The sequence below is a fragment of the Hordeum vulgare genome, chromosome 5H (genome assembly GCF_904849725.1).
Source record: "Hordeum vulgare subsp. vulgare chromosome 5H, MorexV3_pseudomolecules_assembly, whole genome shotgun sequence".
NCBI lineage: Eukaryota > Viridiplantae > Streptophyta > Magnoliopsida > Poales > Poaceae > Hordeum > Hordeum vulgare.
Window position 1 is genome coordinate 453268309 of NC_058522.1, and position 72089 is coordinate 453340397.

Here is a 72089-nt window from a genome sequence, read left to right on the forward strand (position 1 = left end):
ATCGTTTTATGTGACTAAGTATCTAGGAGAAATAAGAAACTTGGACTACGGAGTTTTTCATGAGAAGGCCTTCACAAACTTGGCTATCATGAACGAGGGTGTAGGGTTTTGAGAGGTTTCCAACGGTTAGGGTTGAGCATAACTAATTCAAAAAAATCAAAAAATCAAAAACTTGTGCTAATCATCATTCTATGTGACTAACTCGATAGGAAAAATAAGAAACCTCGACTATGGAGTTTTTCATGAAAAAACCTTCACAAAGGTGGCTATCAAGAACGAGATTGTAGGGTTTTCAAGAGAAGTGAGGTAGGGTTTAGTGTTACGTATGTCATATTTTATCGAAACGCTCCCATATTAGGATGGACTCCTGTATACACACATTAGATGTCAAGTTTCCTTTTGACTAATTTTTGGATTTTTTTTGAATTTTTTATGTTCATTTCAAAATTGGTCAAACCTAAGTTTGACCAATGTTTAAGAAAGTTTCAAATATGAAAATGAAAAACCAAGCCTGGATACTTGTTAGTCACTCCAAATTGAATCTTTTGTGAGGTTTTTAAAATTTTCAAGTTCAACACCCAAAACCACTTGTCTTCACACATGAGTTTCAAATTAGCTCCAAAGGTAAGGTAAACAACCCATTTCTAAGCAAGTTTTTTTGTCCACCATGTCTAAAAGAGCCAAAATAATTGGAGTTGTTAGTATATGAAAAAGTAAGAACATGTGCACGTTTTTCCATTTTTTTATATTTTTTTGAATATTTTTATGCTCATTTCAAACTTGGTCAAACCTAAGTTTGACCAAAATTTAAACAAGTTTCAAACTTGAATAGTATTACACAAATCCTTGAATCCTTGAATTTATTAAGAATCCTTGAATAGTATTACACAAATACATATCATATCAAAGTAATACACAAGTTTTAACAAATTTCAACACCATAGTAGCAATACACAAGTTTGAACAAATTTTCACTTCTCCTTCCTCCTACCACTCAATTTCTTCTTCTTTTAGCAATGCTTGTTTTTTATTGTACAACACCCAGTTCACTCAAGCTCTTGATTTTCTTCACTGGACTGCCTGGAACAACAGCTTTATTTCGCACCACAACAGTTGCAGTATCATCGGACCCAATATCATCACGGGTTGGCAACACAACTTCCAATATAGGCTTAGTTGGCACCACATTAGATGGAATATCTTCAGTTGGCAACTCAACTTCCAACATAGGCTCAGCTTGCACAACATCAGCTGGAATATCTTCACGGGTACCCATATCTTTAGTTGGCACCAGAACATCAAAATCTTGCTCATCTTGTAGTAGCGCATCCAAGTCTTGCTCATTTTGCACCACACCATCCAATTCTTGCTCATTTTGCACCACACATTCCAAGTCTGGTTGAATGTGTATTGTTTGAGAAGAACTTCTCTTTTTTCTAGAACCATTGCCTCTTGTCTTTATCTTTGGCCAGCAATGTTCAACAACAAGGGGCTCACGTGGACGTTCCTCCTAAAAAGATAAAGCATGTCAACTAGTTAGTAATTGAAAAAATGCAACAAAATATTAAACATGGCAAACATATGCCCACATACTTGGGCCTTTCAGGAGTGTAACAACATTTTGGAGATCCTTTTCGGTGCCCAAGTTCCTGGCACAACATGCATCTATTTTTGTTACCTTTTTGGGGCCTTTTTGGCTTTCCATCCTTCTTTCCCTTGCCCTTTTTACTACTCCCACCTTTCTCAAACCATGCCTTGAATCTACTCTCTTTAGGCCTGCTAGCCTTTCTTTTTGTTAGGGGAGGACACATGGAAAGTTCAATTTCCACTTCAGGCCACTGAAACTGATCTGTAAATGCTGGAATTGGAGTTGCATATGCAGCCTTGAATCTTGCTACCGAGTAATATTCGTGCAAATATGGGTGCATGTTTATCTTCGGTCGGGAGGCCAAGAAAAGTATGACTTGATCACATGGTTTCCCAGTGTGTTGCCACTCCAAACAAGTGCAATCATGCATTTCAGTGTTAACAACACGCTTTCTACCAGTTTTGGTATCTCTAACTTCAGCACCCGAAATAGATGATTTTTCAACAGATAAATGGGTAAGATTTCTACTCTTGTTGTACCACCGCAGGAAGCTTATCCCCTTATAGAAAATCCCCAATCCTTCTTCTCAATTCCCACAAGCGCATGATCATGATCCTGATTTGGTCAACCATGTCATGCACACGCAAATTTTTTAACTGCTTCACCTTGTTGTTAAAACTTTCTGCCAAGTTGTTGTTGATATGATCTCACTTGATGGCAGTGTTAAATCCTGACCTATACCATAATAGAGAATGGTAGGTGTTCACCCATTGACCAAACTCAGGTCATGCTATCATTATCTTACCAAGATGATATGAATGTGTCTGTTTAGTGTAAGATCTTGCTGCTGGCCACAATCGACCAAATTCTTCACCTCTGAAATTTTTGATCAAATTCATCCACATATGGCCGAAGCACTCCCTCTGCTCTCAATGGGGAAAAACATTCTTCACTGCGTTTCCTAGCCCTTTGCATGCATTTGTGTGGACTGCCAAAGGTGACACTGGCCCTATGCATCTTTTCAACTGCATCATGAACCATGTCCACGAGACCTCTGTCTCTGACTGAAACAAGCCAATAGCAAGAGGGAACATCCACTTGTGTCCATCCAAAGCATTGCAAGCTGCCAATTTATCATTCCACTTGCGAGTCAAAAATGATGAGTCTATGCTCAAATATGGACGACACCCTACCTTGAAACCATCAATGCAAGGCTTTAAAGCCATAAAAACTTAGAGAAAAGGACTCTTCCATCCTATGTTACCTCGGTATGTATCTCCACAACACTGCCAGGTGACCTCTTATCCACCTCTGCTTTGAAATTATAAAGCATCCTAAAAGTATTTGCCCAGTCACCATATAATTGTTTCATTGCCCTTTGTTTTTCCTTCCACACGGTGTTATACTTCACCTTGATGGGGTATTTATTTTCCAAGTCTACTTTAAGTTTCTTTGCAGTAGTGTTTGGTTTCTTGGTTAAAATAGGAGTGATCTTTTCTGCAATCCAAAGTTGTGATGTCATGGTTGATACGCTCTGTGAACTTCTAATACAAGTATGTTGGTGTGGGATTTGATTCACCCTAATAGTGCTTCCATCAGGTTGGCGTCTAGCAGATATGTACCACTTGCAAGGCTTGACAGTTCCATCAAAACCTCTACATCTTGCATAAAACTTCTTTCTATCAGTCCACTTAGTCTTGGCTCAAACTCATGTTTGACTGCATAAGTCTTGAAACACATCCTAAACTCATCCATATTTGGGAACAACTTTCCCACTGCAATAACAGGCTTTTCCTTAGCATACACATTTACCAACTCATCATCATGTGCATCATCTACATCATCTGCAGCATCTTCCATCAGCTGTCCATCCACATCTTCAGTTCTATCTCTGGTAGCATCAGTATCAGTAGGCATACTAGATTCACCATCCTTCTCCTCCTTATCTTCATCAGCTACTGGAATGCCAAAAAATTTGGCCATCTCAGTGTCATCCATTGGTGCAATGACTAAATCAGTTGGGTCATTTAATTCTACTGAATTCCAATCAACAGAAACAACCCTTGGAACACCATCAGAGCCCTCTTCTGCATCAACCTCCTCGGGTAATACTGTCATTTCACCTGTACACATGGGCATTATCCGCCTCTCTGAAGCCCAATCATCATCTACCATCTGGGAAGCTAACTTTGAGGGCACATATCCAACCTTAGAATCTGATTTTAGATCAACAAGCTTTGCATTAAACATAGTCTGTTTGGTTGTCCAACCATGTTGTCGATCGATTTCATCAACCATCTCTTCACCATCCTCAATTCTCACATACTCTCCTTTCCAATTATCAAACCGTAACAATGCTACCTCTTGCTGTGGACCCCAAAAAATGCTCTCCTCAATTTTTTCCACCATATTCTTCACGGCCTTCTGTTCCATGATGTGTAGGTCTTGTGGATCAATCTGTGCAATATCAATCTCCCACTTCACAATTGTATGTCTCTCTATGTCCCTCATGCTACCATCACCTAGCTTTGCCTTAGAAGGAAGAAATCCACAGTGAATTCGAACTTCCGAGCACCACCAACCTTGTTTGTCAATGGCGGGGCAGTGTGAGGTGAGCTAGCGGAAGCAGACGAAGCACAAATCGCATAGGTTGGAAAGGATGTTGTTGTCCCTAGCGGCTCCATCGCAGTTAGCACCCCCTCCTCCCCACCCAAATCTGGATCAAATCGACCAAAAACAGAGGGAAACAGAGGTGATGCGTTGCGATCTAACTCGACACAGAGGCAAACAAGACAGGGTTCCAGATTCACTCACCACAGCCATTGCCTAGAACGAAAGCTTCGTCACTGCTGTCAGCCAGAACAAAAGCTCCGCCCCGCCGCCGGCTCACCGCCGGGAATGAAGAGGAGGGAGCAACACAGGTTCAGACAGGGATACCCATTTGTACACGCACGGGGACACGTCTCACCTGATGCACTGACAAGTGGGGCCCGTAACTAGATGCACTTCAAGTAGGGCCCACGCTTACATGGATAAGTTGTGGGTCCAGCCCCTAAGACATGTTTCACCTCATGCACTAATAAGTGGGGCCCGTAACTAGATACACTGCCAAGTAGGGCCCGTGCTTATGTGGATAAGTTGTGGGTCCAGCACCTAACAGCTAATGAGGGCATCAGTTCAGATTAAGGGCCATCTCGTGTCTGGGCTATTTCCTCGCTCAAAAGTGTCGCACCAAGGCAATTCGTATGAAAGACGTCCCACTCATTCCAATTCACCTCAAAGATGTCACATAGGAGTTATTGACACCTTCTTCAACACCCGGTGCTCCCCATGCACCAGATACTTGTACCCCTTCATATCTGCTACCCGCAGATCAACACCAACAGATAGATCATCCTCATAGCTCATGTAGTCGCTCACCACCCTCATGCTCTATTGGTTGTTAGTCTCCCCTTTGCCGGTGGTGAGGAAGAGCACAATGATGTGAACCGCATTCGGGGACCATATCAGCCAAAGGGGGAACCGGAGGAGGTTGTGCTGGAATTTTATCTATTTTGGGCCTACTCAATAATAATTTTAGAAATTCATAATAAATCCTAGAGGCCCATGCAGCCCATTCGTGCAAGGCAATAGGCGGAAAAGTTTAGTCTCACATTGCTAGTTTAGTGGAAGTTGGACCTCCTTATAAGGGAGGATGTTTTCGGGACCTCCTATGTGACGCTCGCTGCGTCCAACAGCAGCGAGCCACACAGGGGCGAACGAACCCGGGTTGGACCATTAAGTTGTATCTTGTAGCCGCGTCCAAGGGTGACCTAGCCGGCCCGTTAACATGTTCCAGCATTTGCGGTTTTGGAAACTTTCTAGACTTTCCTATTTGGTTTTTTCAGGTTTTGGGGATGTTCTAAAAGGTTCCTCGAACCGATTTTTCTATTTATTTTTGGTTTTTGGATTTTATTTTATTTGTTTTAAATTTTGGAACATTTTTCTAAAATTCTCAAACATTTTTCAGAATTCCGAAAAAAATTCCAAATTTTGGAACATTTTTTCAAATTCTGAAACAGCGTTTGAAAACCCAAAACATTTTTTAAAATGTTGCGAAACATTTTTTCGAATTTCAGAACATTGTTTCAAATTCCAGAACATTTTTTTAAATTTTGGAATGTTTTTCAAATTCCGAAACATTTTTTAGAATTTCCAAAGATTTTTTCAAATTCCAGAACATTTTTTCGAATTCCGGAACATTTTTTCAAATTCTGAAACATTTTTTAAAATTCCGGAACATTTTTTGAAAACCGAGAACATTTTTGAAACAAAAAGAGAAAAAAAGGAAACAAAAAAAATAAAACAAAAAAAATGGTTTTGGGAACCTTCTAGAAGTTTCTGAAAACCGGGAAAACCTGTTGCAATCTCTAGAAGTTTTCCAAAACCAGGATCAGTGAAAGCGTTAACGGGCTGGCTGAAACCCCATCGTTCACTACCAGCTCCTATGCGAAGCATTGACAATCGGCCACAAAAAGGGGTACATAGGATTTTCCGATGTTTCCACACATGTATGAGCTTGAGAACAAGAAAGCCATACACGGGGGCTCCTCCTCCTCCGCCGCCCGCCTCGTCACGACACGGGAATGAGCAGAGCTTAACCAAATTTTTGCCGATGATCATCTACGAGAGGGGAGATCAGATCCACATACCCTTGTAGATCGCTAAGAGGGAAGTGTTAAGAAACGCGGCGAACGGACAACACCTCCACGTACAGCTCGACGATGATCTCCGCCTTCTTGATCCAACAAGAGTGGGCGGAGAGGTAGATGAGTTCTCCGGTAGCGTCACAGCGTGATGACGATGGTGGTGGAGCTATTCTAGCAGGGCTTCACCCAAGCACCGCTGAAACTAGACTAGAGGAGAAAACGATCTAGAGAGAGGGCAGCACGTGGCTGATTGTTATGTGTCAAAACCCTTAAAAACCTCTAGTATATATAGGAGGAGAGAGGAGGCAGCCTTGGCCCCTTCTCCAAGGAGAAGGGGTCGGCCTAACCCTAAGGAAGAGTCCACCTCCTCACAAGGGAGGTGGACTATTTTGGGAGGACTCCTCCTTCCTTTCCTTTTAAAGGGTTTTCGCATTTTATCTCCACTGCTAGCTGCATGGTCCTTTGAGAGAGGCTTCGGCCAGCCCACCAGGGGCTGGTCCACCTCCTCTCACAGCCCATAAGGCTCTTGGGTCGTCACACCCCTCCCGGTGGTCCCCGGCACCCTCCCGGCACTTGCGGTACACTACCGATGAGCCCCAAACTTTTCCGGTGACCAAAATAGCACTTCCTATATGTCCAACTTTACCTCCGGACCATTCCATAGCTTCTCGTGACGTCCAGGATCTCATCCGGGACTCTGAACAACCTTTTTTCACCAACACCTATAACTCAATTATACCGAAACGTCAACGAATCTTAAGTGTGCACACCCTACGGGTTCGAGAACAATGTAGACATGACAGAGACACTCTCCGGTCAATATCCAATAGCGGCACCTGGACGCCCATATTGGATCCTACATATTCTATGAAGATCTTATTGGTTGAATGTCTATGTCAAGGATTGACACAATCCCGTATATCATTCCCTTTGTCATTCGGTAAGTTACTTGCCTGATATTCGATCGTCGGTATCGCCACACCTATTTTAATATCGTTACCGGCAAGTCTCTTTACTCGTTCCGTAATACAAGATCTCGTGGCTAACTCTTTAGTCACATTGCTTGCAAGCCTTTTTTGTGATGTTTTATTGCCGAGTGGGCCCCGAGATACCTCTCCGTCACACGGAGTGACAAATCCCATTCCTTATCCATGCTAACTCAACAAACACCTTCGAAGGTACCTGTAGAGCACCTTTATAGTCAACCAATAATGTTGCGACGTTTGCTACACACAAGGCATGCCTCCGGTGTCAGTGAGTTATATGATCTCATGGTCATAGGAATGTATACCCTACATGCAAAAAAATAGCAACAAAATAACACGATCACATGCTACGTTTATAGTTTGGGTCTTGTACATCACATCATTCTCCTAATGATGTGATCCCATTATCAAGTGACAACACTTGTCTATTGCTAGGAAACCTTAACCATCTTTGATAAACGAGACAGTCAACTAGAGGCTTACTAGGGACAATATTTTGGCTATGTATCCACACATGTATTTATGTTTCCATTCAATACAATTATAGCATGGATAATAAATTATTGTCTTGAAACAGGAAATATAATAATAACTATTTTATTATTGCCTCTAGGGCATATTTCCAACAATCTCCCACTTGCACTAGAGTCAATAATATAGTATCACATCTCTATGTGATTTACAATGTAACAAATTTAACACCCATACAGTTTTGGTGTTGGTCATGTTTAGCTTGTGGAAGAGGCTTAGTCAGCGGGTCTTCTACATTCAGTTCCGTGAACACTTTGCAAATATTTATGTCTTCCTCCTTGATATAATCGTGGACGGCATTGAAGCGTCGTTTTGTATGTCTGGTCCGCTTGTGAAACCATGGTTTCTTGGCTAGAGCAATGGCACCAGTATTGTCACAGAACAAATTTATTGGATCCAGTGCGCTCGGCACAACTACAAGATCTGTCATGAGCAGCTTCATCCAGGCACCCTCCTTAGCCGCCTCTGAGATAGCTATGTACTCCGTTTCGCATGTAGAATCATCTACGACGCTCTCCTTGGAACTGCACCAGCTTACGGCACCCCCATTAAGAATAAACACGTATCCGGCTTGTGACTTAGAGTCACCCGTATTAGTGTCAAAGCTTGCATCGACGTAACCCTTTACGACGAGCTCTTCGTCACCTCCATAAACGAGAAACTTTTCCTTAGTTCTTTCCGCGTACTTTAGAATATTATTGACCGCTGCCGAGTGCTCCACTCCTGGATCACTTTGAAACCTGCCTGCCATACTTATGGCAAGGTTGACATCCGGTCTTGTGCACATCATTGCATACATGATAGACCCTATGGCTGAAACATAGGGGACGACACTCATCTTTTCTCTATCTTCTGCAGTTGCTGAGCATTGAGTCTTACTCAACTTTATAACTTGTAACACAGGCAAGAACCCCTTCTTGGATTGTTCCATTTTGAACTTCTTTAAAACTTTGTCAAGGTATGTGATTTGTGAAAGTCCTATTAAGCGCCTTGATCTATCTCCATAGATCTTTATGCCTAATATGTAAGCAGCTTCACCCAGGTCCTTCATTTAAAAACTTTTATTCAAGTATTCTTCGTGCTCCCCAAAAATTCTATATTGGTTCCAATCAGCAATATGTCATCCACATATGATATTAGAAACATTATAGATCTCCCACTCACTTTATTGTAAATACAAGCTTCTCCAAAAACTTGTATAAACCCGGACGCTCTGATCACCTCATCAAAATGTTGATTCCAACTCCGAGATGCTTGCACCAGTCCATAAATGGATCGATGGAGCTTGCATACCTTGTTAGCATTCTCTGGATTGACAAAACCTTCGGGTTGCATCATATACAACTCTTCCTTAAGAAACCCGTTAAGGAACGCCGTTTTGACATCAATTTGCCAGATTTCATAATCGAAAAATGCAGCTATTGCTAAGATGATTCAGACGGACTTAAGCATCGGTACGGGTGAGAATGTCTCATCATAGTCAACTCCTTGAACTTGTGAAAAATCCTTTGCCACAAGTCAAGCTTTATAAATGGTCACATTTCCGTCCACGTCCGTCTTCTTCTTAAAGATCAATTTGTTCTGAATAGCGTTTCGGCCTTCAAGTAATACTTCCAAAGTCCATACTTTGTTTTCATACATAGACCCTATCTCGGATTTCATGGCATCTAACCATCTGTTGGAATCTGGGGCCACCACTGTTTCTCAATAATTCGCAGGTTCATTGTTGTCTAACAACATGATTGACAATACATGATTCCCATTCCACTGAGGAGCAGTACGTACCCTTGTCGACATGCGAGGTTTGATAGCAACTTGATCTGACATTTCACGATCACCATAATTAGCTTCCTCTTCAACTGGTGTTTCCTCAACAGAAATATCTTTTTGCCCTGCACCAGCATGTTGTTGAAGCTGAGGTTCTACAACCTCATCAAGTTCTATCCTCCTCCGACTCAATTCTTTCGAGAGAAACTCTTTCTCAAGCAAAGCTCCATTCTTAGCGACAAACACTTTGCCCTCGGATTTGATATAGAAGGTATACCCAACTGTCTCTTTTGGGTAACCTATGAAGATGCACTTCTTCGCTTTGGCTTCTAGCTTTTCGGGCTGAAGCTTTTTGACATAAGCATCACATCCCTAAACTTTAAGAAACGACAACTTTGGCTTCTTGTCATACCACAGCTCATATGGTGTCGTCTCAACGGATTTTGATGGTGCCCTATTTAAAGTGAATGCAAGTGTCTCCAATGCATAGCCCCAAAATGATAATGGCACATCATTAAGAGATATCATAGAATGCACCATATCTAATAAAGTATAGGCCTCTCACCTCCTTCTCTTGCGCCTATAAAAGGGAGGTCGCTCCTCTCCAAAGATACGCATCAGAAATTCCTCTCGCCATCGGTTCCGTTCTCTGTGTTGCTGCTACGTTCTTCCCTATCCCGGCTTGCGGCGTGCACCGTAGGTCGGGACAATAGGCCTCCGAAACTCCATATCTTCGAGTCATGTACGAGATAAGGGCGATAAGTTTTTTGGGGAGCGCTCAACGCGACTACTAGCTTTCATCACGGACATCGACGACCACTTCCCGGACGACGACTTCTTCACCGACGTCGACCACCTCTTCGGTAACATGGCCAATGACAACGCCAACACCAACCCTACTCCTGCTGCTGCAACTCAGTACGTGCTCCTGTTCCTTTCGTTTGAGTTCCTGCCGGAACTTCTTGCTCTAGTTTCTCTTCTAGATATGTTTTGTTTTTGCTCATCTTTTCAAATGCCTTCTTGTCTATATAGAACGACTCTATATATGTTCTCTTCTAGATCATACGTGCACATGTCTTTTTCTATCTCATCTTTATATTACATGCCTTGTTTCATATCTATTATGATAGTCATGTTTTATCTAGCTTTTCTGTTAATAAAATCCTATGGTAAATTGCTCATATTTCCAACAATCCAAAAACCTTATAATAGGCAATTTAGCTCGAGTGGTTTTGCTGCTTCCATGAGACCTCCTATGTTTGAGGGTATCCACTATAAGAGGTGATGCGTGAGATCCGTTCTATGGTTTCAAACCATGAGCTGCTATGACGCCACTCTTGGCAAACCTGAAGGAGATTATGATACTCAAGAGGAACAAGCCTTTTCAGAAAATGGATACCTTGTTTAAGGTTGCTCTCTTGAGTGTTCTTGTTGAGAACATAGTTGATGCTTATGCGTCAATTGATAATGGAAAAGATATGTGGGATGCACTCGAGGCCAAGTTCGGGGTCTCGGATGCTGGCACTGAGTTGTACATCATGGAACAATTCTACGACTACATGATGACTTAAGAGCGCTCCGTGGTTGAGCAAGCTCACGAGATACAGTCATTTGCTAGAGAACATGAGCACTTCAATTGTATGCTACTGGACAAGTTTGTTGCCAGAGGCATCATCACTAAGCTTCCTCCATCGTGGAGGAACTTTGCTACCTTACTGAAGCAGAAGAGGCAGGAGTTTTCCGTTCTAGATCTCATTGGTACTCTTGATGTGGAAGAAAAGGCGAGAGTAAAAGACACACGTGCTCAAGGTATTGAGGGAGGATCTAGTGCCAATCTGGTACAGATAAAAACTTTCAGCCCCACAATTTCAAGAACAAGGGAAAGTTTGATGGTAAGGGAAAGTTTGATGGGAAGAATAAGGCTTCGGAGCACACCAACTTCAAGAAGAAGACTGACAAGAAGAAAGGTGTTTGTCATGTCTGCGGAGATCCTGATCACTTCACACCCAACTGCCCTAACCCTTATGACAAGCGTCAACATGGGAAAGGCGGCAAGACCGCTAATGTTGTCATTAGTGACACCGATGTGAAGGATGTTGGGTATGGTATATTTCCCACTATTCTTTTAGTATGTCATTTCCCCGATTGGTTAATTGACACGGGTGCTAATGTGCATGTATGCGGTGATATTTCCATGTTTTCGTCTTATTAGACCGCAGGGACTTCCACCGTGTTGATGGGCAACATTTCAAGTGCTTTTGTTCATGGTGTTGGCACGGTCAATTTGAAGTTTACTTCACGGAAGATCGTGCGGCTGAAGAATGTGCATTATGTCCCCTCCATCAATAAAAATCTTGTTAGCGGATCTTTTCTGTGTAGAGATGGCTATAAGCTTGTCTTTGAGTCGAATAAATTTGTAATATCCAAGTAATGGCTATGAGTCAGGAGGCCTTTTCCGTTTATCCTTGGCATATGTTTGCAATAAAGTTGTCAATCATTTTTGCAACACTAGTGAATCAAATGTGTGGCATTCGCGTGTGTGTCATGTTAATTTTGGTTGCATGTCGCGACTAGCCAAATTGAACTTAATCCCTAGTTTCACCACTGTCAAGGGATCTAAGTGTCAAGTTTGTGTGCAAGCCAAGCAACCTCATAAGTCTCACACGATTGCCGAAACGAGAAACCTTGCACCACTAGAGCTCATACATTCAGATTTATGTGAAACGAATGGCATTTTGACAAAAGGTGGAAAGAAATATTTCATGACGTTAATTGATGACTCCACTAGATACTGCCAAATGTATCTTCTGAAATCTAAGGATGAGGCTTTGAACTATTTCAAGATCTATAAAGCTGAAGCAGAAAACCAACTTCATCGAAAGATCAAGAGGCTTAGGTCGGGATTCCTCTATGGAATTCCAAACATGCCATTGCTTTGCCTTTGCTCGTCCCTTTGATTCAATCCTTCTTCTCCTCGAAAGCTACAACTAGAAAATATATTCTTCTTTGCCGGTGCGAACCCTTCTTTTGAATAACAACCATTGGCAAGACCAGCGAAATCCGAATACTAATCCGAGGAAAGCCCAAAGCAATAAGCACTTAAATAATACAATTCGAGTGTACCAGATTCTTTATCATTTCGAGGAAAAGGTTCGATCATGGTGGAGAGTATTTCTCAAATGAATTTGATTCTTTCTGTACGGAACATGGTATAATCCATGAGAGGACGCCTCCCTATTCACCTCAGTCAAATTTGGTAGCCGAAAGAAAGAACCATGCTCTAACTTATTTGGTTAACGCCATGTTTGAAACATCGGATCTCTCCAAGGCATGGTGGGGGGAGGCGATCTTGACTGCATATCATGTCCTAAACCGAGTTACCCCAAAGAACAAAGAGACAACTCCATTCGAGGAATGGGAGAAGAAAAGGTTAAAACTCTCTTATCTATGAACCTGGGGTTGTTTGGCGAAAGTCAATGTGCCAATTCTGAAGAAGCGCAAGCTAGGACCAAAAATGTGGATTGTGTTTTCCTAGGATATGCTTTTCTTAGCATTGGATATAGATTCTTGGTTGTAAAAATCTGAGGTATCTGACATGCATGTCGGTACAATCATGGAGTCGAATGATGCGACTTTCTTCGATGATATCTTTCCCATGAAGGATATGGTTACCTCATATAATTAGGAGATGCCTAATTCATCGAATCATGAATTAGTTAAAATTATTGAACCTACCATTTCGACGGAACACTATGAAAATTCTGTGGAGGACAACAATGAAGTTCCTACCAGAAGCAAGAGGCAGAGGACTGCAAAGTCCTTTGGTGATGATTTTCTTGTGTATCTCATAGATGACACTCCCAGTTCTATTCCAGAGTCCTATGCATCTGAAGATGCTGACTACTAGAAGGAAGCGGTCCGTAGTGAGATGGATTCCATCTTGGCAAATAGAACTTGGGAGATCACTAATCGTCCTTATGGGTGCAAACCTATAGGATGAAAATGGGTACTCAAGAAGAAGCTTAGGCCTGATGGTACTATCGAGAAGTACAAGGCACAACTCGTGGCTAAGGGTTATACCCAAAAGGAAGGTGAAGACTTCTTTGATACTTACTCACTTGTGGCTCGACTGACCACTATTCGAGTACTACTTTCATTAGCCGCCTCACATGGTCTTCTCGTTCATCAAATGGATGTTAAGACTGCTTTCCTAAATAGAGAGTTGGATGAGGAAATTTACATGGAACAACCAGTTGGGTTTGTAGTAGATGGTAGGGAAGCAAAAGTGTGCAAGTTGCTGAAGTCTTTATATAGAGTTAAGCAAGCACCCAAGCAGTGGCATTAGAACTTTGAAAAACTTTAATAGCTGCAGGCTTTGTTGTAAACGAAGCTGATAAATGTGTGTACTATCGCCATGGTGGGGGCGAGGGAGTTAACCTTTGCTTGTATGTTAATGACATATTGATTTTCGGAACACATCTGAATGTTATTAAGGAGGTCAAGGATTTCCTATCTCACTGTTTTGAGATGAAGGATTTAGGAGTGGCTGATATCATTGTCAACATCAAGTTGTTGAAAGACGATGATGGTGGGATTACATTGCTTCAATCTCACTATGTGGAAAAGATCTTGAATCGCTTGGGATACAGTGATTGCAAGCCCTCTCCAGCTTCATATGATGCTAGCGTGCTGCTTCGAAAGAATCAAAGAATTGCTAGAGATCAATTGAAATACTCTCAGATTATTGGCTCGCTTATGTACTTAGCCAGTGCTACAAGACCTGACTTCTCTTTTGCTATTAGCAAACTAAGTCGGTTTGTCTCAAAACCAGGAGATGTGCATTGGAAAGCTCTAGAGAGAGTTTTGTTTTATTTGAAAGGCACTTCAAATTATGGAATTCACTATACTAGACACCCAAAGGTGCTTGAAGGGTATAGTGATTCAAACTCGATCTCTGATGCTGATGAGATAAAGGCCACGAGCGGATATGTATTCACTCATGGAGGTAGCGCTGTTTCTTGGAAGTCTTGCAAGCAAACGATCTTAACAACGTCAACAATAGACGCATAACTGGCAACACTAGATACATCTACGGTCGAAGCAGATTGGCTTCTCCAGCTCTTGAATGACTTGCCGGTTGTTGAGAAACATGTACTGGGTATCCTTATGAACTGCGAGAATCAAACTGTGATCATGAAAGTGAGCATCTCAAAGGATAACATGAAGTCATCAAGACACATCCAGAGAAGGTTAAAATCTGTTAGGAAAATGAGAAACACCGGAGTTATTGCATTGGAATATATCCAAACATCTAAAAATCTGGCACATCCTTTTACTAAGGGTCTATCACGTAATGTGATACATAATGCATCAAAGGTGATGGGTATGAGACCCACAATATGAGTTGTTCACAGTGGTAACTTATTCTTCGTGATCGCAGATCCCGTGAATTACATGTGGAAGACCATTCCATGAAGATGCAATACTTTCCTAAACTGCATGGCAGGTTGATATACATCTTAATATGTTCTAAGTGGCTTATTAAAGCAGAGATGTTGTCCTGCAGAACATCTTTTGAAGAACACACCTATATGAATCTGATTGTTAACGTCGCAATCTAGGAGAGTAGGGTGCTCTCTAGTAGACTCATGAAAGGTCTCGGAGTATGACTCACAAGCTCCACCCACGAGGAAGTACCACGGTATCCTAGTATCGGTCAAGGCTCTGTATGAAGCTAGATTCACATAAAACTTGCAGTTCAAGGCCTAGTACACTGTTTCAAGTTGCTTACTAGTGTAGCATAGCGTTCTAGGTGAAAGTTTAACTTAACACTCTCCACTACAGCAACGGTATATAAAACAGTGTTTTGGAACCAAAGGCAAATTCTGTGTGCCTCTGGGATCTGCTGGGGGATTGCTGGAATTTTATCTATTTTGGGCCAGCCCAATAATAATTTTAGAAATTCATAATGAATCCTAGAGGCCCACGCATCCCATTCATGCAACATGTGGAAAAGTTTAGTGCCACATTGCTAGTTTAGTGGGAGTTGCACCTCCTTATAAGGGAGGATGTTTCCACACATGTATGGGCTTGAGAACAAGACAGACATACACACGCGCTCCTCCTCCGCCGCCCGCCTCGCCTCGTCACGACACGCCGCGCCGCGCCACGGGTGGCGGGAATGAGACGAGTCGAACTAAATTTTTGCCGTGCACGACTGGTATACAAAAGATCACTCGAAAGCCGAACATTTTTGCTGTAGTGGAAATTGAACACAGACATTGCACCTTTCAGCTGTTGTCTGTACGTTTCATCTCCCCTTTGCGGGAGAAGGGAGATAAGGTTTTTGGGGAGCGCTCAGCGCGACTAATGGCTTTCATCACGGACATCAATGACCACTTCCCGGACGACGACTTCTTTCCCGATGCCGACCACCTCTTTGGTAGCATGGCCAATGACAACGCCAACACCAATCCTACTACTATTGCTGCAACTCAGTACGTGCTCCCGTTCCTTTCGTTTGAGTTCCTTCCGCAACTTCTTGCTCTAGTTTCTCTTTTAGATATGTTCCATTTCTGCTCATCTTTTCAGATGCCTTCCTGCATATATAGAACGGCTCTATATATGTTCTCTTCTAGATCATATGTGTACATGTCTTTTGCTGTCTCATCTTTATATTACATGCCTTGCTTCCACTCTATTATGATAATCATGTCTTATCCAGCTTTTCTGTTAATATATCCTATGATAAATTGCTCATATTTCCAACAGGTTGAAGGTCTGCACCCGGAGGAGATTGGCTGACCAGAAGGAGGACATCAAATCCAGCATTGGTACCTGCTTGGACCGGGTGTATCGCCGCCCGATCTTCATGTTGTACTGTAGGATGACCAGCAGAACCGCCCACATCTGGAAGTAGTCGTTCACCTTGGATCGAGTTTCAGTGACTTACTGCACCTTCCTTTGGTGTATGACAGGTGGGCCCAATAGGTGGTTGGCCCACATGTCATACACCCAAAGACAAGTGCAGTTACATCACTGATGTTGTTGCCGTTCACCTTGGCGCCCTATAGTTTGCATCAGCCCCATGGTGTAGATCACCAAGTTTTGTTTGAGTATCTTCAAGGTGACGACAACAACCATCCGGCTCGGCTTACCAAACCATGGCCCCGAGAAGTCGAGGACGAACCTCCACACCAGTAGCACCGTCGTCAACAACACCCATAGCTGCACACTGGCCACGCCAGTAACATTGTCTTGCTTAAAGAGGCTCTCCAAGGTGTGCAGGATTGCGTTGGCAACATTCGCCGCGGATCCTATCCTCTCCCTCCCTTTCTCTGAGCTCATCTCTCTGTATCTATATCTCTCTACCAGTGAACGCCCTTACTGCGACGAGTAGAGTTCAGTTGGTACCTGCTGGTATAAAAATGTTCAGGACCGGCTATTTAACTAACGGTGCAATAGTAAAGTACTGTAATAACTTAGGTACTACCTGATGCTACATGCCTTCATAGATCGACAACAAGATCTGTGGTTAATTATCGAGACCTTATATAGAAGACTGACCAAACGGAGGACTCTAAATTTTTATTTACTCTTGTATATTTTCTCTTAGGTGCCGTTGAATGGATCTGAGGAGCCGACTAGACAGGGTGAATAGGAGGCTTGCTGGAATTAATTAGGGCAGCCGACGATAGCCAAGATTAGTCCCATTCCCTACCGTCAGATACTCGACGCCCTCACCGTCCGATCCTTCACCTGGTGACCCCCTCTCCTTGCTTCCTACCATCTCGGTGCACTACGCTTAGTACCACCGGGTGCACACTACCAGAATTACCTACTATGCCGACGGTTAGAAACCGTCGGCATAGGCCCGAAAACCGTCGACGTAGGCCTATGTCGACGGTGGCCATCAACATAGCACCGTCGGTAACTCGTACGTCGGCATATCAGAGTACGACCATCGGCATAGATAAATCGTCGGTATAGGGGGTTAAGCCGACGGTGTTTATATCATCGTCGGCATACATACACCATCGGAAAAATTCTACACCTGACTGCCGTTGATGGTGCCTGGTCAAACCTGCGCCAGTCACATACAACCACGTGGCAACTGTTGGGCAACCCTGGCACCGGGATACGCCAACAGTTACACCGTCGGCATAGATACATGACAACGGTGTAACCGTTGGCGTATCCCGGTGGTAGGGTTGCCCACCTGCTATGTGCGCCTCTATGACAACGGTTAAACCAACGACAACAGTCCATATCTATGTCGACGGTGTAAGCTCCAGCTCTCATCACATGGTAGCTCACGATGGCAATGGCACGACACATCTATGCCGACGCTTAAACCGCCGGCATAGATCCATATTTTTTGCCTTGAATAACCAACACATATATATTATATGTATCAGCATCATCACAACATAATAGAGAAGATAATCAGCACATATTATATATATATATATCAACATCATCACAACATAAAAAATCATTTAATAGTTTCAAAATCTATGGAAGTATCAATTATCTATGATTTTTACTAAGTACAAGGACCTATGTGCAAATGTACTTGATGTTACATTTTAACATACTCAAAAGTAAAAACAAATTGGATATTCATAATCCATGAAAAATTCTGACCCAAATTCATATATAATATGTCCATGTTTAAATCATATAAGTATGATTTAAATTAATCAAATTTAAAGCTTTAAAATGTAAAAAAAATATGTATGTCGATGGGGGTCGTCGGCATAGATTTGCCACGTGAACTTTTGATGAATAAAAAAGGTAAAAGATATGCTAACGGCATAGTTTTAACAGCGTCAACCTGCCGTTCAACCTCGGGACCAGAAATGTGCTAACAGTTGTAGTACGCCAACGGCCCTCGTTGGCATAGACGGTGATACGCTAACGACCTATATATGCCGACGGCCCCCGTCGGCATAGATGGAAGTATGCCGACGGTCTTCACTTGGCCTTCGGCATACCTCCATATGTGTCGACGGGGGTCGTCGACATAGATAAAACCGTCGGCAGCTACAGTTATTCTGGTTGTGGCGCCACCTGCCTACTTGTCACCCACGACGCTCGTTTGAAGACGATAATGTTCACAACTTAGTCGCATCGCAACAATTTGTGGTTGGCAACTTAAAACGTCAATGGTTGCATCCATCATGTGCCACGATAGGCCGTTTCTAGCATCGTATCTCGTCGGCTACAGCACCACACCTCGCCGGTTTCCGTAGCATGGTTGTCGTTGTGCAACACCGTCGAAAACAATTACAATAGCCATGGCCACATCGCAACAACGTCGACAACGCATGCAGCTTCACTAACAAACAATTGTGGTATACCCCTGCTACATCGACTGGGAGGACCCACCCTCCCCTCCCAGACACACACACACAATTCAAAGCAACTATACATAATGAAACATACCCCTTGGACAAATGGGGCATGATGGTCTAATTTAAATATAATCAATTTATGTGAACAATGACCTCGTGAAACTTTTTTATTGCGTGAAGAACAAGAAGAAAGAGGTCACCATGTTAGTAAAAATGAAGACCCAAGAAGAAGACCTCGGAAAGGGAAATTTATTAGTAAACTCGAGATGGTTTAGCAGGATGTGTCAAAGTGGATTAGATCTCACCTTAGTTTTGAAAAGACCACGATGACGCCTAGAGGGGGGTGAATAGGCTATTTAAAAACTTCTTCAGATTTGGCTTAAACCTAATGCGGAAATAAACTAAGAGGATACTTTTCAAGCACAAATCCTAAATGCAATAGGCACCACAACATGCACCAACAACACGATATACCAAGATGGACACAACACGGTTACTAACAACCACAAGTAAGTTACACAAACTTACTTGAGCTATATCACACGACAAGTAGGTGAACGACACAAGATACTAGATCACACTATAGCACACGATATATCAAAAGCTACAAGTGTGAACGTGTGGATATAGAGGATGTGCTTGAACGATTAATCTTGTACAAAGAAATAGCCAACACAATATAATGAGCACAAACAATATGCAATGTACGTATGGTCAAGTAAAACAAGTAAACCACAACTAAGGAGTTAGGGTTAAGGATAACCAAGGTCACTGAGACAAAGATGTATCCCGATGTTCACTTCCTTGGAGGGAAGCTAGTCACCGTTAGAGAGGTGTATGTTACCACGAAGGCACACCAACGCCACGAAGGCTCACCCTATTCTCCCTTTGAGATAACACCACGAAGGCGTTTCTCAACCACTAGTGGTAAGCCTTTGAGGTGGCTTCCAAACCCTCACAAACTTTTCCGGGGGGTAATCACACGGATTGATTCCTCTCCGAAGAACTCCTACCGCCTAGGAGTCTCCAACCTCCAAGAGTAACAAGATCACGGGGAATGCTCAAAACTTGCTCAAATCTCAAATAGCTTGGGTTGAGAGAAGGAGAGGGAGACGATCTATCTTTTGATTGGAACAACTCTCAAAGGGGCTCACAACTGCTCTCGGGATCTAAGATTTGGTGTGAGAAAATGTGTGTGAGGTAGAAATGTGTTCTTATGAGGATATGGCTGTGTTGGGCACCCTCTCACGAAGTGGGAGGGGTATTTATAGTGGAGAAGGGAAAGTGACCGTTGGGGTCACTTAAGTCTGACAGTGGTCGGACGTCCGGCAGTTCTCGGATGTCCGGACGCCCACAAGGGGTCGGACGTGTGACAGGGGTCGGTCGTCCGAGGGATGTACATATATCAGGAACCACTGTGAAGTCGAACAGGGACCGGACGTCCGGAGGAAGCCGGATGTCCGAGACTTTGGCTCTGTTCAAGGGCACCGGATTTCCGAAGGAGGTCGGACGTCCGGCCCTCGGACGAGAGGAGGAGGCCGGAAGTCCGTGTTATTTGACTCAAATTTCTCTGGTGCAAGGTTCCGGTTTTCCGAAGTGGTCGGGCGTCCGGCCCTCGGACGTCCGGAGAGAGCCGGAAGTCCGAGTTATTTGACTCTAGATTTCTCTGGTATAAGGTTCCGGATTTCCGAAGTGGTTGGGCGTCCGGAGGAAGCCGGATGTCCGAGGCATTGGTTCTGTTTTCACATAACAGCAGAGCAGTGGAGATGTGGTATGAGCAGAAAAGTAGAGATGTAGTTTGAGCAAGTTCATCGCAAAACCTGTGATCCCCTCTTAATAGTGCGGGATCCCTAAAGACTGAAGAATCATAAAAGGGTACTGATGATCCATACTTGAGTGTATACTTTTATTCGCTGATCATCACTCCGCACCACTAACGTCAAAGGATTTGATACCTTTGAGTTAGCCCTTTCACTTGAGCTTTATGTTGTTGTTCCTTCTTGGCTCAAGTTGAAAGCAAGACATGATGAAGTCTTCAAGTAGCTCTCCCATACACAATGTGGAAAGCCTAGCTTATGTATTCATCTTCATTTGTCCACCATGTGAACATCCACAAGAATCAAGCATGTAGTGCTCAGGAATGCTTATCTTGATCTTGTCCTTGTTAGCACATGAGCTTGTCCTTATCAACACATGGTCATTAACAATAGCTTAATGGGGATTAGTGATTAGTTATCTATATGTGTGTTGTCAGCAACACCAAAACATGATTAAGGGCATTACTGCACTTTCAATCTCCCCCTTTTTGGTAGTTGATGACAACATACATATAGCTCTCAAAAATAGTAATAAACATGTCTGGCTTAGGAGAGATTTGTTACGATGCTTATGAAGCTCCCCCTGATTATATGCATAGTAAAATAGGTAAGTGCAGGAGCTCCCCCTTAATGCGTGCTTTGAAGATAATAGCACGATATAACATTTAACCATAATAGTTCAACAATACATAGCATATCGTATGAATCAATAATTCCTAGCATATCATATGAATCAAAGTATATCATATGAGTCAATAGGATAGCATAGAACTCATCATCATATGACACAACGATAATATCATGATATATCATCACCACATGATAGTTTAACAATACATCATCCATAAGTGATGGCATAGCACATCATCCATAAGTATCGTTACATGATGACATATCATTAAGTTCGACATACTACATCATACCATACATTATGAGAGGAACTAAAATCGAAACTAAGATAAGATAATGTCCTCCCCCTTTGGCATCAAGGACCAAAAAGGAAGGAACCCGGCAATGCTAGCACATACTCAAATATCACCCTCATCAACATCATCATCATCAGGCATCATCCTCATCATCCTCATCCTCGGGAAGACCACTGCCACCAGCCTCGTCAAGAAAATCAGCCCACTCAGGACCAGATGGGAAGCCAAAGTCAGAAGGAGGAGCAGCAGGAAGATCCTCATAGTCACTCACATCAAGAGCGCCCGAGTCTCTCAGACGAGCCTTGAGGGCATTCTTGGAGGAGACGAGACGAGAAACCACATCATGAGTTTGACCGCACTGGAAAGAGAAAGCCTTCATCATAGCAGAATGTGCCTTGCCAATGAATTTGGCAAAGCGACCGAGAGGAGCTGAGCTGGATGAAGGGGTTGCTGACCGGGCAGCAGTGCGGCGAGTGGAGGTGGATGAGGTTTTCTTAGGAGCATAGTCATCCGCCATGTGAGTGGGAATGACCCACTTATGATGCGTGTGAGTGGGAGCAACAGTGAATTCAGCAACATGGTGAATAAAAGCCTGGATGAAGGGGCATGAGGGAAGGCTCGCTTGTATTGAAGACTAGCGAGCCGAATCTCATGCCAGAGAAAGTGAGGCACATTAATCTTACGCTTGGGGGACTCGTGTAAATGTGACATGGTATCAATACAGTAGCCGCTACAGGATCCCTTATCACCCATCTTGGGATAGATGGTGCGGATAAGACACTGAAAATGATAAACAAGGGAGAGCGCCAGATGGATACTTGGTTAAGATCCTTCATCCGTTCGTCTGCATCAAGTTCACGAAGTGGTTTGAGGAGAAGCCCACACGCCTCAATGGGCTTATGTGCATGGTTAGGATCATTCTTTTGGATTTTGAAGCCGGAGTCGGGGAACCGAGTCCGGCAACAAACTCATCATAAGAGGTTGTGACTCAACATCAGAAGTCATCCAGCTAACAGTGTTGTTTGAGCCAAAGAAACACGTGGCATAAAATTGATGAATAGCGGCAGTGTTAAAATCGCACCGAAAAGCAAAGGGGGCAGCGAGCCCCGATGACTCAATGAGCTCAATGGCACCCGGGTATTTCGCCGGGTGAGTGCGAATATGCTCAAGATCAATATAATGATGGACTGAGAGACCCTTAGGAACGATGACAGTAGAAAAGATGTCCGCTTGGACGTGTGTGTGGAAACGTGAGTCCATAGAGTCACGTACAACAGAAAATTGGTTAACATCGCGGCGGAAAGTAAAGTAGGAAGACTTAGGAACCGTGGTGAAGTCCTTGACTTCACGACCTAAAGTAGGAGGAGGTTCAAGGGAGATGCGACGAGCTTCACCTTCGGGCTGTTCCGGAGGAGACGGTGGCATATATGAGGGCATGCAAGTCCCCGGCTTCGGCATAGTCTTCCGAACGGCAACGTGTTCAGCACGTTCCTCATCTGCAAGCTCATCCTCGAAGTCAGAGCCATCAGACGAGGAGCACGGATGTGGAGGAGGACGCCGGGCGAGCCGTTTGAAGGGACGGCGTGGTACATCGGAGTCATCCGACCCCGTGCCAGGAGGGGCACGAGCGGATGAGCCAGCAGAGTTCTTCCGGGCAGTGTGCTTAATCTTGGGCATGATGGAATAAGGCCTACACGATTGGAACCCCAATGGGGAACGGTCACGGTCAAAACACATGAACGAACACATGAACTAGTGAGAAAGGGGAACCAATCGCGAGAGAGACTGAGAGGATACCTGCAGATCGAGAGAGGAGAGGAATGGAAGATGGATCCCACGGAGGAGATCAGCCAGATCGCGGGGCAGGGCCCCTGTGGCGGCGGGCGCGGTCGAGCTCCTCAGGCAGCTGGCGGCGGCTGGGAGAAAGGGGGGCGTGTGGGGGCTAGGGCAAGGCCCAGCCTGCGCCCCTGTATTTATAGAGGCTCCCGATGTGTCGGACGTCCGACGGGCGTCGGACGTCCGGAGTGCATCAGCCGTCGGACGACCGACATGTGCCGGACATCCGGAGTGAGTTTAGCCATCGGACGTCCGAGACTCGTCGGACGACCGAGAGAGAAGTAGGCAGAGGCAATTTCTGGGATTTGGATGATGAGGTGATAAGGAGTATTCTCGCATGTGTAGCAACCAAAGGCCTCTCAACAAACATATTTTGGACATGGTATGATGTAAATCTTATAATTCAATTACTATGATAAGTGTGGGTCCAAAATATGGTCAAACGCATGAGTGCATAGAATCATGCACAAGTTTTCCTATTATAAGAGCAAGGCACATGACACAAGGGCCATGGCACAAATTTGTCTCATTCATATGACCATGAAGTGCTAAGAGAACACCAACACTAAGCATTTCATCAGTGTGATTCACAAGAACATGCTGGAAATTACAAAGTGGAAAAAGTATTATGTTCATGCAATGATGCAACCTACACAGGGTTGACTCTAATGTTATACATGCATGAAGTAAATACTTGTTACCGGAAAAGCATTGGTATGGCGTAGAAGTAGTCGAGTCCTGTCTTGACTCTAATTTCTTCGTGACCAGCACCATCTTCTTCTGAGAATAAGTCAAGATGGCAATGCTTCTCCAAAGTACCTAAACCACCAATTAAGCACAATATGGTCCCCAAACTTATTGGGTCCGAAGTAGTTAGTCCAACTACAATATATATAGGGTAAGATCACTCAATTATGTGCATATAGATATAAGTTTTACTTTCAAGCACACCTTCACCTTTTAATGGATACGTCTGATTTACCATATACATATATTGGATCAAAGATACGATAGACACGGCATGTGCATCTACACATAGTAGATATGCCTACACAAGCCTATCAAAATCCAAGGATATACAATTTGGAAAAATGAACACATAATTGTCAATTACAGAACATTCATGTCGTCCAAAATGGATCAGGGTGACAAATCAACATATGATCGCACCCCAAGTTCAACACATGAACCAGTCAAGGCATCAAACCATGTAAGGTATGCATTTTGCACAACCTTACATGCATGTCTCACCCCAGTAGATGTATAAGTGTAGGTAATATGATTATAACTCCCACAACATTATGAAATAAATAGTACGAGCTCAAAGACATGCATGGGAGATTACTGGGAGACACATGAATTTCTCGACAAGTTATGTAGGTCAAATGAAGACAAAGCCGAAATAAAATGACCATGAAAAACACTACCAAGCCAAAGATACCATGTGTGAGAGAACACAATGGTATTTAGAATTATCAGTGGTGGTAGATGCCAAACGAGCACAAAGATCATTTTATACTCACACAAGTGTGATATGGGAGTTCAACCGTAAGCATAATGTTTAGATGCCATACGTTAATATCCCAATTAGTTAGATCATAGTGTAGAGAAATAATTCGAAAGGCATGCATCAACTATGCCCTTCTTTTAGGTACGATCTAGCGGCTAAGCCATGAGTATTGGTGTAGTAGGACGTCATACTCACGCACATCTAAGGGATTTAGACACCAACATGGTTATTATGCGAGTTAAGACATGTGGAGCATGACACGCCACACAGTTATAGAATAACCCTATGTGGTAGATTCTGAGTGGCATACATCAGATGTTTTGTATTACCAGGGGATGTGACGTGCACAAAGCATATCACACGCCCTTAATGTGACAATCCATGTATTTATCATCCAAGGCAATCAATCATCCAACTAAGCTGATAAGTGGATGCCAATTTGAACTTCGGATGGCTTTGACATCAAACGAATTGATTGGATAATCTTGCACCGTGAATACTAGATGGAGTCCAATACATATATACACATTTTGGGTTAGTGATGTGCGTAGAGCAGAATACTCCCCCTTAATGTGATGAGCTATTAACGTCTCGAAAGACCCACACAACGGTGCAACTAGGATGCAAGTAATGATCAGGACTACACACAACTATATGACATACATAACGACCTACACATGATAGATAACACATAACAATCATACTAGTAGGTGCAACATGTCAAAGTACATGCTAGGTACCAAACCTATACATGAGAAGGAGTGGGGCAGGCAACTTTCAATGTAAACAATTTAAGTACAAGTTACCGCAAAGAGGCACATTGGATATTGGATATGGGCTCAATAATCCAAATGACTTGGCTTGAGATAATACGAATGATGAAGAGTCCTCAAATCTTCATTGTGTATCCAAGTCTCCAATGTCCTCCAAAGTCACCTATTGATCAAGTTTGAGCTTGTTGGTCCCCAACTACGTTGGGTCCTAAGAGGTTAGTCACAATAGGCTTGGCAACCCAAATGGTTCTTTTCTTGACACCATTTTGAGTACCAACAAACTTGGCAAACACATTGCCAACCTTATCCTTCCCAAGGGAATAGCTATCATCAATAGTGATTGGGTTGGATAAGTTACCTCTCATGCAAGACGAAGCGACGTGACCATTCTCACGACATAAGTAGCAACATCTACCCTTTGCTTTCTTCCCAGTTGATTTCTCACCTCGGGGAGTGTTGGCTTGGGTCTTATTGGGAAGAGGCCTTCCTTCAACTTGTAGCTGAGTATGTGATTGAGTTTGTGGCCGCTTCCCTTGTTGCTTGTGACTTTGAGACTTCGTCTTCAGAGGGCAAGATCTAACATGGTGCCCTTTAACTTTGCACTTGAAGAAAATGATTTTGGCTGAATTCTTAACTTGTTCTAGGCCACTCTTGTTCTTGTTTGAGTTTACTCCAACATCATTTTTGTCATTCGGAGATGTTTGCTCACACAGGACGTTGTTGGGTGTGGACATCCCTTCATGACACTGTTCCAAGTCTCTCTTCAAAGAAGTGACTTGGGCCTTGAGCTCTTCGATTTCCTCTGCATGGTTAGTATCAACGCAAGTACTAGAGGAAGTGTAAGCTTCAATGTTAGAGCAACAAGGCAAGGAAAGTAATTCATCACACGAGGTAGCAACATTATGAGTAGATGAATTACGAGGACTAGCACATGGAAATATAGTACTTTGACTGGAAGTAGTGCCATTGTCCACAAGAGGCTCACTTGATGTTACCTTGGTGATGATAGCCTCATGAGCTAACTTTTGCACATTATGGGATGTTAGAAGATTGGCATGAGAGCTTGTGAGCATTACATGGTTTTCTTCCAACTTCCCATAATTGCTAGTTAGTAAATCAAGTTGAGCACGTAGCTCAACATTCTCCTTCAATGTTGATACTTCAAATGAGATAGAGTTAGATGTACAAGTATCATCAACAATATGAGAGGAGTAAGTAGCAGTTAGAGACTTCTCATGAGTAGATTGAAGCTCCTCATAGATTTTAGAGGTTTTGATGAGCTCTCCCTTGACACTATTGCATTCAAGGAGAAGGACCTCAAAATCCTTTTTAAGTTTATCATGAGCAACTTCAATCTCTTCTTTTGAAGATCTTAAGTCTCTACATGCTTGATGACTCTTCTCAAGTTCATCTTCAAGTTGTTCACTTTTAGCTTGTTCATGATTAAGTGAATCATTACAATTTTCAAAGTAAGCAATAACATCTTGGAATCTTTGAAGAGCGTTATTTTTAGCTTTATGAAGAATTTTACTGATCACATAGATATTTTCAGTCAAGTCGTCATCATCATCCTTATCGCAAATATCATCGTTATTGCACACGGAAGATGATACCTCATTATTACCTCTAGCCATGAGGCACATGTGAACTGGAGGAGTTGATGATGATTCTTTTGGTGACTCAGATTCTTCATTAGTCAAAAATACTTCATATTTCTTGATTTCCCCTAAATGATTAGTCATAGAGCAACTAGGGAGAAACAAGATATTTTGATCAAGAGGACACGGGATAGCAGGCATATCACCACAGACATTTGTCGAGGGATCTTTAGGTGAAATGCATGACCTATCAGCACAATAATTTACACTATGTTTGGTGCTAGATATGCTCGTGTCCATAGAGGCTATGACATTTTCATCAACATATATTTCTTCACTCACCATGTCATTACCTTGTGAGATTGAAGATGATGAGGTGTGCAAGCAATCGGATGTGGAAGTAGTGGTGGACTCTTTATGATTGAAAAGAGTGAAGAGCTCATGCACCAACTCCTTCATCGTAATATCGTCTTCATCAAGATTGGACCCACCATATAAATCTTCAAGTATAGTCCAAACTTCATGAGCTGACTTGCAAGTTGAGATAGACTTAAACACCTCAGGACTTATGGTTCGATGAATGGCAAGAAAAGCCTCACAATCAAGATACATTTCATTAGTAGATGAAGATGCATCATCCTTTTTGTCGGCAATCCCTACAAGAACAATTCGTAAAGTATTTGGGCCCATGGTCCGAAAGTGATGAAGCATACGAATTCTCCATAGGGTATAATTTGTGCCATCAAAGTCAAAGGTATCATTGTGCACTTATACAATAGTCGACATCGATACTCTCTAGGTCGTGAAACCTAATTAAAGAGAGACCTTGCTCTGATACCAATTGAAAAGACCACGATGACGCCTAGAGGGGGGTGAATAGGCTATTTAAAAACTTCTTCGGATTTGGCTTAAACCTAATGCGGAAATAAACTAAGAGGATACTTTTCAAGCACAAATCCTAAATGCAATAGCCACCGCAACGTGCACCAACAACACGATATACCAAGATGGACACAACACGGTTACTAACAACCACAAGTAAGTTACACAAACTTACTTGAGCTATATCACACGACAAGTAGGTGAACGACACAAAATACTAGATCACACTATAGCACACGATATATCAAAAGCTACAAGTGTGAACGTGTGGATATAGAGGGTATGCTTGAACGATTAATCTTGTACAAAGAAATAGCCAACACAATATAATGAGCACAAACAATATGCAATGTACGTATGGTCAAGTAAAACAAGTAAACCACAACTAAGGAGTTAGGGTTAAGGATAACCAAGGTCACTGAGACAAAGATGTATCCCGATGTTCACTTCCTTGGAGGGAAGCTAGTCACCGTTAGAGAGGTGTATGTTACCACGAAGGCACACCAACGCCACGAAGGCTCACCCTATTCTCCCTTTGAGATAACACCACGAAGGCGTTTCTCAACCACTAGTGGTAAGCCTTTGAGGTGGCTTCCAAACCCTCACAAACTTTTCCGGGGGGTAATCACACGGATTGATTCCTCTCCGAAGAACTCCTACCGCCTAGGAGTCTCCAACCTCCAAGAGTAACAAGATCACGGGGAATGCTCAAAACTTGCTCAAATCTCAAATAGCTTGGGTTGAGAGAAGGAGAGGGAGACGATCTATCTTTTGATTGGAACAACTCTCAAAGGGGCTCACAAATGCTCTCGGGATCTAAGATTTGGTGTGAGAAAATGTGTGTGAGGTAGAAATGTGTTCTTATGAGGATATGGCTGTGTTGGGCACCCTCTCACGAAGTGGGAGGGGTATTTATAGTGGAGAAGGGAAAGTGACCGTTGGGGTCACTTAAGTCTGACAGTGGTCGGACGTCCGGCAGTTCTCGGATATCCGGACGCCCACAAGGGGTCGGACGTGTGACAGGGGTCGGTCGTCCGAGGGATGTACATATATCAGGAACCACTGTGAAGTCGAACAGGGACCGGACGTCCGGAGGAAGCCGGATGTCCGAGACTTTGGCTCTGTTCAAGGGCACCGGATTTCCGAAGGAGGTCGGCCATCCGGCCCTCGGACGACAGGAGGAGGCCGGAAGTCCGTGTTATTTGACTCAAATTTCTCTAGTTCAAGGTTCCGGTTTTCCGAAGTGGTCGGGCGTCCGGCCCTCGGACGTCCGGAGAGAGTCGGAAGTCCGAGTTATTTGACTCTGGATTTCTCTGGTATAAAGTTCCGGTTTTCCGAAGTGGTCGGGCGTCCGTCCCTCGGACGTCCGGAGGAAGCCGGATGTCCGAGGCATTGGTTCTGTTTTCACATAACAGCAGAGCGGTGGAGATGTGGTATGAGCAGAAAAGTAGAGATGTAGTTTGAGCAAGTTCATCGCAAAACATGTGATCCCCTCTTAATAGTGCGGGATCCCTAAAGACTCAAGAATCATAAAAGGGTACCGATGATCCATACTTGAGTGTATACTTTTATTCGCTGATCATCACTCCGCACCATTAACGTCAAAGGAACTGATACCTTTGAGTTAGCCCTTTCACTTGAGCTTGATGTTGTTGTTCCTTCTTGTCTCAAGTTGAAAGCAAGACATGATGAAGTATTCAAGTAGCTCTCCCATACACAATGTGGAAAGCCTAGCTTATGTATTCATCTTCATTTGTCCACCATGTGAACATCCACAAGAATCAAGCATGTAGTGCTCAGGAATGCTTATCTTGATCTTGTCCTTGTTAGCACATGAGCTTGTCCTTATCAACACATGATCATTAACAATCGCTTAATGGGGATTAGTGATTAGTTATCTATATGTGTGTTGTCAGCAACACCAAAACACGATTAAGGGCATGACTGCACTTTCAAGTTTATCACCACATGATCATACAGCTGACCTTTCGGGTGTTGTCTCCGCTTTAGAAGGAGGCTCATTTGGATCTGGCAAGAACCATCACAGATCATCGAGTACAGCTCCGTGGTTTCTGACATTGCCGTTGAAATTGCTTTAACTTCTCCGTTTTAATGAAAACTGCAACAACTGCTTTACTTTATCTTCTGTGCAGAGTATTAGGGCGCGTTTGGTTGTTTAGAGTGAATAGTACGTGCATTTCGTTCCCATCTTAAGCCAACTAGGTTGAGAAAAAACAAGCAACAAACCAACATTTGCATGTAGTTTGGTTGCATGCATTCCATCAAAGGTCACTTTCGGGTCGGTTGTTTGGTTGCTCACATTTGTGTTTAAGGGGTAAGCAAATGCAAACCATAGCTCTTTGGCTGCATACACATTTGTGTTTTGCTCACCCAATTTAAATGTGATGGCCTTACCATCATATTGTACACAACAATAAGCAACCCACCAACAAAAGCTATAAAAAACGGGTTAACAACAACAAAAGACACAGAAACAAGCAGGTAAACAACAGATAAACCATACTGCTAGCTAAGTCGCATCAATACTGCTAACAGAAGTAAGTTTTAAGACAACAGGGGCATCCCATGCCTCTACATAGGGTGCTGAACCCTGACAAAATATTAACATGTTCCCAACGATGTCTCACATCATCACCGCAAAACTAACTACAAGTTCATCATTATGATGTTTCTCTGTTTTACTTTATGTATATCATATGATAACTTGGTATATGATTAAGATGATGATGAGTTGTTTATATATATTGGCCCATATGGAACGGTTGCGGGACGGTCTTCTACCACAGGAACGTGTACGATCAATTCAAGAGGAAATTGCCGGATTCTTAGATGCAGAGGTCCTAGATGTCAAGAGAGAATACTATTACCATTCGACGGAAATGATATGAAATGATATAGTGTAAAAAGATGCATATATGTGCATGTAACTCGTGTCTACATTTTGTAAATATGTTCGACAAAGCACGACGGATGAGATGGTGTAATATCTTCGTGACGATGTGCAATATATATGTAATAAATAAATAGGAAAATAGGGAGCAGCAAAATAGCCCATCCAATTTACTGCAAAACCGTAAACCCAAAGATTGCTCCAAAAAACAGCGAACAAATATTCCCGGTTCGTAATACGAACCGGGACTAATACCCCCCCCCCCCTCCCAGCCCCGTCATGTGGAAGGCCATTAGCCCAGGTTGGGGCCGAACCGGGGCCAACATTAGTCCCGGTTCACGAACCGGGACTAATGACCCAACTGAATCGGGACTAAATGCCCTTTTTCCACTAGTGACAGTCACCTAACTCCAAAGGAAGTTGTCGGACTTGTTTCGAAGGTGAAATTTGATATGATATTCCCGCTTCGACATGGACAAAAGTTCCAAGTATGTAAAGTGGATGCCTAGCATGATTTCACATGAGCTCCCGGACAGGGGTAAGACGTGCCATTCATAATCGTAACCACATGAAAAATGATCAAGATCACGTATCAACAAGTCACGTTTGCGAGACTCAGTGATGGCTACAAAGTCCAATGCATGATCCTTTACACAATCCGTAATGTGTTTATATGTATTCAAGTACGAAGACCTCTGCTACTTCAAAATGTGCCTCTCATGATGAACCATTTTTTTTGTTTATAGACCTTTGCCCTCTTATGGGCGTCCTTTTTTCTTTGCTGAAGTAGAGATAGAGATATATCCAGAGATAAAGATAGTAGAGACGAAGGAAACATCAGAGCTGCCCCAAAAATATGTCGAATTGTCAACTTGCATGACAAATCATATTCAGCTAAAGTCGTCATAATTCGCTTGAAATAAAGGAAAGGAAAAGGTTGCACGAAAGAGGCAATTCAAAAGGGTCCCCGAGTAAAGAAGAAAGTCTGCACACTCAGGAAAGCAAGGTTTTTTCGGGACTCGAAATCTGACCCTCGGCATAGGTTTGTAGAGAATACTAGACGTACATGCCGAACGGAATGCACGCAGGAAAATTCCTTTCAAGTAAAGTACCATGTGTTTTCTGAAAGAAAGATGGCGCAAAAGTTAGAGACAAAACAAAGGTGTCCTACGCCTTGTATTCTAGCTACACGACTAGAGCCCTATCATTTGTAAACAAAACAGCCACGGTTGATCTGAAACATGAGTGAGTGGTAGTGTACATTTTTCCCACACTGGAGTAATTTGATAGTATACCTCTATAATCACATTTTTTTATTTCTTTTATTGTGACCGCGAGTAGTGTAAAATTACTGTATAGATGGACGTGTCATTACAAGATACGGGCCTTCTAAATACTCAGACCAGCTGGCCGTGTGAAAAGGAATCCAAAAAAAATGGAAAATACTCACAAGTAGTGAGAAATCCCTCGAACTGATGAAAAATTTCCCTACCCCTTATGACGCCAGCTCCAAGCAGAATATGTGCCTAACACATCGTTGACCGACTACATAAGAAATTAGACGGCCCTGCGTAAGATGACGAGGATTTATTGAGATCAATTGAACCAATAAGAACAACGCAAACCTAGTTTCCCTAGAACATTAGGGGCTTGTAGTGGGTTTTTTTTTGCGTAGAAGAATAATGGTTATTATCCTTAGTGAGACCTAAACCGAGATGATATGCTAAATTCGTGGTGGCTTAGCATTTGTTCTGGTGATTTCGAAGTATTCCACTTTTGGAGCAACTTGCTGGGGCAAGGGCAAGAACTCTGCCATTTCATGCACGAAGAAAAGAGTTGTTCGATTAATTTTGAAAAATCAAGTACAAACACAAAAGAGAAAACTAGACTAGGGGTTAATTAGGGTTGTCATCGATTCACAATTCATTGACTAGTAAGACATGTAATTCTTCTTAGAAATCCGTCGCAAAAAAATCATGTCCGAAACATAGTGGCTTCAACTAAAATAAACGCTTGGAACGAGCGGTTAGCTGTCTCAAAGACAATCAACGACTTACTACTGTCTCTAACAAAACTAAAAAGAAATACAGTAACTTGAAAATAAGATCACATAGACAAATGATCATGAGATAAGTATAATGTATCCGGAAAAAAAAATACTCCCTTGTAAACTAATATAAGAATGTTTAGATTATTTTTTTAATGATTTAAACTTTTTTATATTATAGTTTACGGAGGGAGTATAACGTAACTTTGTTTTTCAGCGTTGAGATAACATGGCTAAAGCTCATTTTACATGGACATGGCATGTCAAGCAAGCTCCGGCGAATTTCGGCCCATGTTGCGAAAGAGAGAAAAGGTAGGCCGCACGCACTTGCATGCGCGGGAAAGGCCCGCCCCGCAATGATGGGTTTTCGTTTTGGCATATATTCCCTCCCTCCCCCGACACACGAAAGGCGTCTGGCTCCGCCCGAACACTCCTTCCGTCACCTCACCTCAGCTACAAAATCAGCTGCAAAAGACAGTTAGGGCCTTTAATCCCAGCCTTTGGCTAGCCTAAACTAATCTGCCATGGCTGCTTTGGCCAAAGAGAGACCATGATGAGCGCCTAATAACAAACCTGGCCTTTTGTCTTTCGTTCCGACGGGAGAATCCAATGATGCTCCCTCCGTGTGAGATCACCGTTTTTTTCGAAACGGACGGACGCTTCGTGTAAGGTTGATTCCCATGTGACATCCACACGTACAAAGTGCGTTGCAGGAGCCAGGCATCTCCACAGCTCTACTACTCAAGTGCAGTGTAGTTCAGTGGGCTGTGGACATGGTGCCATCTAGTAGTTCGTTTATAGAGCACTTAAAGTTGGTACAAATCATAGTGAATCACATTAGCAAGTCAAGTAGCCTCGTCCTGTTTAGCTAGTCAGGCAGCAGATTAGCCAGTACCAGACTATCTATCTGTGGCATGCACTGGGTCACTGGCCGGGAGCAGGGAATGGTGCGGTGTCAGCGGGGGAAGAGAACGTTCTATGCGGTAGGAGATCGTCCCGGGCGGCCTGGGACTCCACCGTGCGCCCCACCTTTTTCTGAGCAGCACGGCTGGCTGGCTGGCTGGACCGGCCGGCAGGCGGCAGCGCCACCACGCCGTCCTTCCCGGTTTCCGAGACGCCCGCCACCACCCTTCTCCCTAAAGATGACAAAGGAGCAAAAGAACGTGTGGAAAAGAGGAACTGCACCTTACCCCGGCCTCTCTTCCCGACGCTTTCTAAAGCTCTTTTTTGCATGCTCCTTTCTCCTTCCGCCCTGCAGACGACCCACGGCCGAAATATTCTTCCATTCTTGTTTAACCAGAAGATGAGGATCGTCGCATGCACATTGTGCGAATCGAGCCTTCAAGCTACCATTTTGGGGTTTGGGCTGTGGAATTCGTGTCTGGCTAGTTTGGTGATTCTTCTTTTTTTTTTTTAAGGAAATAGTTTGGTGATTCTTCAAGCAACTTCCTATCAGCGGCCCTGACAGAAGAGACCCACGGGGCAGCGACACCCCGGCCACGCGCGCTACCCCACGGGCTAACCGGCCCAGGAAACCGAAGGCCAAGGTCTATGGGCCGGACTGGGTCTAGTAAAGACCCACGCGACGACTACTTCTAGCAGAGGGATCCACAGAGCGGCCATCCACAGAATGAGGCGGCTCGGCGGTACTGGCTTTCCCCTTTCCCCTCTCCCGCATGAACCCTAGTCCACATTGTTGGAATTATATGTCATGTAACTATATCCAAACATTGATAGGAATTATAAATATTCAGAATACCTCATTATAAAATTACACATGTATTTATGCATGAAATTGCTTTACAAGATTCTCATGGAATTATCATTTGTTGGAATCGTACTTAAGTTGTATGCTTAAGGAAGCTGGTCGATCATTAGTGGAATACAATATACTGTATTTTTATAGGCTTGGAATTAGTGTCAGCGAAGCCACGTGGGTCCCACAAGGCATCTGGGCCCACGAATTTATAGACTGTGTGTTCCGAGTGCTTCTCCCACGAATGAGATGTGGGTGAAGGGGTATATACAGGCAGCATCCAAAATTCAACCATTACACGCAAAAGTGCAAACTCGGTGACACCGAAGTGGACAACTCGGTGGTACCGATTAGCTCAAAGGTGTGAGCTTTTGAATCTCGGTGAGACCGATATATAAAACTCGGTGGCACAGAAAAGGTGACTAACGGTCAGATGAATAAACTCGGTGGCACCGATACTCAAACTCGGAAATTCTGATTTTGTGTATCTGAGCAACAGAATGTTGGTCACCCAAACTCGGTAGCACCGATGCAATTTCGGTTGCACCAATTTGGTGGGAATGGCTAGAGTTCTATCTTAGAATCAAACTCGGTGGGTCCGATGTGGCAATGTTGGTGACACTGAATTTGTGTATGTGGAACTTGACAGAGTGGATATGTGGGAAAAATTACTCAGTGTTTTGGTGGCTAACTTTGAGCATTTGAGCAATCAGTTCATTTTACTACCTCACCCCCTTTTAATAGTATTGGCTTTCCTATGTACTCAAAAATGATTTCTCACAAATATAAAATGAAGAGTCTTCCATCTTGAAGCTTGAGCCAATATTATTCCTTTCTTGCATTCAGGGGTGTCTCCACATAAACACTTTAGCCATAGCCCTTCATGGACTAAACCTGAAATATCTAGGTAAAAGTGTTAGTCCAAGAGGAAATGTATGTTGTCATGAATTATCAAAATCATTAAGGGAGTATATGTGCTTTCAAATACTCATATAATAGTGCAATTTTTGCATATATTTTATAATGTGTGTGTGTGTGCGTGTGCATGCTTGCGTGTGTGTGGGGGGGGGGGGGGTCGTGCGTGTGTGCGGTGGGCCCGGGGGTGTATGTGCGCGCGTATTTAGACTCATCCAACAGCCAAAATACGCACAAAGGAAAAGAAATCAACTTTGTAATATAAAAAAATGTAAACAAAGAAACAGAAAAGAACGGAAGGGAGAAGGGGACACTAGTAGAAAAGAGCCATTTCGTCCCACCTTGATTTACACATTAGTCTCGATTCCATTACGAATCGGGACTAATGTTAGCATTAGTCCCGGTTCGAGCGGCAAGGGCGCCGGTCGGGCATCAGTCCCGGTTCAAATGGAACCTTTAGTCCTGGTTGCAGACACCAACCGGGACTAAAGGTGTTGAAGGCTTTAGTCCATGTTGGTGTCTCCAACCGGGACTAAAGGGTAGATCTTTAGTCCTGGTTCGAGACACCAACCAGGACTAAAGGGGTTCTAAATTTTTGTTTTTTCTGTTTTTAAATTTGTTTTCTATTTGTAGTTTCCATTTTAAATTGCTTATATCTTTTAAGATATTTGATGTTTTTTAGTGATTCTTTTTGCATTAGATTCAAAAATTTGTCTAGTTTCTATTTGTGCCATTAGTTTTCAAATTTGAATGGTTTAAATTTGAATTTGTTCAAATTTGCTTCAAATCCAGTTTGTGAAAAACTTGAGTTTACAAATAGTTTTTAATTAAATTCTTTTTGCTTCTACTCATGTGTTAGATTGTTCTCACAGTAAGATTTTTATTTGATTATTTTTAGAATAATTTGAATTAGTATTTTAATTAAAACAATACTGTTTTGCTTATATAGTTGTTTTAGTCATTTAATTGTTGTTTATTATTATTTTTAGTTAGTTATTTCTGTAGATTTTGACATGTTGTAGTATGGTGCATATTGAATGCACAAAAAGTCTGGAGTTGAAATAATTTTAAAAAAAATGCATTTGTAACACACGAGTTTTCGTCCGAAACCTTGATACTTCGAAGGACATGGTCCAGTTTGTACACGAAGTGCATCCAGTTTTTGTCGTAACCCTCTCAACTTTGTAGCACATGCTATGTGGATGAAATGATGATACCGTGCCAAGTTTCAACTTTTTTAGAGTTCATTTGTCGGGCTTTTCAATTTCAGGGTCATTTAGCTTAAAAAATCATTAAATGCATGAAAAATAGGAAATGAAGTTAGAGAGGGTTAACTCTGGCTTGGTTAACCTTAGTTGTGACTGTGGCGGGGACGGTGCTAGCACATGTAGTCGACGGTATGATTGGACTTTTGGCTAAAGGGGGGTTTTGTTCTGAAATTTTCAAAAAATAAAATCCTTTGAGATGTAGTTAGGTTTTAGTGTGTAGTTGGTATAGAAATTTTGAGATATGAATTTTGATCGTTTTTGCAAAAAAGGAAAAAATGTAAAATGGCCATAACTTTTGCATACGACGTCAAAAAATAGTTTAATAAATAAAAAACTAGAGAAAAAATGCAAAAATAAAATAAAACCTTGGCAACATATCTAAGTTTGTGTAGGAGATTATGTATGCAAAATTGGAGGTGATTTAGAGGAGGTCATAGAAATTTGAATTTGAGAAATATGCTCCAACTCAGCTCCCACGCAGGGTAAACATCCCCATTTGTAATCAAGTTTTTTTGGACCTACTCTAATTGAGCCCCATGTTTTTTATTAACACATATTCAATCTATATAGTGTAGATCCAAAGTCTCACTATTTTTTGAATTAATCTTCATGTTTTTACATTTTCTTTGACAAAATATGCTTTAATATAAAAACTATTAAAAACACGTTTAAAATATGAAAATGCAAAAACTAAGTTCAGATCCTTCTTATTCGCTTTGAAATAAAGGTGAGATGATTTTGAGATATGAATTTTGACTGTTTTTGCAAAAAAAAGAAAAAAAATGTAAAACAGCCGTAACTTTTGCATACGACATCAAAAAAGTTTAATATATAAAAAAAACTGAAGAAAAATTGGGACTCGATTTCACCAAGGCTTGCCCGGTGAAGTTTTCTCAGATGCTCAAAATTCCAAATGTAAAAAATGTTATTTCAAAAATCAGTTTTTCTAGAAAAATTGGAAAAATATTTTTATTTAAAAATAAATAAATGATGTCATATTTGGATTCCTCACATTTTTGTGATAATAATGGATATATTATTTGTCAAATTTCGATTTACATATTTAAAGATATTAATTATGCCATATTAGATGAATAAATGGCAAAAAATGAATAAAATATTATTTTGTTTTCATTGAAATTCACTATTATTGTTACTTATTTTGTTTATTTTAATAATTGTTTAGAATTCAAAAAATTAAATCGTGTGACATGATATCAAGACCTAAGGTTGTTTAGGACTGATAGCTTACTATTGTGAGGAAACAACAACTGCAGACTTAGCAACTAGGGACAATAGAACTAGGATGTTAAGCTTGTTCGGGCTGAAATAGTGAGAGGATGGGTGACCGGTCAGGAAGTTGTAGTGAGGATGGATGATTAGAGATTAAATTGTCAAATAATTCAAGGATTTGAAAATTAGAATAAAACATAAAAACAAATCAAAAAATTCAAAAAAAAATCTACCTTTTCGGGTCAAACAAAAAAACAGGTATTGGTCCTCCCTCCACCCGTCCCAGATAGCGCCACGTGGAGCCCTTTTGGTCCCGATCCATAAGCCAACCGGGACTAAAGGTTTTGAGTCTTTAGTCCCGACTCTTTAGTTCCGGTTCCAGAACCGGGACTAATCGGCCTCTAAAACCGGGGCTAAAGGGTCATTTTTTACTAGTGGGAGGCTAGATCAGGTAATGGCTTCAACCCGTTAAGCAATTGATTGACCCAAATATGTGGCTAGTCAAGAAAAAAACCAGCCCAAAATAATCTGCACAACAAAGCAGAAAAAGGGGCACAAATCTTAAGCAAAAGTCAACGACCAAAAAAATAACCAACAAGAAATCAGTTTTTAGGCGATTTATAGGTAGCTAACATGATGCAAAAAATAGCCAAGTAAAAAATGGCTAAAATATATAAAAAAAGCAAAAGCAAAAACACATACAAACAAAGAAACATACCATGTGTAATAGGCTTCAAGCCCAATAGGAAAAATTGACTTACCCCAAATAAAGACAAGTAAAAAAAATCAGACTAAGAAGAAACTGAGACAAGTCAAAGAAACCAGCCTACGAAACAATTGACTTACCCCAGACGGGAGCAAGTCAAAAAATAGCCTAGCAATGAAACAACACAAGAAAAAAAAGAAACCAGCCTACAAAACAATTGACTTACCCCAGACGGGGGCAAGTCAAAAAATAGCCTAGCAATGAAACAACAGAAGAAAAAAAAACACAAATCTTTAAAAAAAATCAACGGTAAGAAAATTGACTTATCCAAATTTAAAATTTAGATGACTTACATCTTTACCTAATAATAAAGAGGCTATCGCTTTCGTCGGAAAACCCACCGAGGTGATTTTATAAAAAAGCCCTTACTGTTTATGTCATTAAACTCGTAGTATATATTAAATGTTTTTTAAAAAACTCATATCTTTTAAACCATAACTCCAAATTTAACATATTATATATGGAATTTGATTAGAAAAATATGTAGAATTTAAATATGATATTATTTTATCTGTTAAACGTTTAATAAAAATACTATCTACGGTGCAATCTTAATAAATAAGTCATTATTTGTCTTTCTTTCATACCGGTACTCATCCGGGTTGGGGATGAACACGTCAACAAAATCAGGATTAGAGATGAAACTGAAGGTCACTTGACTGATTCTTTGTACGTATTAAATCTACATGCAAGCCGTGTTAAAATAGAAGACCTCTGAAATTTTGAACTGCATTTTTGTAGGATAAGACAATCTTTATTTGTGTCGTAACTACAAATTCTCAGATTATAGACCATTTTTTATAAATTAAGAGCGTGTGGTATTTCTTTCTCCCGTTGCAATGCATGGGCCCTTTTGCTAGTATAGTTAAAGTGTAATTAGACTAGCTTAAAAAGACATTTATAAAGCACATTTCAACACAATTTTAGTGACAAGTTTTATGATTGGAGTGGGCACCATAGGTGGTTGTCAAATACTCCATCCGTCCCAAATTAAGTAATTATAAAATAACTCTACTTTATACTAAAGTTAGTATAAAACTGAGTCATTTTCGAGTCATTTATTTTGAGACGAAGGGATTAGTATTCTTACCTATCCTATCAACCTTTTGGTGCATGCATGCATACATGCTGTAATTCAGGCTAAAGAAAAAAACAGTTTTTGTAACAGTGCACACCTTATTTTCATCTTTTCCATCCTCCTCCTCCTCGGACCCTCTCCCGTCTCTTTATAACTGACGCTCCCTTCACCTGGCTTCATACAACTGCAAGATAATCCAAAACCCCAGTGACACTACGCTGTTATCCCAAAACCCAAGGTGGCAGCATCAAGCAACTGAGCAGAGCAGCAGCAAAGCTGAGCTTGAAAGCTCCATTCCCACAGTAATGGAGTTCTTGTCGCAGATGTGGTCGCTCCTGGGCCTTCTCACCATCCTGCAGAACGTCCTCCCCACGCAGCTCCTCTCCCTCCTCCACTCGCTCTGGCAGTCGCTCCAGGACTCGCTCACGCCCTACTCCTACTTCGACGTGCCGGAGTTCCTCGGCTCCGCCGCCGTCGAGCCCAACGCGCTCTACCGCCATGTCCAGCTCTACCTTCACCGCTCCCTGCTCCTCTCCTCCCCTTCCCCTCCCCGCCTCACGCTCTCGCTGCCGCGCTCCGTAGCTGGCAACGCCGGCGCAGCCGCCCCGCCGCCGTCCGTGTCGCTGTCCCCGAACCACTCGGTGCCCGACGCCTTCAACGGCCACCGCGCCGTGTGGACGCACCACGCCGACACGCTCCAGGACTCGCTCGAGGAGCGCCGGTCCTTCTCGCTGCGCCTCCCCAAGAGGCACGCCGCGGCGGTGCTCCCGGCTTACCTGGCGCACCTCGCGGCCGCGGCGGACAGCCTGGAGCGCTCGTCGCGGGCGAGGAGGCTGCACACGAACGCCGCGTCTCCGCGCGGCTCGGCGTCGTGGTCGTCGGTGCCGTTCTGCCACCCGTCCACGTTCGAGACGCTCGCGCTGGACCCGGAGCTCAAGGCGCGCCTCCTGGCTGACCTCACGGCGTTCGCCGACGGGAGGGAGTTCTACCGCCGGACTGGGAGGCCGTGGAAGCGTGGGTACCTCCTCCACGGCCCGCCCGGCTCGGGTAAGTCTTCGCTGATCGCCGCCATGGCAAACCACCTCCGGTACGACGTGTTCGACCTCGAGCTCACCCGCGTCACCACCAACGCCGACCTCCGCGCGCTCCTCATCCAGACGACCAACCGCTCGCTCATTGTCATCGAGGACATCGACTGCTCCCTCCACCTCACCGGCGACCGCGGCCTGGCCTCCATGAGGCGGCACAAGAGACGCCGCACGGCCGCCTCCGATGACTCGTCCGACTCGGACGACGACGTCATGGGCGCCGACAACCACCGGGGGAAGGTGACCCTCTCCGGGCTGCTCAACTTCACCGACGGCCTGTGGTCGTGCTGCGGCGAGGAGCGAATCATCGTGTTCACGACGAACCACGTGGACGGCATCGACCCGGCGCTGCTCCGGCCGGGGAGGATGGACGTGCACGTGCGCCTGGGCCCGTGCGGCGTGCACGCCATGCGCGAGCTGGTGGAACGGTACGTCGGCGTCAGCGTCGGCGACCAGGACATGCTCGACGCGGCGGAGGGCTGCATACGGGACGGCGCCGAGATGACGCCGGCCGAGGTGGGCGAGGTGCTGCTGAGGAACAGGGACGAGCCAGAGACGGCGGTGACAGAATTGGCAGCCGAGCTAAAGGCCAGGGTGAACGCGGCCGACGATCTCCAGTGGGAGGACTCGGCGGCGGAGCTCTCCGACGAGTCGCCGACGAAGAAAGGCAGGAAGGGGTTCGGCGGGTGGGAGGGCAAGGTCAGGATCTTGGGGAGGCTTCGGAGCCTCACCAAGTCGGACTCCGGCCGGAGAGGCGTGTAGCTTCGATCACGTCTGACTTCCATTTTAGGTTAGGCTCGATTACGTCTGGCTTGTGTTTTAGGTTAGGCAAAAAATCGGGCGCTTCTTTACAAGTTTAATGTATGGGTTTGATGGTTTCTTGTAAGCTATATTAGGTATTAACCATCATCGGGTTGCTGCCGCTGCTTGAGTGACGGCTTTCATGTCCGAGTAATATTCGAACCTCGCTCTGAGCGGCACGTTCGTCCGTACGGCACCGGACATGACGGCTTTTAAAATAAGAACTTGCTCCTCTCCCGTCCCACGTATACTTGAACCCCGCTCATACCTTCCTATTCCTTGTCACGTAGTCTCGTTTACGGGAGCTGGCGCTGGTTGCACCATGACCGGCGACGAGCGCGCCGGCAAGGCGTGTCCAGCCCGTGGGATTCGTTTCTTTCGGAACTGCAGAATTTTATGGATTTTCATCGAAATATCACTGGGAATACTGGTGATCTTCAAGAACCTGTGGATGGGGTTCCGGCTGGAAGAAGCACAGCTCACGCTGACGCCTCCCTCCGCCGGCGCCGCGGGCACCACGACCATGACGGCCGCGCGTATAGCCGACATATTCGCCATGACCGACGAGCACACCGCCGCGGGGACAATGAGCGGCAAGCAGGTCGAGGCAATATGCGCCATGATCAATGATGCCTGCCACGACGGCGCGAAGGACATACATCGCGAGAAGGGGAGAAGGCGGCGCGACGCCGGCATCGGCAGCACCCGCTGCTACAAGCAGATGCGCAGACTCGGCAAGGGCTCCTCCGGCCGCGTCGTCATGGCGCAGCACCGCGACACCGGCCAGATCGTCGCCCTCAAGACCATCCACGCGCGCGGCGGGGCGCGGCGCCCCAACGCCGGCGAGCTGCTCAAGGAGGCCTGCGTCCTGGCGGCGTGCCGCGGGCACCCCAACCTCGTCGGCCTCCATGCCATCATGCGCGACCCAGGCACCAAGCAGTACTGCCTCGTCATGGACTACGTCGGGCCCAACCTGCTCCACGCTCTGGACAGGCACGTGGAAGAGCACGGCCGCGCGTTCCCGGAGGCCGGTGTGCGCCGGGTCATGCGGCAGCTGCTCACGGGCGCCGCGGCGATGCACGAGCGCGGCATCATTCACAGGGACATGAAGACCACAAACATCCTCGTCGGAGAAGACGGAGGCACCGTGAAATTCTGCGACTACGGGCTGGCAATGCCCACGGCCAAGGCAGAGCCGCCTTACGGGCTGGCCGGGACGGTCCCGTACATGGCGCCTGAGATGCTGCTGGAGAAGCCGGAGTATGACGCGGCAGTCGACATGTGGTCGCTCGGGTGCGTCATGGCAGAGATGCTCTCCGGCGATGAGCTGTTCGCCGGGGAAAAGGCGACGGGCCAGGTCGGGAAGATACTCGATGTACTCGGCGCGCCGGGCAAGAAAACGCGGCAGCACTTCGAGTCCGCGCTCCGAGCTGACGAGGTGCAGCAATGGCGAGCACGGCAGCGAGAAGTGCGGCGCCACGACCGGTTGCGAGAGCTGTTCCCGGAGGAACTGCTGTCGTGGCACGGATTCCATGTCCTGAAGGGCCTCCTTACCTGCAACCCCAGCAAGAGGCTGACGGCTGACGCCGCGCTCCGGTGTCCCTGGTTCAAGGCCGACGATCGTGCTGGAACTGATGATGCTTCCGGTCACGGGATCGGCGGTACGGCATTGGCCAGGCACACTGCATGGAGAGGAGCAGCAACAGTTAGATGAATTCGCCACACCGGAAGAAACAACTAAACTGACGAAAAACGGCGAAGGAACGAATAAGAATGTATAGCTTGTTTATTACGATCAGAAATTTACAAATATCATAATTGTACTGGACTGGATTGTACTCCTACAATCTACTCCCTCCGTTCCAAAATATAAGACTTTTTAGAGATTTCACTAGGAGACTACATACGAAGCAAAATGAATGAATATATACTTTAAAATATGTCTATGTACATTCGTATGTAGTTCATAGTGCAATCTTTAAAAGGTCTTATGTTTAGGAACGGAGGGAGTAGGTGATTACTTACTTCAATTAAAGTGTCAAAACGAGTCACTTGCATGTGAAAAAACGCAAAAGTAGATAACGTAGTCACTTGCATATGAAAAACTTCGTTCAAAGAGATGATCTAATTCTTCTAACTTCGAATGAGTTGGCATAATGCAGGAAGAGTCAAATTTTCCTTGACAGTGCACAGGACAGAGGAAGTGCGCTGCAGAACAATTGCTTGCAGAACCAGGTGTAGTATTTCATCAGATAACAAGAGCAACACTGTCAGATATGGATTTGCTTACCATCGAGGGCAGTGGTGGCAGCATGGTCTGTTGTCTCCATCAGTTCTAATCCAGGCATCTGCAGCCTGAAATCACTAAGAAATAAATCTCAAAAAAGAACATCGAGAAACAGAAGCAAACCAAATCTGGCAAGCTGATGTTATACGCATTCTTAACCACATTTGAACTGAAATTAACTGGTCTGCACTTAAAAATTAATGAGAACACACCACAGCACAAACCAAAAACATTTATGCCTGATAATAAGCAACTAGGCAGAAAGCTAACATCATAGCTGGTGCAAAAAATAGCATAAGAACCACCGTTCAGTTGCCTGCCATGCTGTACAGAACATGATTAAGGTATCCTTCCATCCAAGGTTCCAATTATTTACCCTGCCAGCGTACATTCAAGTTTGGACAAAGATTGGTGGTCATAAGCACAGTGCACCAAAAGCACAATCAACGCTTCTTCGCTTCAGCAGATAGTGGGGACGACATCATCACCCTGTGCTTGTACATCTTCCACCAGTTCGCTGATGCCTCGTCGACAGTCCGGTAGGTCCAGAAGTGCGGCCTGGCCTTCTCCCGGGCCATGAGCATCTCCTCTACCTCCGCCCTCGACTTCGTCCTGAGCGTGAGACAGTCGACGAGATCGCGCAACTTGCTGGAGCAGTTGTCAAAAACCCCGTGGCGGTAATAGTTCTGCATCTGGTGGAATGGCGAGTAGCAGGACGATAGTGCTTTCAAGTACTTTATGCAGTCTAGCCGTGATGGCGGACGGTTGGGGTTCTCTTCGGGCTCCATGCTTCTAACTGCCAACCAAGAAATGGATTTACATGTGAGACATATTCGCATTCCTAGAACCACAAGAAAAAACAGAAAGACGGAAGGAATATTGATTGGAGATAACTCTTCTAACCTTCCTTGCTGCTGCTGCCACAGAGGCTTGGGGTAGAATATGACGAGCTACTGGACAAGCCCTATTTCGACAGAGATATCAGATTTAGAAGGAGGAGATGTGGCTAAGCACAAGTGAGCATACATACAAATAACATTACAAGCCATCCAAATATAGTGTTAAATTTTTTATTTCTGAATAAGTTTAAAATGATAAACTATAAAGTGCACATTCTTACAAGGTTCACTAATTAGTACTACCTCCGTCCCATAATATAAGAGCGTTTTTTAAACTACACCAGTGTCAAAAACATTCTTATATTATGGGACAGAGGGAGTAGGTAGGTATTTTATAAGGATCACTAACTAGCAAGCTTATCCAACAGCATAAAATAGGCGGTTAGATACAGCTTTCCCAGCAGTATGTATGTTAGTGTTGCATCAAAAGTTGCTGTCATTTAAATGTTTCGTGATCAAAACTATTGTTTAAATATTGTAGCCTGTTTGCGTCAAGGCTAGATAGGAGGAAGCTGCAGACTTTGCACTTCCATCCTGGCATGTATATGCTACAGCTGTTGTACAATTTTTCTGCAACTATTGACTTAAGCTCCAGTACAAGTTTATCCAGTAGATAGACTAAAGCTCTAGTACAAATTTGTGAAAATAACTGAAGAGGGAAAGCAAGCTTCATAGTTCAACAAAATCAACCTGGGAGTATAAGTAGAGCCACCATCAGTACAACTGAAGAGATTAAACAAGATCCAGAGTTCCGTATTTTCAAGTTTAGACTTTGTGATTCATGAGCTTTATACTTTGTACTTTGTTCAAATGATAAAAAATGTGGTCCGCGTTAGGCAAAACAAGAAACAGCATTCAAAGACTGTTTCTCTCTTCATATTTACTTTCCTTGTGATGTTCCGAAACTATACAGAATGGTAAACAAATAGAATCATGTCTGGGCATCCACGTGAAATAAATGGCCGCCTTACTTAATTAGACTTCTCAGTAACCCAGTAAAAAAGGATTGGGGGAAACCTAAATTAGAAGACTGCACACATCACACGGTGCAAAATTTTCAACAGTGCACAAAATTGGAACTAAAAAAAAGATTCATTGGAAAACTAAGAACAGATAATGATACATAGCACTGATACGTAATATAACAGAACCCATGGAGCTAACCATACAAAAATCAAGCACTCGATATGGCTGATTCTGAATAGAAGCTGCACTGATTTGGTCCTCCTTCCCACACCGCTGCCGAGGTACTCCGGGAATCTAGTAGCTACCTGGGGTGAGGGGTGTCGAGGAGAGGACGGCCACAGGAGTGCTGTAAGCGAGGAGGGGAGGTCACAGCGGCTGGAGTGTTGTGCGCGGTGAGGAGGGTGTGTGGCAGTCAGATCTGAGGGCGTGGATGGGCCGCATGGGGTCAGGAACTAAGGAAACTGATGACACCATGATACTGATTAGTAATTTGAATCTAACCACCTCTCCCCTCGACCACCGCACATAAATCACCATTCCCATCTGTACGGATCTGAAGGTCTGAACAAGATTACACCACACTTTTGCCTGCTAGTATGTTTACAGTCAGGAACAAACAGTAGGATCTATCAACTTAGCCTCGGATGCTGTACCTCGTGGAGAATGGCGTAGGTTGGCTTGTGGGGCTGTACTCGTCGGAGGAGAATGTGGTAAAGGGGCAACAGGAAGACGGGAGACTGGGTGACTGCTCCAACGAAGGACCCAACGGAGGCTGCCCGTGTTCCCTTGCAACCTTTAGGTCTCATTTGGCAAGAAGGGTCTTCAAGCCCCTAGGGGATTGGGGATTGGAAGGGATTTGGTGATCCCCTCCCTTCCACCCATCCCCTCAATTCCCCTCTCATCCCCAAACCCCTCACATCCTCAATCCCTATTCTACAAAAAGAACTTGTTTGGTAGGCAGGGTTTGTTATTCTGAGATAAGATGGTGCCAAATAGCAGTAGTAGAGTTAAAAATTCGATCTTTACAACTTAAATAGCTCTAGTGGTGAGTCTTTAGAAAAACTAGATATATCAAATAAGGCTACCGCACAGATACAAGGCAAACAAACACAATGGGCGCAGTTAGCAGTATGTTCGTAGTGTAAGTGTGTAACTCTGTCTCATCTCTCATGTATTTGCAGAAGCTATTATTTAGATCGTCTCCTGATAAGCAGCTTTCAATAACCATGGAAAACCCATCTCAAATGCTGAATAAACCATGGTCAACGAAGATGGCATTGTTATGTAATCCTCAAGCTAAATTAATCAAACTGAATAATTAGCAGAACTGAAGTCGAAGGGAAGCTAAGCTTATGTGATTGCACATCCACTTTTCAGTTCACAAATTAGCAGTGCGAAGCAATGTATAAATACGGACTCCATCAGTTGACAGAACAGAACTATTGTACTAGGCTAGAAAGCTCAAGTTTGGGGGAATTCTGACTGACAAGGATAAGATGCCATGTATGAGCTAACACTGTCCAAATACTTACTAGTCTCTGATTATCCAAGAACTAGGTTGAGTCAAGTACTACTAATAAAACTAATCTCTAGATAAGCAGATCATTCACAAAGAAAGAAAGAAAGAAAGAAAGAGGGGTGCAATGGTGGAACCAAATGGATCAGCAGATGCCAAGAACGCTACCACTACCGTGAGAAAGAAGAAGCTACCCGAGACATAGGAGGAGAAGCTATCGGAGGGCGGCAGAAGCAGAGCGGCCGCGCATCACCAGTTCACCACCAGCGCGCCGTCACGGCAAACAAATCAAGAAGGCGAGGACGGCGGCCGTGGCGGGGCTGACCGGTGGCGCTGCGTACTCTATCCTACTGAACGGGGTGGGGAGGGGAGGGGAGGGGGAGACTCGGAATTACCGGCTAGTTTGTCGGAGGAGGGACGCCGGCGTCGATGAGCCGGCGGCGGCGCGTATAGGAGGCTGCTGGAGTCTAGTTTTTTTTTTCCGTTCGTCTCGTCCCCTTTTCCTCTCGGATCGCGGGATCTGGGCCGTTGGGCCCTCTGGATAATCTTGATAGGCCGGCCCAGCAAGGACGCAGTGCAGAACGTTTTCTTTACCCAAATCTTGCAAAGGTCAATTCCACTTCCCCATTTCTGCGAGTCATTCAGTCATTTGACATAATCTTCATCTAAAAAAAATTCATTGGACATAATATTGACCCATTTTTATTGTTAGATTCCTAGCGTCGAGATCTTCAAATGGAGATCCCGTGTTGATAGGTTTCAATGAACTTTAAAAAAAACGGAAACATGTTTTTTATCTCGCAGAAGCAAATATGTGCATCCACGAGACATAAATCTGGAAAGGAAAAACACATTTCTTTTCTTTTCCGAAAGGCATAGTTAAGTAATTTGTGCATCTTGAGGAATCAAAAAACACATATTTTATTTTCTTTTCCGAGAGGCATAGTTAAGTAATCCGTGCATCTTGCGGAATGAAAAATCACGTATTTTAGACACAAACGTAATTCTAGTGAAAGAAAATGTGTGCATAGTCAAAAATTAAATATGTGCCTCTCGCGAAAAGAAACATCTATTTCTTTTTTCAAAAGGCACAATCATGGTTCTTGCGGAAGCAAATTCGTACCTCCACGAGAAGTAAATTTATGCCTCTCACATAAGGAAAAAAAGAAACACATGTTTTCTTTCCTTTGCAAGAGCTATGACCGTGTCTCTCGCTTAAACAAATATGTACCTTCACGAGAAGTAAATATGTATCTCTCGCTGGGAAAACAACACGTTTTTTCCTTTTTTGAGAGACATGATCATATCTCTCGCGGAAGCAAACTCGTGCCTCAACGACTAGAGGAAGAAAGAACAAACACGTTTTTTCCTTTTTTGAGAGACATGACCATATCTCTCGCGGAAGCAAACTCGTGCCTCAACGACTAGAGGAAGAAAGAACAAACACGTTTTTTTGTGAGAAAAAAACACTTTTTCGTTAAAAAATTGTCCAAATCCTAAGGAAAGAGGGGGGAACCGAGAAATGGAAAAAATCATCCAAAGGTCAAAAATGCTTAAAAATTAAAAAAAGGAAAGAATACCAAACGGTTGACCAATAGGCACACTCATAGGTCACGCCAGGTGACCCTTGCGAGGGCTCTCAAAGGAGTACCCTTTAAGTAGTTGCCTCTTTTCTTTGCGTATGTCCCTTCAATGTGCGGTTTACATCCGGTCTTTTCGTTTGTATTTTTTTTATGTTGACAAGAGAGCTGCCAAATTCATTGATTAGAAAGAGGTATTACAAAAACACCTCCAAGGAGGAATGCACCGCAAAAGGGCGAGTGCCAAGAAAAGAAGAAAGGAAAACTCGGTTTATTCAAGGAAAACTGGGCGAAAATCTAAGCAACGCCTAGCTACGCTAGGTCTAAAGCACCACAACACATACAAGACACCAGAAGGCCAACACCCCACAACACACACGGTCGGGCACTCGAGCGCTTTCGCCGCTACAAGAGTACACATCAAAAACCATCGTATTATCGAGACTGCCACGTGCATATTAGCAACTCTCAACAACACCGAAGAGGAACGATATGCCCGATAGAGCGAACTTATGCCGCTCCGATCCTTCGAGAATGGCTAACATAGCTTGCCTAGCGCTCCTTGCATGTGAGGGGTGCTCTTGCTGCTCACCACGTCGGTCAAGCAACCAGCCCCAGACGGATGCACCGCCAAAACAACTCCAAGCTCTCCATATCGCTACCCTCTCCTGATCAACCACATCACCGCCAACCCGGTGCTCCCATCGCAAGACATAACTCCAAGGAAATGCTTCCGAACAAAGTAATCACATCATGGATGCCACCACTACACACGCTTTTCACCGAGAGAAAGCTTGAGGTCGATGGAGGAGTCGGGTCTCTTCCATGATGCCTCCAATAAGAAAAACCACACCCGAAGGCGTTGTTCGTCACCGGCCGGACCGAAGTCGAGCAGGACTTTCGTCTGAAGATCCGAACACCTGCACCCGGGGAAACATCCCCAGCACACCACCATCGAACCGGGACCAGCACCTGCCACGCACTGCACCGTGTAGTTGATTGGAGCACTACCAATGAACATCCGCAGGCCCTGCCCAAGCAGCACCATCACAGCCTGTCCGGGAGACCCCACACACCCGCATGCAACCATATCTTACCACATTATTTTTGCCACACTTGCCACACTTGCCTTACTTGAGTTGCTCAAATTGTTAGCCACACATTGGCTTGCCTAAGGGAATCTTGCCACACTTTTTGTGTCTATGACATGTGGAGTTTAGTACTCATTAAAAAATGCTTGCCTTAAGTGTGGCTAGAACCAAACACCCATCTAATTTGGTCAAACTTGTCTAATATAAATTGCGGCAAAGTGCGGAACCAAACAGCCCCAAGTCACTGACTGAGCCTTCGCTCGACTGACGCGCACCCTCGGTAGCGCCATTCCCCAACTTGCGCCGCCCCAGATCTGACCCACGCACCCACGGCGGCTCCACCGCGCCAACGCGAGGCAACTACACAGTACATTCACGCTCGCCCTCTCCCCAACGCCTGCCCGACAGCACCGCAACATCCCAGGCGACGAAGACCAGTCGTGGCCCGCCAAGGCCCGGATCGGGCCCACCCGCAACTCTCTACATGTCATCGTCCCTAGGAACCTCCCCGCGCTCGCAGCGACGCGCTTGTGTACCACCACGTCGCCCCGGCAAGCCCCTTTGCGCCGACCAGTGCCAGTAGTGCGCCGATGCCAGCCGCTCCACGCTACCGCCGGGCCGAGCCCACGCCCCGCGTGCGCGACGCGCTAGAGGAAACCGGAGCCCCACCGCCACCTTCTTGAGGCCGGCCCGAGCTTTGCCAGGAGGCACCCGTCGGTGGCGACGAGACAAGGAGGAAGAGGGGATGAGAGTTGCAGCGGCTAGGGTTTTCACCCCTCGATAGTGACGTGGGGGCCTCGTTTGTGTTTTTGCCCTCATTTATTACATGTGTCGGCCTGGTGGCAACTATGTATCTTTTTTTTCATCTTTGGTGTTTTTATCCGTTCCTTTGTTTTTTTCTTATTTCATTTCATTTTACTCTTTTCGAATACATATCCTTTTTGTAATATGCATTGTAAATTTTTCGTATACACGCGAAATACTTTTTGAAATATGTCAACATTTTTTCAATACATGATGAGCATAGTTTTAAAATAAATGTTTGAAGATTTTTATGAATACATGCAAAATAACTTTCAAATACACATTCATATATTCTTGAATGCTATTTTTTCAAACAATGTGCATAAAGATTTTTCAATACGCCATGGTGGTGTGAAAATAGAATTAGAGATTGGAACCAATGAACACGCGGCAACCTTGTCCTACTTAATATCCTTGAGATTGGAAACACATGACACGCGGCAATATCGGCTTGGTGATCTGCCTCTCTCCTTGTGCACTCCTCTAGAGGCAACTATGCCCCATGATGGCAGTTCGGTCTCAAACATACTTGTCAGTGGTGATCGACCTCATCCCTGTCGCAATGCCGAAGAAATGGCTAGGTATGTGTATTGCCATGACGGTCATTACAGTGTTTATAGCATGTGATGAGTGCCTCTCTGGGTGCATGAAAAGAGGTGTATGAAGGGAACTTAGGGCCGGGTTTGGTACAATCGCTGATCATGATAATTTAAAGCTTGAGTGTGCATGCACATGTTGTTGCACTACTCAGAGGTACCGATGTCGGCAAAATGGACACAATTGACATGTGGACGATAGTATTTCATAAACTGAACAACGTTTGGAAAAAATTCATGCAGCTGACCCTTTTGTGTGATGCACGATAGCCATGTGCCACACTACACTATGTGGCGTCTAATACATAGGCACCACACTCCCGGCCGCGCTGGTGCCCCGTGGCAGGCCGACCCCATCCCCCAGCAGTGTGGCGTCTAAAGGAAAGGCGCCACACTGCCACTTATCCAGCCACAGGCAGACCCTCCCCCACCACCCTCCCCATTCACCCTCACCCAACGAGAAGAGAGAGAAAGGCCCCCCCTCGAGTTCCCCTCTCCCCCTCTTCAAATTCCTCCCCAAATCAAGCAAATCTGAAGGTTTGGTCCGGGGATTTCGACCCCAATCCCTCCCTTAAGGTAATCTCCCATGATCCCCTCCCTCTCATCCAAAAAAATACTCTCATTTGCTGAATTTTTTGCAAGTTTGAGGAAACCCAAGTTATTCATGAAATTTTGGATGTGTATGCTTTTGTCGCACTTTGCTACTGTTAATCTTGTTAGGATTAGGGTTCTTTGTATATAAGATTGAGGGTTGTGTTGGGGTTAGGGTTATGATGGGGTTAGGTTTGTTAAATATATATGTTAGGAGTAAGGCTTGTTCTTTTGATTATGCAAATTTTGTAGTCTTTGGATGATAGCTTATACAATATATTCTATGTTCTGATGTTTAAATTTTTAGGGATGGGAAGAACGTGTGTTTATGTTCATCACATGGACAAGGATACCTTTTTGAAAGGCAATATTGATCCGAACCCGGATAAGCTTAACATGGTGTTTGAGTGTTGTCCTAGTTATGCCGATTTATTGGAACAAGTCCGAAATGATTTGAATATGGACCCAAGTGATGTTGTTGAGTTTGATGGAAGGCATAATGTGGGATTTTGACACGACCGGTTTTCAAATAATATAATTATCAAAAATCAGCCATGAATGGCATCCAGCGTAGAAAATTATTCACATTGGTAGACCAACTTGATATAGAAAACAAGTAGTTCTTGATATTTAACAGGGTAGAGCGGAGGCCGCTCAATAGTTTATTACACACACACACCAACAATTGGCTCAAAGGCGGTTATCTCACAATGGTCATGGTTGTCACTACTAATCGCATCGGTAGGTGGACATCTCACCTCGGAGTGATGTGACATGGTGAATTACTACTACATGCCAAACGTCACAGTGAGGCTTGACAATTACTCATGGTGGCGGAAGCGGTGAAATAATACAACGACGGACTCCAAGATCGCAAGACTGACTAAGACTCCTCTAGGCATCGGACTCGCTATCATACTCTTCATCCATGGGATCTCCTTCATCCATATTTGGCCAAATCAACAAGCGAGTGAGTACTTTGAAAGTACTCGCAAGACAGTTTGCACATAAGATAAGATGAATGTAATAATTTCACATGCATAGGTTAATTTAGTTATCACAATCAACAAGCTATTTTATTTAGCAGTAAGTTAAGTCAGGGTAGATAAGTCGGGCGGTAGTCTTCCGGAAATATCCAAGAAAGTAAAAAAAATGCACTGATCGGGTGTCTGAAGCGATGCCTCGAAAGGTTAACAATTAAAATATAACTGCTACAGTCGGGCGTCTAAGCGGCACCACATACGGGGCTTAATTACTTAACAAGCCATAGTCAGGCGTCTATGTGGCACCATGGAAATGGCATAATAAAGCAAATAACTAGACATAGTCGGGCATCTCAGTGACACCATGGAAAGGGTATAATAAAGTAAATAACTAGTGAAAGGATGTGGATGTCGCCTAGAGGGGGGTGAATAGGCGCTTTAAAATAATTACGATTTAGGCTTGAAAAAATGCGAAATAAAACTAACGTTTAATTTGTCGAGCACAAAACCTAAAACAACTAGGATCACCTATGTGCACCAACAACTTATGCTAAGCAAGATAAAAAATTAAGTGTTGGCAAGATATATGACAAGAAACAATATGTCTATCGCAAAGTAAAGTGCATAAGTAAAGGGTTGGGTAAGAGATAACCGAGGCACGCGGAGACGACGATGTATCCCGAAGTTCACACCCTTGCGGATGCTAATCTCCGTTTGGAGCAGTGTGGAGGCACAATGCTCCCCAAGATGCCATTAAGGCCACCATAATCTCCTCACGCCCTCACACAATGCAGGATGTCGTGATTCCACTAAAGGACCCTTGATATAATTCACCGAACCCGTACAAACAAGGTTGGGGCAATCTCCACAACTTAATTGGAGGCTCCCAACAACACCACGAAGCTTCACCACAATGGCATATGGCTTCGAGGTGACCACAGATGCTCGGGGCAATCTCTACAACTTAATTGGAGACCCCGACGCTTGTCCGGAGCTTTACACCACAATGATTGAGCTTCAAGGCACCACCAAGCTTCTAGGACGCCAAAGCATCCACGAAGAACAATATCTAGGGTACCAAGTACCAAAGGGTCATAAGCTTCTCAAGTTCTCACTTCCACGTATCACCGTGGAGAACTCAAACCGATGCAACTAATGTAATGGCAAGAACTCATGAAGTGGTCAGGTCCCTCACACTCAAATCCTTCCACAACAACAAAAGCTATGGAGAAATATGAGAGGAAGAACAAGGAGCTCACAAAGAACTCCAAGATGAAGTTCCAAGGGGTTCCCCTCACATAGAGGAGAAAGTGATTGGTGGAGATGTGGATCTAGATGTCCTCTCTCTTTTCCCTCAAGAACTAGCAAGAATCATTGGAGGGATTGAGAGTTAGCAAGGTCTAAGAAGGTCAACAATGGGGAAGAACACGAGCTCAACAGATGGATAAAATTCAATGGGGAAGAAGACCCCCTTTATATAGTGGGGCAAAGAATCTGCCCGTTACCCCCACTTTCAGCCTGAGGACAACGGTACTACCGCTGCCAGGAGCGGGACTACCGCATGGTAGATCCATTTGCCACGGAAGTAAAAAAACACTTTCGTGCCTACCTCCGCTAAGGCTGCGGTTGTGCAAAAGTCCGACGGCACGGTAGTACCGGACAGTACTACCACCAGAGAGCGGTAGTAGAAAACTACTACCGCGTCTAGAGCGGTACTACCGCTGGCACCTGTGGTATTACCGCTGGCACCTGCGGTACTACCGCTCGCCACTAAAACTGCCATAACTTTCGCATACGAGCTCCGAATCGAGCAAACTCAAGGTTGTTGGATTCAAGTGCCAATAATTGGATAATAACATGTAGTTATGAAAAATGACAATGATATAGAGATGTGAGACCTCTATGAATGACGAACCGTCAAAAACTTCCAACATCGAAAACATAATAGAAGATGCATATGGACTCCGTTTTTATGAACTTGAGCTTGTCATGAAGATGACCATAAGCTCTATCACAAAGAGAGACACCAAACAAGAACCAAGAAATATGATGCAATGATGCAAGTGGTTTGAGCTCTCAACGAATGATACGATCAAGCTACTCACTTGAGAGCCCCCCTTGATAGTACGACAATCTATCCTAAAATAGAAAAACATATCAAGGGAGAACCTATACCTTGCACCTAGTCCTCTTGAGCTAGTTGATGATGATCTTGGCTTCCTCAAGATGGACCACCTTTCTTGATTTCTCCCCCATACTCACTATGAATGAGCCACTCTTTAACACATCTTCACAAGTCCATTGCCACCACAATGGATGGCAAGCTTCAAGCATGATATCTTCGTGATGCTCCACTTGAACTTGCACACCGCAATCTTGATGACGATCACCACTTGATGTCATCCTTCATAGGTTGAATGAGATATTCCTCTTGACGCAAACCCATGCAAACACACCGAACCCCACATAGAACTCTCATGAAGACCATGGTTTAGTACACAAAAGCGTTATGGACAATGCTTACCATACCATGGGATCACTTGATCCCTCTCGGTACATCTTGTACACTTTGTGTGTTGATCATCTTGATTTACTCTTTGCTTGGTCTTGATCAACCTTATGTCTTTATGACCAATCTTTGGATAATACTTTGAATACCACCTTGGTCATCATATAAACTCCTTGAAACCGACAGATGGACTTGAAGAAGTGCCTCTGGACAAATCCTTCGAATATAACTCAATGCAACCATTAGTCCATAGGGATTGTCATCAATTACAAAAACCACATACATAGAAATATGCTCTAACAACTAGCCACAGTCGGGCGTCTCAGCGACACCATGGAAAGGGCATAATAAAGAAAATGAATATCCCGGTGGTACAACCAACCTTCAGGATACTCAACGTGACCCAGGTTTCATCAGGTTAGTTTTCAAATATCACAGTTGTATACACAAAGTGAGAGTTCCATGAGTAATATTAAGTTCTCCAGAGATCGACACATAGACCGACACTTGACCTGTCAACTAGTCGTCCTTGACCATGGACATGACTACTAGAATAGTTTTGACTCTTCACGGGGTGTAATCTTTACCCACAGCCAACGGGTTTTCAATAGTCACTAGGACTAATCCCATGTACGGTATTCTAGAAGTAAACACACAAAACTAGCACACATCCATTTTATCCAACGTGGTCCGGAATCACCTAGACTATGCTTCTAGGGGAAAAACTATAAGACGGGGAGGCCTGATACGTCCATTTTGCATCATGCTTTCATGTTGATATTTCTTGCTTTATGGGCTGTTATATTACTTTGTGGTACCATATTTATGCCTTTTCTCTCTTATTTTGCAAGGTTTATTTGAAGAGGGAGAATTCAGGCAGCTGGAATTCTGGACTGGAAAAGGAGCAAATCTTAGTCCACTATTCTGCACATCTCCAAATGCCCTGAAAAGTTACGTGGAATTTTTTGGGATTATATAAAAATTACTGGGCTAAAGAAGTACCAGAGGGGAGCTACCAGGGTGCCACAAGCCTGGTAGCCGCCACCCCCTGGTGGCGGCTAGCAAGCTTGTGGGTTCCCTGACGGCCCACTGGCCCCCCTCTTTTTCTATATTAAGGGTTTCGTTCCAGAAAAAATCAATCGGGAACTTTTTCGTGGTTTTGCCGCCGCCACGAGGCGGAACTTGAGCAGATCCAATCTAGAGCTCTGGCAGGACGATCCTGCTAGGGAAACTTCCCTCCCGGAGGGGGAAATCGTCGCCATCGTCATCACTAACACTCCTCTCGTTGGAGGGGAGGCATCTTCATCAACATCTTCATCAACACCATCTCCTCTCCAATCCCTAGTTCATCTCTTGTAACCAATCTCCGTCTCGCAACTCCAATTGGTACTTGTAAGGTTGCTAGTAGTGTTGATTACTCTTTGTAGTTGATGCTAGTTGGATTACTTGGTGGAAGAGTTTATGTTCAGATCCTTGATGCTATTCATAACACCTCTGATCATGATTATTATTATGCTTTGTGAGTAGTTACTTTTGTTCCTAAGGACATGGGATAAGTCATGCTGATAATAGTCATGTGAATTTGATATTCGTTCGGTATTTTGATATGATGTATGTTGTCTTTTCCTCTAGTGGTGTTATGTGAACGTCGACTACATAACACTTCACCATATTTGGGCCTAGAGGAAGGCATTGGGGAGTAGTAAGTAGATGATGGGTTGCTGGAGTGACAGAAGCTTAAACCCCAGTCTATGCGTTGCTTTGTAAGGGGCTAATTTGGCTCCACTAGTTTAATGCTATGGTTAGACGTTGTCTTAATTCTTCTTTCGTAGTTACGGATGCTTGAGAGAGGGGTTAATCATAAGTGGGATGCTTGTCCAAGTTAGGGCAGTACCCAAGCGCCGGTCCACCCACATATCAAACTATCAAAGTAACAAACGCGAATCATATGAACATGATGAAACTAGCATGACAGAAATTCCCGTGTGTCCTCGGGAGCGTTTTTCCTCCTATAAGACTTTGTTCAGGCTTGTCCCTTGCTACAAAAGGGATAGGGCCACTTGCTGCACCATTGCTACTACTTGTTACTTGTTACTTTTCGCTTGCTACGTTTCACCTCGCTACACTATCACTTGTTACCACTACTTTCAGTGTTTGCAGTTATTACCTTGCTGGAAACCGTTTATCAGAGCCTTCTGCTCCTTGTTGGGTTCGACACTCTTACTTATCGAAAGGACTACGATTGATCCCCTATACTTGTGGGTCATCAAGACTCTTTTCTGGCACCGTTGTCGGGGAGTGAAGCGCCTTTGGTAAGTGGAAATTGGTAAGGAAACATTTATATACTATGCTGAAATTTATTGTCACTTGTCACTATGGAAACTGTTCCTTTGAGGAGTTTGTTCGGGGTATCTTCACCACGAACGGAAGCACGAGGAGTTGTTCCTCAACCTGAGGTACCTACTGAAAATATCTTTTATTAAATTCCTTCGGGTATGCTTGAGAAACTGCTGGCTAATCCTTTTACAGGAGATGGATCTTCACATCCAGACTTGCATCTAATCTATGTAGATGAAGTTTGTGGTTTATTTAAGCTTGCAGGTTTGCCCAAGGATGAGGTAAAGAAGAAAGTATTTCCTTTTTCTTTGAAGGATAATGCGTTGACATGGTATAGGCTATGTGATGATACTGGATCATGGGACTACAATCGGTTGAAATTGGAATTTCATCAAAAGTTTTATCCTATGCATTTAGTACATCATGATCGGAACTTTATTTATAACTTTTGGCCTCGTGACAGAGAAAGCATAGCTCAATCTTGGGGTAGGCTTAAATCAATGCTATATTCATGCCCCAATCATGAGCTCTCGAGAGAAATTATCACTCAAAACTTTTATGCTCGGCTTTCTCATGAAGATCGTACCATGCTTGACACTTCTTGTACCGGTTCTTTTATGAAGAAGGATATTGATCACAAGTGGAATTTATTGGAAAGAATCAAACACAACTCTGAAGATTGGGAGCTGGAGGAAGGTAAGGAGTCAGGTATGAATTTCCAGTTTGATTGCGTTAAATCTTTTGTTGAGACAAACACTTCTAGAGATTTTAGCGCTAAGTATGGACTTGACTCTGAGATAGTAGCTTCTCTATGTGAATCTTTTGCTGCTCATGTTGATCTTCCCAAAGAGAAGTGGTTTAAATATCATCCTCCTGTAGAAAGCAACATAGCCAAAACCAATCTAGTTGAGGAGATAGTTCCTTATTCTTACACTGAGAAACCACCATACCCTGCTAGGATAAAGGATTATTCTAAAGCTCCAACTATGATACGCAGGGGTTACATTAGATCACTTGCACCCCATGAGGAGATTAGAGTTGAACCTAGTGTTGCTATTATCAAAGATCTCTTAGCCGAAGACATAGACGGGCATGTTATCAAATTATGTGAGGACTCCGCTAGAATTGCTAAACCTCATGCAAAAGACAAATACGGACCTGTAGTTGGCCTGTCCGTTGTTTCTATCAAGATAGGAGATCGCTGCTACCATGGTTTATGTGATATGGGAGCTAGTGTTAGTGCAATACCCCGTTCTCTATATGATGAAATCAAAGATGAGATTGCACCTGCTGAGTTAGAACCCATTGATGTCACTATTATGCTAGCTAATAGAGACACTATCTGCCCTCTAGGAATTGTGAGAGACGTAGAAGTCCTGTGTGGTAAGACAAAGTATCCTACTGATTTCGTCTTCCTTGGTACTGCACAATATAGCTTTTGCCCCATCATATTCGGTAGACCCTTTCTCAACACTGTCAATGCTCACATTGATTGCATTAAGCAGACTGTCACTGTTAGTTTCGAGGGTGTGTCTCATGAATTTAACTTCTCCAAGTTTGGAAGACAACCCCATGAAAAAGAGTCGTCTGGTAGGAATGAAATCATTGCTCTTGCCTCTATTGCCGTACCTCCTACGGACCCTTTAGAGAAATATCTGCTTGAGCATGAAAATGATATGCATATGGATGAAAGAGATGAGATAGATAAAATTGTCTTAGAGCAATATCCTATTCTCAAGAATAATCTGCCTGTTGAACTGCTTGGGGATCCTCCCCCACCGAAGGGTGATCCTGTGTTCGAGCTTAAACAGTTGCCTGATACTCTTAAGTATGCCTATCTTGATGAGAAGGAGATATATCTTGTTATTATTAGTGCTCTCCTCTCAGAGCATGTTGAAAATAAGTTACTAAAAACTCTGAAGAAGCACCGTGCTTCTATTGGATATACTCTTGATGATCTCAAGGTTATTAGCCCCACTCTATGCCAGCACAAGATTAAAATTGATCCTGACTTCAAACCAGTTGCTGATCATCAAAGGAGATTGAATCCTAAGATGAAAGAGGTCGTTAGAAAAGAAATATTAAAGCTTCTGGAAGCAGGAATCATTTACCATGTTGCTCATAGTGATTGGGTAAGTCCAGTACATTGCGTACCTAAGAAGGCAGGTATCACCGTTGTTCCTAATGATAAGGATGAATTAATCCCACAAAGGATTATTACTGGCTATAGGATGGTGATATACTCCCGGAAACTAAACAAGGCAACCAGGATAGATCATTATCCTTTGCCGTTTATCGACCAAATGCTACAAAGGCTATCCAAACACACACACTTTTGCTTTCTAGACGGTTATTTAGGTTTCTCGCAAATACCAGTTGCACAACCTAATCAAGAGAAAACCACTTTTACCTGCCCCTTCGGTACCTTTGCTTATAGACGTATGCCTTTTGGCTTATGCAATGCACCTCCCACCTTTCAAAGATGCATGATGGATATATTCTCCGACCTTTGTGAAAAGATTGTCAAGGTTTTCATGGATGACTTCTCCGTTTACGGGTCTTCCTTTGATGATTGCCTCAGCAACCTTGATCGAGTCTTACAGAGATGCAAAGATACCAACCTCGTCTTGAATTGGGAGAAGTGCCACTTTATGGTTAATGAAGGCATCGTCTTAGGACACAAAATTTCTGAAAGAGGCATTGAAGTTGATAAGGCTAAGGTTGATGCAATTGAGAAAATGCCTTGCCCCACAGATATCAAAGGTATACGAAGCTTCCTAGGTCATGTTGGTTTCTATAGAAGGTTCATTAAAGACTTCTCTAAGATTTCTAGGCCTCTTACCAACCTCTTGCAGAAGGATGTTCCTTTTGTATTTGATGAGGATTGTGAGTAAGCCTTCGAAATACTTAAGAAGGCTTTGATAACCGCACCTATTGTTCAACCACCTGACTGGAACTTGCCCTTTGAAATCATGTGCGACGCTAGTGATTATGTTGTTGGTGCTGTTCTAGGACAAAGAGTTGACAAGAAGTTGAATGTTATTCACTACGCTAGTAAAACTCTAGACACTGCCCAAAGAAACTATGCCACTACGGAGAAGGAGTTTTTAGCAGTCGTGTTTGCATGTGAAAAGTTCAGATCTTACATAGTTGACTCCAAAGTCACTATTCACTCTGATCATGCTGCTATTAAGTACCTTATGGAGAAGAAGGACGCTAAGCCTAGGCTAATGAGATGGGTTCTCCTGCTACAGGAATTTGATTTACACGTCGTTGACCGAAAGGGTGCTGATAACCCTATAGCAGATAACTTGTCTAGGCTGGAGAATGTCCTTGATGACCCACAACCTATTGATGACAGCTTTCCTGATGAGCAATTAAATGTCATCCACACTTCACATAGTGCACCGTGGTATGCTGATTATGCAAACTATATCGTAGCCAAATACACACCACCCAGTTTCACCTATCAACAAAAGAAGAAATTCTACTTTGATTTGAGACACTACTTTTGGGATGATCCTCACCTTTATAAGGAAGGAGTAGATGGTGTTATTAGACGTTGTGTGCCTGAAGATGAACAAGGACAGATCCTGCAGAAGTGTCATTCCTAAGCCTATGGAGGACACCATGCTGAAGATAGGACTGCCCATAAGGTATTGCAATCAGGTTTCTATTGGCCCACTCTCTTCAAGGATGCCCGTAAGTTTGTCTTGTCTTGTGATGAATGCCAAAGGATAGGGAACATCAGTAAACGTCAGGAAATGCCTATGAACTATTCACTTGTCATTGAACCATTTGATGTCTGTGGCTTTGATTATATGGGACCCTTCCCGAGTTCCAATGGGTACACTCACATCTTAGTTGCTGTGGATTATGTCACCAAGTGGGTACAGGCTATTCCCACTAAAAATGTTGATCACCACACCTCTATTAAGATGCTTAAAGAAGTCATTTTCCCGAGATTTGGAGTCCCTAGATATCCGATGACTGATGGCGGTTCACACTTCATTCATGGTGTTTTCCGCAAGATGCTCGCTAAGTATGATGTCAACCATAGAGTTGCATCTCCTTATCATCCTCAGTCTAGTGGTCAAGTGGAGTTGAGTAATAGGGAGATCAAATTGATCCTACAAAAGACCGTCAATAGATCTCGAAAGAATTGGTCTAGTAAACTTGACGATGCACTATGGGCTTATAGGACTGTCTATAAGAATCCCATGGGCATGTCGCCGTATAAAATGGTTTACGGTAAGGCATGTCATTTACCTCTTGAGCTGGAACACAAAGCTTATTGGGCAATCAAAGAGCTCAACTTAGATTTCAAACTTGCCGGTGAGAAGCGGTTGTTTGATATCAGCTCATTAGATGAATGGAGGGCCCAGGCATATGAGAATGCCAAGTTGTTCAAGGAAAAGGTCAAGAGATGGCACAACAAACGAATACAGAAATGAGAGTTCAATGTAGGTGATTATGTCCTGCTATACAATTCTCGTTTGAGATTCTTCGCACGCAAGCTTCTCTCTAAATGGGAAGGTCCCTATGTTGTCGAGGAAGTATATCATTCCGGTGCCATCAAAATCAACAACACGGAAGGCAATTTTCCTAGAGTGGTAAACGGGCAAAGAATCAAGCATTATATCTCCGGTACTCTCATAAATGTTGAGACCAATATCATCAATGTCATAACTCCACATGAGTACATAAGGGACGTTTATCAGCCTGCTTCAGACCCTGAAAACAAAGAGGTATCTGTTTCGGTAAGTAATTGCACTCCGAAACTTTTCCAATAGGAAATTTCCTCCGTTTTGGAATTTTTGGAAAATTAGATAAATAAAAAGCAGTCAGGGGAGCACACGAGGCGGCCACAAGCTTGGAAGCCGCCCCTACCCCCTGGTGGCGGCTAGGGGGCTTGTGGGCACCTCGTGTGCCTCCCGGACTCCGTTTTCTTGCGGAGTACTCCTTCTGGTCCAGAAAAAATCAATATATATTCGCCCGAAGGTTTTGATCTTCGTTTCGCGCAGTATTCCTCTATTTTCGTTTTGAGCTTGTTTCTGTGGCAGATCTAGATCATCATGACTTCCCCAAACGCTCCTAAGGACAAGATCTTCGGTAAGGTCATCAATACCTACCTCACGGAAGTGCTGAAACACCCTCAATCTATCAAGATGAGCGAGGGGATGTTGCACATCCGTGATGTTGAGGGGCCTAAGAAGACCGGAAGCATGGAGACAAGGCTCGAAGCAATGGAGCAACAAGTCTTCAAGTGCCAAGGGATGGTGGAGCGTGGACTCAACGCCAACCACATGATGATCACAGAGTTCACCAGCAATCACAAGATGGATGCCATTGACATTGGGAAACACCTCTCCAGGCTCTATGACAGGGTTGATCAACTTCAGGGCCAGATCTATGACCCGCAGAACCAAAACTGTGAGTATGAGTACAGATTTAAATCAATAAGGTTGGCTGCAGATTTGAGGATTCCGGCGACTCTTTCATCCTACCATGATGGAGCACCTATGCCTTGGAAGACGGAGGATCAGACTGCTTCAACAGTCCCACCACCATCACCACCAAAGGAAGACAACTAAGCATTGGTATGGGCAATCCCTTTGGCTTTTGCCAAGCTTGGGGGAGTTGCCCTGGTATCGTATCACCTTTATATCTTTTGCTTTTACCTTTGTTTTAGTTCTTTCCTTTTCAGTTTTATTTCTTCTCTTAGAGGAATAAGTCTTTAGTGTTTAGTTTGAGTCTTTTGCTTTTGTCTCTCCCCCGATGTATTCGAGCTTACGAGCTATATAATAAAGAGTATCTTAGTCAAGGGCTTTGCTTTGTGTCGTGATCAAAAGTATGAAAAGAACGATAGCATGAAAGATCATGAGATGATCTCATGGAAAGTGATAGCTTCACATATGACATGTATGATGATTGAAACTTGTTGAGAATAAATCAACATAGACCTCAGTCATTGTTGCAATTAATAAGAAGTAATAATGAAAGAGAGGTTCACATATAAATATATCATCTTAGACACTTTTTACAATTGTGAGCACTCACCAAACTATTACATGCTTAGGAGTAGATGTTGGACAAGGAAGACAACATAATGAATTGTGTTTTCTTGGTTCCAAACAATGTTATACGATTAGAGATCCCTTAGCATGCGACGATTGCTTCCACCTCATATTAGCCAAAACTCCCGCACCAAGTAGAGATACTACTTGTGCATCCATAAACCTTCAACCCAGTTTTTCCATGAGAGTCCACCATACCTAGCTATGGATTGAATAAGATCCTTCAAGTAAGTTGTCATCGGTGCAAGAAATAAAAGTTGCTCTCTAAAATGTATGATCTATTAGTGTGTGGAAAATAAGCTTTGTACGAACCTGTGATGGGGAAGACATAAAAGCGACAGACTGCATAATAAAGTTCTTTATCACAGGAGGCAATATAAAGTGACGTTCCTCCGCACTAAGAGGACACGTATCCAAACCTCAAAAGCGCATGACAACCTCTGCTTCCCTCTGCGAAGGGCCTATCTTGTACCTTTACTTTTTGCCCTTGTAAGAGTCATGGTGATCTTCACCAATTCCCTATTTTGCCTTTGTCTTGGCTACCGTCACATGCTTGGGAAAGATCTATATTCATATAGCAACTTGGAGTTGAGTACTTATGCTTTATTATTGTTGACTTTACCCTTGAGGTAAATAGTCAGGAGGCAAAACTATAAGCCCCTATCTTCCTTTGTGTCCAGCTGAAACTTTGACACCGTGAGTACCACGTGAGTTGTAACAATTGTGGAAAACAAAAGAGATGATTGAGTATGTGGGTTTGCCTTACAAGCTCTTATTTGACTCTTTCTGATGTTGTGATAAATTGCAATTGCTTCAATGACTTTGGACTGTTGTTGGTTACTTCTCGGTGAGGTTTTTGCTTCATATTTTGCTTTGTGAAGGAATTGCTACTTTCCCATAAGGATCTTTATGATGTATTGCTGTTCTATGTATGATCATGATGCCCTCATGTCCGTATTATGTTTTATCGACACCTTCGTCCCTAAACATGTGGACATGTTTATGGAACTTGGTTTTCGCTTGAGGACAAGTGAGGTCTAAGCTTGGGGGAGTTGATACGTCCATTTTGCATCATGCTTTCATGTTGACATTTATTGCTTTATGAGCTGTTATATTACTTTGTGGTACCATATTTATGCCTTTTCTCTCTTATTTTGCAAGGTTTATCTGAAGAGGGAGAATTCAGGCAGCTGGAATTCTGGACTGGAAAAGGAGCAAATATTAGTCCACTATTCTGCACATCTCCAAATGCCTTGAAAAGTTACGTGAAATTTTTTGGGATTATATAAAAATTTCTGGGCTAAAGAAGTACCAAATGGGAGCTACCAGGGTGCCACAAGCCTGGTAGACGCCACCCCCTAGTGGCGGCTAGCAAGCTTGTGGGCTCCCTGACGGCCCACTGGCCCCCCTCTTTTGCTATATGAAGGGTTTCGTTCCAGAAAAAATCAATGGGGAGCTTTTTCGTGGTTTCGCCGCCGCCATGAGGTGGAACTTGAGCAGATCCAATCTAGAGCTCCGGCAGGACGATCCTACTGGGGAAACTTCCCTCCGGGAGGGGGAAATTGTCGCCATCGTCATCACCAACACTCCTCTCGTTGGAGGGGAGGCATCTTCATCAGCATCTTCATCAGCACCATCTCCTCTCCAATCCCTAGTTCATGTCTTGTAACCAATCTCCATCTCGCAACCCCGATAGGTACTTGTAACGTTGCTAGTAGTGTTGATTACTCTTTGTAGTTAATGCTAGTTGGATTACTTGGTGGAAGAGTTTATGTTCAGATCCTTGATGCTATTCATAACACCTCTGATCATGATTATGATTATGCTTTGTGAGTAGTTACTTTTGTTCCTGAGGACATGGGATAAGTCATGCTGATAATAGTCATGTGAATTTGATATTCGTTCGGTATTTTGATATGTTGTATGTTGTCTTTTCCTCTAGTGGTGTTGTGTGAACGTCGACTACATAACACTTCACCATATTTGGGCCTAGAGGAAGGCATTGGGGAGTAGTAAGTAGATGATGGGTTGCTGGAGTGACAGAAGCTTAAACCCCAGTATATGTGTTGCTTCGTAAGGGGCTGATTTGGATCCACTAGTTTAATACTATGGTTAGACGTTGTCTTGATTCTTCTTTCGTAGTTGCGGATGCTTGCGAGAGGGGTTAATCATAAGTGGGATGCTTGTCCAAGTAAGGGCAGTACCCAAGCGCCGGTCCACCCACATATCAAACTATCAAAGTAACGAACGCGAATCATATGAACATGATGAAACTAGCATGACAGAAATTCCCGTGTGTCCTCGGGAGTGTTTTTCCTCATATAAGACTTTGTTCAGGCTTGTCCCTTGCTACAAAAGGGATTGAGCCACTTGCTGCACCATTGCTACTACTTGTTACGTGTTACTTTTCGCTTGCTACGTTTCACCTCGCTACACTATCACTTGTTACCGCTACTTTCAGTGTTTGCAGTTATTACCTTGCTGAAAACCGTTTATCAGAGCCTTCTGCTCCTCGTTAGGTTCGACACTCTTACTTATCGAAAGGACTACGATTGATCCCCTATACTTGTGGGTAATCTACTCCAAAATCCTCGAATAGCATGGGATCAAATTTATATCGCGCGCTACAAGGGGGTGACCCCTCTTGGTCCCAGATCAGAAACACCCGTGCCCCCTGACCAGATGACTGGCATTTTCCAGGGTCATGGAACCTTCATCTGGCCCCTCTACTTGGTGTGTACATGACAATAGGATTACGACCTACTACATTGTATTCCCTTTCGGGAGGACCTGTGGCGGCATGAAAAGTTAGGTGACACACTGACAAGACTGGATATATGCCGACACTGGACTTGTTAAGTTCATCCACACGATGTCATGCATCTGGCATGATCAGGCCACACCCTATCACATCCCACGTGACTACGCTGCCCACGTCCTCTCACAATTTTTTACATGTTATCATCTTTGCCATGCATGAAATCATACCACATGATATGCAAGTTATCTTATGCAGCAAATCATCAAACAATCATATCAGCAAACATCACATCAAATATTCAAACATGCTTGCCTAAGTCGACGAAGTCGGAGTCTAGCTCGGTGAAGTTGACTATAGCGTCTCCCCCTTCGGTATCTATGTCACAAACATCAGATTTCTAACGTGAATACCAAGCGTCCATAAAAATTATCTCTAAATATTTTTGAATGAACATAAATAAACTAGGCAGCAGAATAAACAATTTAGAAAAGAATCAACTAAAAAGTCCTAGTAGTTTAAAAGTTATGAAAGAAACAAGTTTAGGGACCAATATGTGATAAACAGAAAGTTTCCGAGGGGGCTGACTGAAAAAGCAGAAAACGCCGTGATGAAAAATACCTAAGCTAGAGAAGAATACACATTCTTGCGAAAACGCCTCTGGAAAATGATTCAGAAATTAACAAGATCCTGACAGTGGGCCACCACTGTCAGTTTGGAAAAACCTCGTCGGTGACAAAGGACTCGCGGCGTCGCCGGCGACAATCTGCTGCGAACTGGAGGGGAAGAGGGAACAAGCGCACTCACCGGACTACTTTGCGACGGTGAGAGGTGGAAGAGGTCATCGGTGAACACCACGTCAATGGCAACTCCAATTCCGGCGGATGCCGCTTTCGAGTGCAGTTCGATCTTGTAAGAGGAATCTACAAATGCCGAATTGACGGGGGGCTTAGATGGGCGGATGCTCAAGGAGCCTACTGGCCAATCTAGGGCTGCACGGGAAAGCTCACGTGAGCAAATTTTGTCAGAGCCCAAAGATGATCGGGGCGGCCGGAGGTGGGGAAGATGACCCTCCCGAGGTTCTCCGAGGGGTTTGGCGTGGCTCTGGTGACGTGAGGTCGAGGCGCTGGCTGCAGAATGGCTTGGAGTCCTCTATTTATAGGTGGGCGAGGGAGTGCCGTGACGGGATCAACTCCGGCATCTATTACGGCAAGCCAGAGGGGTCCACAGGTGCTTACGACGGCCGAGCTAGGTACAACGGCTAACGGGTGTTCCATTTTACCTCTCATCTCGTGCTAATACGCGGTGAGCCTCTCGCTCGATGGAACGACATCTCACGGGTGCATCGAATGCACAGAGCATGCTCTGCGTTGCCCAGTCCACGACGACGATGCGGTAGCGTGCGCAGGGTGGGGGTATGGACACGCGGGGGCTCCTGGTGGTTTGGGCGGTGCCGAACGGCGCTGCTTTGTAGCGGGGTTCTCTGGCGGCTGAAGCAGGCGTCGCTAGCGACCGTGCCAAGGCCGCAGTGATAGGCGAGCTCATCCCCGACGACCACAACCGGCCAAGAGACTGTGCGGCGTCGTGGATAAGGAGGAGGCACAGTGCGCAAGATGCTAGAGCGAGCATTGGCGAGATCGACGCTCCACCTCGAGCTCCACATAGCAGTGCATGCCACGTGCTCAATGAAATGCTTCAGACACGAGGAAAATGAGTTTGAGGCTGAAATGTTTTGGAGAGGTTTCTCTTTGGCTCTAGAAACTGCGTGCAATTTTTCAGAATTTTTGAAGATGCTTAAGGTGGGTTTTTAATAAAAATAGCATATTCGGTCCAAACTTAGTCAAACAAAATTTGAAAAAATTGAACTCGCAACGAGAAGCTTTTTGGTGTTCTAGGCTGAGGGTACCTTGGGCTACCAAGGATAGTCTATTTGGGGTGAAAAACAAAAGGAAACTGTAGTTTCCTTTGTATTTTTTTTGGGTCCAAAACTGATTCCAAAAATTTCCAAAAATCATTTTAAAATAGATAAAACCATTGAATACTCCCAAAACTTTGTGAAACTGTTTTAATAGATGTCTAGAGGTTAGAGAAGGGTTATTGGAAAGAATCATTTGAAAAAGGAGGACGGAAGAATTTTATTGAAAACCTTTAAAGAGATAAATTTTTGAGCATAACCCATTTACCACTTTTAAATTGAAATGAGTGATGAGATTCAAAGATTGCAATTTTAGTCAAGTAAGAATTTTGCAACAACTCTTGTCAAAACAGGAGTGATGTCAAAGAAATTTCATAAGAATTTTCTCAAGATGGAGTTTTAAAAAGATTTCGAAAGAGGTTTCCATAAACAATTTAGTAACTCTATTTAAAAATAACAACACCTACCACCTTGGGAAAAATCTCGTCCCCGAGATTTCAACGATCTATCAAGCAAGTGTGGGTGCTCTGTTTGTAGGAATTCCTCCCTCTCCCAAGTTGCTTCATCCTCAGAATGATTGCTCCATTGAACTTTGAAAAACCTAGTTACCTGTTGATGTGTCCTCCTTTCTGATTCCTCCAATATCTTTACTGGGTGTTTACGATAAGTGATATCCGGTTGAACATTTATGTTGTCGTGGGATACTCACTTGTTTGGATCACTCACGCATTTTCTTAACTAATATATGTGAAAGACATCATGCACGTCTGACAACTCAACGGGAGATCCAACTGGTAGGCAACCTTTCCTCTTCGTGCAATTATCCGGAATGGTCCGATGAAGCGAGGTGCCAATTTGCCTTTGACCTTGAACCTTTGCAAACCCCTCATTGGGGATTCTCGGAGGTATGTGTATTCGTTCGGCTCAAAACTGACATCATGGTGTCTTCGGTCGTAATAACTCTTCTAATGACCCTATGATGTCTTAAGTTTGTCTCTGATAAATTTCACCTTGTCCTCGGCTTCTTGGAGCATTCGCGGATCGAAAATACGGCTATCCTTGGTATATGACCAATTTAGCGGTGTACGACATCTTCGTCTATACAATGCTTCAAAAGGTGATATTTGCAGACTTGGGTGATAACTATTGTTGTAGGAAAACTCAGCATATGGCAGACTGCCTTCCCAAATATTTCCGTAAGTTAGCACACATGTCGTGAGCATGTCTTCCAGAATCTGGTTCACACACTCGGTTTGTCCTCCTATTTGGGGGTGATGTGTTGTACTGAACACTAACTGTTTTCCTAAGGCTTGTTGTAAGTGATCCCAAAACCTTGATGTAACTCAGTGCCTCGGTCAGATACTATAGTCTTTGGAATCCCGTGCAAGCAGACAATATGAGCAAGGTATAGCCTGGCCGATTTCTGTGTGGAGTAGGTGGTCTTCACTGCAATGAAATGGGACACTTTGGTGAGTAAATGAGTGATGACCCATATGGCGTCGTGTCCTTGTGGGGACCGGGGTAGTTTGACAATGAAATCCATGCCGATCTCGTGCCACTTCCATTCAGGTACTTTCATAGGTTTTAGTAGGCCTGTTGGTTTCTAGTGCTCGGCCTTGATTCGCTGACATGAATCGCAGCATGCAATAAAAGAGGTGATATCTCTCTTCATTCTACGCCACCAATATTTTGTCTGAATGTCCATGTAAATTTTTGTGCCTCCTGTATGGATCGAGTATGGCGCATTGTGGACTTCTTCTAAAATCTTTGGCTTGAGGTCCTCTTGGTTAGGTACGCATAGACGGTCGTCGTACCGTACTATCCCTTGCTCATCCACATTAAACTCTGGGGCCTTGCCAAGACTCATTTTCTCTTTTATTCCCTCAATACTGCGATGCCCGTATTGAGTTTTCTTGATTTGTTCATCCAATGTGGGATGTATTTCCAGGCGTGCAACAGTGCCTTGTGGGACAAGGAGCATGTTGAGTTTGGCAAATTATTGGATAAACTTTGGTCTCAAATTCTGCATAGCGTTATTGTTGGGGGTTGGATTCCTGTTGAGAGCATCAACTACCATGTTTGCCTTGCCTGGGTGGTGATGAATTCCCACATCATAGTCTTTGATTAACTCTAACCAATGGCGCTCCCTCGGGTTGATCTCTGGCTGTGTGAAAATATACTTGAGACTCTTGCGGTCCGTGTATATCTCACAGTGATTTTCAAGTAGAAAATACCTCCATTTCTTGAGGGCGTGTATTACTGCGGCTAGTTCCAAATAATGAGTGGGATAGTTTTCCTCATGCCATCATAGTTGCCTTGAGGCGTAAGCCATGACTTTTCCTTCTTGCATGAGTACACATCTGAGGCCTTTTCTTGAAGCATCACAATACACTTAAAAGTCTTTGTGCAAATCAGGAACGATCAATACCAGTGCAGTGGTCAATCTCTTCTTCAATTCTTGGAAACTATTCTCGCATGCTTCAAACCACTCAAACTTCTTATTCTTCTTGAGCAACTCAGTCATCGATTTGGCTATTGTTGAGAAACCCTCAATAAATCTTCGATAATATCCTGCCATTCCAAGGAAACTCCGTACGTTTGTCACGCTTGTTGGTTGTTGCCATCTGTTTACGGTCTTGACCTTCTCGGGGTCGACGGCAATGCCTTCTTGAGTCTGTACGTGACCCAAGAATCTGACTTATTTTAGCCAATTCACACCTGCTGAATTTGGCATACAACTGATGTTTACACATCTCACCTTATGCAATCCTTAGGTGTTGTGCGTGCTCTTCGGGTGTCTTGGAGTAGACCAATATAACCACGACGAACTTGTCCATGTACTTCATGAAGACCTTGTTCATCAGCTGCACAAAATGTGTTGGGGCATTCGTTAGTCTGAACGGCATCACTGTAAACTCATACAATCCGTATCGGGAAGTAAAGGATGTCTTGGGAATATCTTCTGCGCGTATCTTGAGTTGATGATACCCCGGCCGTAAATCAATCTTTGAGAAAACTTTTGCTTGTGTGAGTTGGTCGAATAAGTCATTTGTCGTAGG

The 72089-nt window shown here is 43.8% G+C and overlaps 3 protein-coding genes across 4 annotated transcripts; 2 read left to right on the forward strand and 1 right to left on the reverse strand.

Annotated features, from left to right (window-relative positions):
* The first annotated feature begins 40339 nt into the window (after window positions 1–40339).
* Window positions 40340–42242, forward strand: LOC123396099 (AAA-ATPase At4g25835-like). The gene has a single exon (XM_045091134.1). It carries the CDS (start codon window positions 40538–40540, stop codon window positions 42080–42082), a length of 1545 nt encoding a protein of 514 aa, XP_044947069.1. The 5' UTR covers window positions 40340–40537; the 3' UTR covers window positions 42083–42242.
* An 81-nt stretch (window positions 42243–42323) lies between these two features.
* Window positions 42324–44023, forward strand: LOC123396862 (putative cyclin-dependent kinase F-2). The gene has a single exon (XM_045091655.1). It carries the CDS (start codon window positions 42324–42326, stop codon window positions 43833–43835), a length of 1512 nt encoding a protein of 503 aa, XP_044947590.1. The 3' UTR covers window positions 43836–44023.
* A 555-nt stretch (window positions 44024–44578) lies between these two features.
* On the reverse strand, window positions 44579–47094 carry LOC123398408 (uncharacterized protein C227.17c-like). Of its 2 annotated transcripts, none has more exons than XM_045092881.1 (3): window positions 46927–47094; window positions 45312–45372; window positions 44579–45204 (listed from the first exon to the last, which is right to left on the reverse strand). In XM_045092881.1, the coding sequence occupies exons 1-3, from the start codon at window positions 47077–47079 to the stop codon at window positions 44852–44854; spliced, it is 567 nt and encodes a 188-aa protein (XP_044948816.1). In that variant the 5' UTR covers window positions 47080–47094; the 3' UTR covers window positions 44579–44851. The 2 variants fall into 2 exon arrangements, with proteins under 2 accessions (XP_044948816.1, XP_044948817.1); XM_045092882.1 differs by lacking the exon at window positions 46927–47094 and adding an exon at window positions 46477–46664.
* Between the last annotated feature and the right edge of the window lie 24995 nt (window positions 47095–72089).

Coding starts and splice junctions, on each gene's coding strand:
- LOC123396099 (XM_045091134.1), top strand. CDS start 40,538: ATGGAGTTCTTGTCGCAGATGTGGTCGCTCCTGGGCCTTCTCACCATC.
- LOC123396862 (XM_045091655.1), top strand. CDS start 42,324: ATGACGGCTTTTAAAATAAGAACTTGCTCCTCTCCCGTCCCACGTATA.
- LOC123398408 (XM_045092881.1), bottom strand. CDS start 47,079: ATGAGACCTAAAGGTTGCAAGGGAACACGGGCAGCCTCCGTTGGGTCC. Junction 45,373..46,926: donor CCTACGCCATTCTCCACGAG/GTACAGCATCCG, acceptor CTGTCGAAATAG/GGCTTGTCCAGTAGCTCGTC. Junction 45,205..45,311: donor TGGCAGCAGCAGCAAGGAAG/GTTAGAAGAGTT, acceptor CTTGGTTGGCAG/TTAGAAGCATGGAGCCCGAA.